The sequence below is a fragment of the Mus musculus genome, chromosome 8 (assembly GCF_000001635.26).
Source record: "Mus musculus strain C57BL/6J chromosome 8, GRCm38.p6 C57BL/6J".
NCBI classification, from domain to species: domain Eukaryota; kingdom Metazoa; phylum Chordata; class Mammalia; order Rodentia; family Muridae; genus Mus; species Mus musculus.
In genome coordinates, this window is record NC_000074.6 from 4587023 (window position 1) to 4659111 (window position 72089).

Sequence of the window (72089 nt, forward strand, 5' to 3'; positions counted from 1 at the left end):
TTCCTACTAGGATAGCCCATTATGCCCCATTTAAAGCATTCTACTGCTTTCCAAATCCAAAATTCCAAAACGTGCATTCTTCCAAACAAAAGCATGGTCGAACCTATTACAGCAATACCCTTCTCCAGGTGCCAACTTCTGTAATAGTCAGGGTTATCTAGAGTCATAGAATTTATGGAATGTCTCTCTGTATTGAGAAAATGCACTGTAATGACTTACAGTCTGTAGTCTAACCCAATAATGGGCAACTGTGAATGGGAAGTCCAAGAATCTAGTAGTTGCTCAGTCCCACGAGACTGGCTGTTTCAGCTGGTCTTCTGTAGAAATAGGTTTCAACAGATGTGCTGGCAAGTAAGTGCAAGAAGGCGAAAAACAAAAACAAAAACAAAAACTTCCTTTATTCAATGTCCATATGGTCTCTAGCAGAAGATGTGGCCCAAATTAGTGTGTATCACCATGCCTGAATCTGGGACTTGCTTTGTCCCAGGGTGATCTTGAACTCAAAGATCTCCTTGCCTCAGTTTCCTGGGATTAAACATATGTAGTACCTTGCTTGGCCCTAAGCTTTTCATGGCTGTCATGCCTCAAGATGTTCATGCCAAGATCCAGATCAGAAACTTATGTCTTCCGGCCTCAAGATCTGGATTGTAGTTCATTCCAGGTATAGACAAGTTGACAACCAGGAATAGCCACTACATATGTTTAAAGTCAAATCTTGTTGCACATTGTATAGATTTTAAACTATACCCAATGAGCAACTTATTAATCTTTAGGTAAAGAGTTTATCTAATCTCAATAATCTCTCTTTCTTTTTGTGTTCTATTTTGAGGGCAGAGTGCAAAGAAATCAGGTACACAAGATTTGTAAGAGTGGGGAAGTACAGCATAGAGAAAAGAGACTTGGAGAGCACAGAACAGAGCAAGTTTAGGTATAAGATATTTGGAAGTCATTTGTCTGTGGTAGTGAGAATTTGGAAATCAGGTGTACTAATTTGTAGCTTTTAAATGAGGCCAAGCTGTTGTAATAAAATCTGAGTCCATGAAGGAAGAGAGAATGCTTACCTTGGTTTGGGCTGGACTCAGAAAGCGAATAGTGCAGTCCAATTAGACAGGCAGTGAGAACCAGAGACGTGTGGAAGACACAGTGGGCTAAAGAGTCGGACTCTAGAGCTTGGAAGCCAATTCACAGATAAGTGATCCATCCATACCTCTGCAGCTGCAACAGGAACACGGGGAGAGGTAAGCAAGGCTCTGTCAAGGCAGGGGACTCGCTCAGGTTTGTGGTCTGAGGCCTTGGAGGCAAGGGTCTGCCATTGTGATCATCCTTGCTAGTAAGACCTGAACTGTAGCCACAGAGGGAGGGATGAGAGTGAAGTTCCCCCAAACCCAGACTTAAAGAGTTCAGGCCACTTGCCAGAAAAGAGGCAGAAAATTTCAGGATCACACAGGATGCTAAATTCTACAGTGCCCTCTAGTGGTCATTTGGACTAGTTACTGTGGCCAGGCCGCAGAACAAAGGAAAAATCCAGCGTTTGGGGCACCAGGTCTGAGAAATTTTCAGTTTGGATAAATTTTTGCAGCAGGCACCCCTGGGGCATCTGGAGATCGATTTTAGGTCTCTCTGTGTTCATTTTCCCCGCCTGTGCCTGGGGTCGCCCAGTGGGAATTGTGGTAGTCTGGCAAAGGATGTCTCTTAAGATCCACCCCCACCCAACAGAGACTCTGTTCTGGAATGGGCCTTTTGGATCCTGGACCCAAAAGAAGAACTAGTACTTAGGTGGCAGCTGGGAAAGATTACTCAACCCAATTTCAAAGTCGATTGTGTCAGGTAGAGAGGAGGATGAGAGGAGCAGTCCCTATGTGGCCAAGAACTGCTTGGCCCACTGTGTTGAAGGCCTAACATCCCTTGTAAGGCTGGACCCCAGTCACTCACTGCACAGACCCTTTCCCAGGGAGCAGGTCTGGATTACTGCAGAACTCTCAAGTGGATCAAGCAAGAACACTGCAATTAGTTAGGGTTCTCTAGAGTCACAGAAATTATGGAATGTCTCTATGTATTAAGGGAATTTATTGTATTGACTTGATTTGGTTCAACTAACCCAAAAAATGGGCAGGTGTGAACAGGAAGTCCAAAAATCTAGCGGTTGCTCAGTCCCACGAAGGTAGTTGTTTTATCTGGTCCAACAGATGTGCAAGCAATAGAAAAGTCTTTCTCCTTCCAATGCCTTTATATAGACCTCCAGCAGAAAGTGTGGCCTAGTTTAAAACTGTGTACAATCATGCCTGGATCTGGAACTTGCTTTGTCTCAGGCTGGCCTTGAACTCAGACATCTTCTTGCCTCAATCTCCTGGGATTAAAGGCAGATACTAACTTGCCTAGGTCTAAGCTTTTCATGGTCACTCTGCCTCAAGATCTCCATGTCAAGATCTGGGAAAAAAAAAAAAAAAAAAGTCCAGTGAAAGGCCCAAAGTGGGATCCAGCTCAAACAGGAGGTCCCAAGGCCTGACACTATTACTGAGGCTATGGAGCATTCACAAAAAGGTACCTACCATGTCTGCCTTCCGAAAGACCCAACAAGCAGCTGAAGAGTCAGATACAGTTATTTGCACCCAACCAATGGACAGACGCAGCTGATCCCTGTTGCTGAATTAGGGGAGGCTGAAAGATGCTGAGAAGGGCTATCCTGAAGGAGGACCAGCAGTCTCAATTAATCTGGATTCCTAAGATCTCTCAAACATTGGACCACCAAACAGGCAGCATACACCAGCTGGTATGAGGCCCCCAACACACACATACAGTACAGAACTTCTGGGTCTGTGTTCATTCAGAGATGCTGCACCTAACCCTCAAGAAACTGGAGATCCCAGGGAGTTTAAAGGTCAGGTGGAGTGGGGTGTGGGTACAACGATGTGGAGACAGGTAGGTGGGAGGAGGTATGGGATGTGGAACAGTCGCTAGAGGGTAGATTCGGGGGATAGGGTGGGGGTAGGGAATAAAATACGGAGTGTAAAAAAATTACTACTACTACTACTACTACTACTACTACTACTACTACTACTAAAAGATCTGGGCCAGAAGTCTGTGTCTTTCAGCCTCAAGATCTGGATCACTGGTGTGCCCTCCATTTCTGGATTGTACTTTATTCCAGATGTAGTCAAGATGACAACCAGGAATAGCCCTCACAAAGAGTGTCTTTGAATTAATGAGGTTCGTAGGCACATAAAAAGGATAAGGTGGCTCAAGAATATAGATGCTTGTTTTCCTCTGTGGCACTGAGGATAGAAGCTAGAGTCTTTCACATACTAGGTAGGCAGTTCACACTAATTACATCTCTCAGCCTTCAAAAACACTTTCTTGCACTTAGAAGCATGTTTGACAGTGGGGATTCTAGGGAGGTTGTGATATATGTTTAAGGCATATTTCGAAGAATCTCGAATTCTCTATTGTTGACACTGAAAAAAGCCTGTTATTCTGTAACCTTTCAGCTTTCTACGCTACACACAGGTTATTGGTATAAATGTATTATATCATTATAAAATATAAATTTCCATTGTGGCATTTAAATATTGCTTCAATTTCTTTCTTTTTTTGCAGCTTTGTTAAGATCTTTCTTTTTTTAAATATTTTTATTAGGTATTTTCCTCATTTACATTTCCAATGCTATCCCAAAAGTCCCCCATACCCTCCCCCCAACTCCCCTACCCACCCACTCCCACTTTTTGGCCCTGGCATTCCCCTGTACTGGAGCATATAAAGTTTCAATTTCTTTCTAACGAATGCTTACAATTAAGTTGAATTTCATTGATGTGTTCATGATTTGTTTGTTTGTTTTTTCAAATTAATCTTCTACTTCTTCTGCTATTGGAACCTTTATAATTTTTAGGTTTGAAATACTTTCATAGTATTAATTCTGAACACTTTTAAAACACTCAGGTGACCTACTATTTTAAACAGTTTATAATATTAACCATAGAAGGTACAGAAAGCCTGGATCATTCCAGTACTGCTACAGAGGAAATCTTCACATGTGGCATGAGTAGAGGCCACCCACCAGGGACTATTTGTAAATATTCCATTTATTATTTTTAATCTAAGCACTAACCTTAAGTTTTTTAAATTAAATATTCAAATATAGTCTACTTTTACTTATAAACTTATTTTGGAGATAGGTATTTTCAAAGTAGTATCCCATGTACAAAATTCAGATTTGTAGTCACTCAATGAATATTTGACAAGCATATTTGAGATAATATTCTTTTCACTCTTTTGGTGCCAAAACTGCACATGGAAGCAAATGTCAGCTTCCTGTCATACTGTTGACTTGTTGATCTTCTAGTTATCAGAGAGTGCATTGTACTCTTTCTTCATATTCTCCCAAATAATAAACGTACACAGTTTAATAAGTAGCTTTGTATGGCTGAACTACATGATTTTCAAGTTTAGGGGTTTTTTGTTGTTGTTTTCCGTATCTCTCAAGTGACCAAACTTTGATTGTATATATGTTTTTAATTTTTGGCTGGTCTGAGGAATCATCTCCAGGACCTTAGCATGCTAGGCAAGTGTTTTTCTACTAAGCTACATCCATGACTGAAAATATGTTACTTTATATGGCATAAGATATGTCCTAGACATAGAATGAATACAGCAGATTCTCTGTCTATAAGAATGAATACAGCAGATTCTCTGTCTATAAAAAATATATATAACACAAAGAGGAAAAGGTGTAGTAATTTAGCACTATTGAAATGAAGTTTGATAAATGACATTTAATACTGTAAATTCCAATACAATATTTGTTAGTAAAATCTCATGGACAGAACTGGATGTCCATTTCTGTTCTGGGAGAATAGAGAGGTCGAGAGATGGGACAGTTGCTGTCTGGGCTTGAGTATCATGAAGGGTGTACCCTATAGGAAGAAGTGTTACCCTCACGCCAAGCAATGAAGAACTGCTTTCTGGAAGATGAACAGGAGGAACTGGGTTAAAGGAACAGGTACAGATGACTAAACTAATGAGAGAAAGGGATGAAATTAAAATTGGGGCTATAGTGCTACATAAAGAATTTTTGACATTATCACAGAGTGTTTAGGGTCCTTTTCATACAAGTTAAAAGAACTATGGTAAATTCTCTCTCTCTCTCTCTCTCTTTCTCTCTCTCTCTCTCTCTATCTCGTGAGATAAGTTTCCTCTGTTTTTGCCCTGGCTATTCTGGAACTCCTTTGGAAACCTGGTGGCCTTGAGATTAGAGATCCGCCTGCCTCTGCCTCCCAAGTGCTGGACTTGAACCAACACACATGGCTAATTCTTTCATTTTTTAAAAATAAGCAAGAACAATTGGCAAAGCTGAGAGCACTTCATAATGCCCATACTGAAATCAGAAGTGGTTAAATGGAGACAATGGCCAGGAATAAAGGCAGGGATACTTCTGAGTAACTTACTAAACTGAGTCATGCTAGTGAGAGAATTTGTGAGTCTATGCTTTCCAGAAAAACCTGAGTTCTTGGGTTATTACTCCCTTTACTTAGAATCGATGTATTTCTCATGAAAGACATAAGGCACAATGAAAAAGAAGGAAAACCAAGAGCATGTTACAGAGAGATGCCCCTAATTTAGTATTCGGCAGATTTCCTGAGATGACAGAAGAATAAACCTTTACTAATGATTCTTAAATCTAGATACATTTTTATCTTTATTGTCAATTGGAACTCATTAATATGAAGGAAAGCTTTTGAGTCTTCTAGATTTGCCTCTTAATCTAAGTGTTAAAAAATGTGCAGGAACACACTGTGCTATGTGTTGATTAGAGTTTAATTCGATCTTATCCCTGAAGTTTCAATGACATTGAATTCAACAATAACTCCCTGAATCTTTATTAGCTGTGATCTTGGAGGGTTGTTTTAAGCCATATAAAAACAGAATATATAGATTATCTTCTTTTGTTTTGTTTTGTTTTTCGAGACAGGGTTTCTCTGTGTAGCCCTGGCTGTCCTGGAACTCACTCTGTAGACCAGGCTGGCCTTGAACTCAGAAATCCACCTGCCTCTGCCTCCTGAGTGCTGGGATTAAAGGTGTGTGCCACCATGCCAGACCCGATTATCTTCTTTAATGTAGCAAAATTCTAATATGCTTTCAATGCACACATTATGTCACCCAAACTCAGCAATAAAGTTTTTTAAGAATGAAGGCTAAAGTAGGAGTTTTAACATAGAGGACAGGGACCAATGGAGAATATAGGTAAAATGGAAATAGTAAAATGGAGAACCAAAAGCTTTCAAATAAGACACACATTTCACTGAATTTGGAAGGTAAATAAGCAAAACAAAAGCAACAAAAACACCCAACTACATTACAAATATGGCATAAAACTTTTGAAATTATCCAGGCAAAAGCTTTGTGCATGTACAATGTGTAAATATGAGTGTTTCACAATTCAGCTATTCCAAATTTACATACATTTTAAATTTTAAAATGTGTATGTAAAGCAGAACCGTCAAACCAATTTTGACATGAATTGTTTGTTTTTAGCTTTACTTATTTTATTTAATTTCTATAAATGTTTTGCCTGTATGTATATCTGTCCACCATGTGTGTGCTTGGTGCCTACAGAGACCAGAGGAGGGTGTTGGATGCCCTGAAAGTGGAGTTATAGATTGTTATGAGTCTCCTTGTGGGTTTTGGGAATTGAACCTGGATCACCCGAAAGGGCAAACAGTGCTCTTAACTTCTGGGTTATCTCTCTAGCCCTTTAGTATGCTTTAGTTTAATGACAAATCTGAATTTCAACCAAACAGCTGCTTGTTTCATCAATTATCTTTTTAATACTAATCGAGGCCATAATTGCATTGGTAACATTTCAGTGCAGGAAGTAGGAGATCTGGTTCTGAAGTAAAAGAAAGCAATAAAGTTGAGTCAGGTGGAGACATAGTATAAATTTTATATCCTCCTCCTCATCATCATCAAAAGCAGTGTGTGAAGGGTCTGCTCTCTATCAGCTTTTGTGAAGCTCAGTAGACACAATGGCAAGTGACACAAGCTCAGACCTTCCCTCAGAGATTTCTGTCAAAATAGAGTGTGGCTTGACTAAGTGGTCACACTCTCAGTAGTTTGTACAGAACTCTTAATTCCAATCCCAGCATGAAGGGAAGGTAAATAGAGAGACAAGTAGCAAGGGTTCGACATTCTGTGACACAGATGTTCAAAAGATGGAGAGAGGTTCCATGTGGTTAGGTTACAGCTTATATAGGAAACCAGTAGGATATAAGTTTGAAAAGCTATATTTAGAGTCATGGATCTGATCCTGAAAGACCCTCGAGGGGAGACCCTCACTCAGACACTCAAGTCCCGGGACAGCTGCGTACCCAAGAAGACACTGAGACCATACATAAAATGTAGAAGGCAAGATTTAATAAAGCAGCGACATGAAAGCATACAGACCAGAGCTCTGGGGTCGAAATAAAGCAGCAACATGAAAGCACAGAGCTCTGGGGTCGAAACTCATACACCTAGCGGCACCTAGTGGTGTAGAGGAGAATCGACGACCAGCCAAAATTTTTCACAGGCTTATATAGTAAAACTCAAAGGGGGAGAACTGGGCAGGGAAAGTACAAGTTTACATCACTAGGGAGTTCTGCCAAAGGACAAGGGGTTCTGCCAAAGGATTCTACGTAACTAAGGAGTACCTGGTTCATTTTGAGGTTGTTCCAGGAGGCCTTTATCTCAAAAATGTAGGGTGAGGAGTTTTGGGGTGAAGAAGAGTTCAGTAAAAATTTTTATTCTTCAATCCCTAGGAACTACATCAACATTAGTTGTCCAGTGGGTAGTTTCATTTACAAGACCTGGGCTCATATGTCAATATTGATTTATAAATCAACTGCACACATGTGGTCTGTGTGTCACAGACAGGAAGGGTTCTTCTAGAAAGAGACCAGAGGATACCATATGTGGATTGTGCAAGGAAAAAAAAAAAAAACTACAAAGTCCTCCTGACTGCCAGTCATTGTTTGGGCTGGGAAAATCTTCAGGAGACAACAAGAAATGCCTAAAAGGTGCTAGAGAAAATTCAGGCAGAAGTTGACAAAGTCAGAAATGCAGTAGGAAGGACAGTATTCGTTGAACTGAATGATGTGGAGGACAGGTGACATTTTGTGGGTTTGAGTTCTGCCTTGCCTCTGGGGTGTGGGACATATTGCTTGGGGAGGCAAAACACGGGGAATTTGACTTCGCTTATCCCACTCTTAGTGGTCTATTGCTGCAATCCATGGAGGAGATAGTAACAACACAGTGTGTTTTAAGACGGAGATAGAAAAGAAAACAGAAGACAATTTTCTTTTAATACAGAGATTGAAGAAAAAAACAAACAAAAGAAACTCTTTTTTTTTGGTCCTGTTTTGTTTTTTTGTTTTTGTTTTTGTTTTTTGTTTTTGTTTTTGTTTTTTTGAGACAGGGTTTCTCTGTGTAGCCCTGGCTGTCCTGGAACTCACTCTGTAGACCATGCTGGCCTTGAACTCAGAAATCTGCCTGCCTCTGCCTCCCAAGAGCTGGAATTAAAGGTGTGCACCACCACTGCCAGACAACAAATGAACCTCTTTACATCAAGTTTTGCTCACCAAGTTTTTCCACTCACCAAGTTTATATGAAATAATCATCTCCACAGCTTCTGCTGAAGGCCTAGGTAAAGCCACTGGAAGAAGGAAGACTCACTCTTTGTTGACCACTTGCACTTACTTGCCAGCACTTATGTTGGAACCTACTTCTACAGAAGACCAGCTTAAACAACTAGCCTAGTGGGACTGAGCAACTACTAGGTTCTTAGACATCCCATTTACAGCTGTCCATTGTTGGGTTAGTTGAACTACAGACTGTAGTGAGAAAGATAGGGTGTAGGGAGAGGAAGAGGGAACAAGAGGGAGAGGGAGGGAGAGAAAAAGAGAAAGATTCCATAAGTTCTGTGATTCTCTAGAACTCTAACTCTATAAGAGTTTCCATGGTCATGGTGTCCCTTTCCAGTAATAAAACCCTAACTAAGAAAGAAGCAAAAGGATACACTTTGCATGTAGCTGCTTTACTAATGTATTATTGAAAACCTGGTTCCCCTTCCTTCTCGTTAGTGAACCAGAAGACAGGGTCTATATGAATTTTCCACTCCTAGATGCTTACCTCAGAAATACTTTTGATCTTACTTAATTGCTCTTGAATTTTTGTTTGTCTGATTTTAGCCTGACTGCTGGGGCCTCATCCAGCAAAATTTCTGCAGTGTATATATTGAAGCTCACATGGAAAAAAAAAATCAGCAAACTTTTAATGACTTTTGGTTAGGGAGAATTTTGGCTTTCTTTTGGGATAAACTTCCAATATTTCTTTTAAACGTTCCTTAACTCTGTTCTCTAAATTTATAATTTGTTAATCCCTGTTACATTTCTATTTGATAAGAGACAAACATGATAACATTCAGGCTAAATTTCCCTTTTTAGATATGGCTTTCTATAAGCCAAGCTACTTGCATTAAAAAACAAATAGTATCCTGTACCATATGCAATCTTAGCTATTAGTAACCATAGGTCAGACAATATAGAACACAGAAAGAACAAAACATTTAAAATAATGGAGAAAAAACAATATTAGAATGTTCATTTTCCATAATATATTTATGTCATAGCAACTAGCAAATGAAAACAAAGGCATGAGTTTAGAGGGACTCTCCATTCCACCACATGGGCACTTGCTCAATTATATTCATAGCAGCTTTATTCATAATAACCAGAAACTGAAAATAACCCAGTTGTCTGTCAACTGAAGAATAGATAGATAAATGTGGTGTGTTTACACAATGGAGTATCACTCAGTTGTTTAAAAAAATGACATCATGAAATTTTCAGGCAAATGTCTGGAACTAGAAAAAAAAAATCCTGAATGAGGTAACCAGAGCCAGAAAGAAAACCATGATATATACTTACTTTTAAGTGATTATTAGCTTTGAAGTAAAGAATAATAATGCTACAATCCACACACCCAGAAAGGCTATGTACAAGGAGGGATCTAAGTGAGAATGCATGGATCTCCCTAAGAAGGGGAAATAGAATAGATTTGTAGAGAGACTGGAGGCAGATGGGAATAGGAGCACACAGGGGAGGGAGGGACAGAGGGCAAGAATATTTGGAAAGACAATTGGAATTGAGGGTCATTTGAGTGGCATTGTGGAAACCCCAGTACATTAGAAACGTGGAACCTATTAGGATAGTGAGGTCTGAACCAGAAATCTTCTGTAACCAGGCAAGTCCTACAGTTGTGAGTATGAGACACCAATCCAGTTGTAAAACTTTCTATCTACAACCTTTTCTACCTGCAAGATGTGCTGGGGTAATTATGGTACAGAGCCTGTCAGAGTGGCCAATCAATGAGTGGTCTAACCTGAAGCCCATGTCACAAGAGAAACCTCATGACCACACCCAACAACAATGTCTAGATGACCAGCAACCAGAATATAGGCTCAAAGGCTTAGGGTAGAGTCAAACAAACTACTGTCAAAAAAAAAAGTTGATGAAATGATTCCTAATGATATTTTGTTGTACTCATAGATCAGAGCTTAGTCCAATTCTTACCAGAGAGGCTTCCCTCAGCAGCTGATGGGAGCAGATGCAGACTCAGCCAAACAGGCAGAGTTTTCAAACCCACAACAAAAATGAGGAGGAAGAGTTGTAGGGGTCAGAGTGTTGAACACACCAGGACAGCTTAGCCCACAGAGTCAACTAAGCAGGGACTTGAGGGGCTCACAAGAGACTGAAGCAGTGATTACAGAGTCTGCAGGGGTCTGAGCTAGGGTCGCTGCTATATATTATGGTTGTGTAGTTTTGTGTTTTTGTGGGACTCCTAACAGTGGGATGGGGGGTGGGTATCTCTGACTCTTATGTCTGTTCTTGGTATCCTTTTCTTCCTTCAAGGTTGTCTAGTCCAGCCTTATAAGGGTGTGTGGCTAGTCTCAATGAATTTTGTTATGCTGTGTTCAGTTCATATCTCTGGGAGGCTTGTTATGTTCTGAAGGGAAACAGAGGAGCAGTAGATCTGGGAGAAAGGAGGTTGGGGATGGGAGGAGTGGAGAGATGGTATGCTGTGTTGAGATGTATTGTATTAATGAAACATTTTTTTAAATAAAAAAAGGAAAAATTAACTGAGAGTATACACTTGTTCAATGATGTGCACGTAGCAACGAGAGGACAGCATACAAGTCTCTCTTATCTAATTCTTCTATGTGTGAGTTCTAGAGCACACTTTTAATCCCAGCACTTGGGGATCTTTGAGTTCAAGGCCACCTTCGTCTTCAGATCTAGTTTTATGACAACAAGGGCTACATCGAAAAACCTTGCAGAAACAAAACGACCAAATTTTTTTTTTTTTTTTTTAAGATTTATTTATTTATTATATGTAAGTACACTGTAGCTGTCTTCAGACACTCCAGAAGAGGGCGCCAGATCTCGTTACGGATGGTTGTGAGCCACCATGTGGTTGCTGGGATTTGAACTCCAGACCTTCGGAAGAGCAGTCGGGTGCTCTTACCCACTGAGCCATCTCACCAGCCCCACGACCAAATTTTAAAACAAAAACAAAATTAAAACCATCAGGCTAGAAAAAAATGACTTAATAATGAAATGCAATTGCTTGTATTGTATCTTTTATGTTAGTTAAGGCGAGTATGTAATGATGGTGAATGTATGATAGGAAGACAAGAGGGATGGCTGATCAGTTTCAACCATAAGAAAGCAGACACAAAGAACATGGAATTGGGTGAGGCTGTCTGCCACAGCAACCCCAGTAGAATCTGTGTGACAAGTTCCACAGACTGAGGTGAAACTTCAAAAGGAGGAGGCCTCCTGGAACCAGCTGTGAAACTCTTGGTCAAGACAAAATATTGAGCCATAGTTCTCATGGCAATTTATCTGTTTTATCCATTTTATTCTTTTTCTTATTTACAAGATGTTCCGGGCTGGTGAGATGGCTCAGTGGGTAAGAGCACCCGACTGCTCTTCTGAAGGTCTGGAGTTCAAATCCCAGCAACCACATGGTGGCTCACAACCATCTGTAAGAAGATCTGACTCCCTCTTCTGGAGTGTCTGAAGACAGCTACAGTGTACTTACATATAATAAATAAATAAATCTAAAAAAAAAAAAAAAAAAAAAAAAGATGTTCCTGATAGCCTAGACTAAGATCTTAAGCAAAAAAAACATTCCTTGAGATGGGGCCACTAGTCATGACCTTATATCTCCAGGAAAACCAGTGCTTCACTTTATAAATCAAGATAGTTTTGATAGATTAAAAACTTTCCTAATAATAAAGAGTTATATGAGCTGGGCGGTGGTGGCACATGCCTTTAATCCCAGCACTTGGGAGGCAGAGGCAGGCAGATTTCTGAGTTTGAGGCCAGCCTGGTCTACAAAGTGAGTTCTAGGACAGCCAGGGCTATACAGAGAAACCCTGTCTCGGGAAAAAAAAAAAAAGAAAGAAAGAAAGAAAGAAAGAGAGAAAGAAAGAGAGAAGGAAAGAAAAGAATAAAGTTTTATATGGCTGCATGAGTGTCATTGGAAGTAGGCTTTTGTATATTGTTTAAGAAAACTTTAAATAAAAAGAATTAAAATAGTTTAAATTTATGCTTTGAAGATTTACAAAAAAATAGGTACTAGATGTTAGACAATAACTAATCATAAAAATTTATTAACTTCTTCTTGGAAATTTGCCACTAGCCTTAGATGATTTTTGTATTTTACTGTGCCAAATGATTATAATAATATTCGTTCTATTTGACTTCTTCACTGAACACATCTTCTCAGAGTTGTAAAACTTGTTTCTTTATACATAAAAACCCTTGTTTGAGAACTGCAAAATATACTCAGATTCAAACTGTCTTTGTGTTTGTTTGTCACCGCAGAGTCCTTACCTATTTTTATTACATGGAGAAAGAAAAGGCTTCTACCCTTTTAATGCTAGATGAAATAAATCCATGATTGTAAGAAAAAAGTTTTGTTTCTTTTAATAAGACTAAGCCTGCCTTGTCCTTACCATGGGACTGTTCTGTCCCATGGTAAGGGGAAGCCTGCCCGCTCCTTCTGCTCTCTGCAGCATCTTCTGTTTTCCTCTTTCCCTCTGCATTCTGCACATTACTCTCTTAGTGTTTTGTTACCTGTAGTTTCTAAGTTATTTGACTCTGCATTCTCCTTCTAATCTAAAACGTGTTCTGTCTAAAAACTTCTCCTCAGCTCAGTTCCTCTCTTAGCTCAGTTCTTCTCACATCCATTCTTCTCACCTCAGTCCCTCAGTTCTGACTCTTCTCTTAGTCCTCAGCCCTTAAACATCTTTCAGAATACATGATCACGTGTTAAAAAGTTCATCAAAAGTTCACACAGAAAATCAAATCATAAACTGAAGTAGAAGTTTACAACAGAGAATGTTTACATGCAAATCCATTAGGAGTGATTATCTGGCTAAACATCCATCACCTGTCTCAGCTCCACAGGTTCACTGAAGGTTTAAAACCATAACTAAGTTATTGGTGAAGTTTTGTATAGATAAACCCAGTCGGTATTTTATCTTCTGTACTAACACCTATAATAAATCATTAGTTCCCTTTTTATGGCCTTTGGTTAATGGTTTTACAACCTCTTGGAATGTGCTCTGAGTAGGAGAAAGTCTGGTTAGTATCTAAGAGCAATTAATTGGTGACACTTGGGAGACTGCCAGAGTTCTCATTGAAGTTTTGACTATCAAAAAAGGACCTAATAGCAGTCCCACTATAAATGAACTTAATAATCAATGATATAATTTTAGGATTCTTATAGGATCATCATAAAGACTTAAGTCATCTATATAGCATCACTATAAGACAGTATATCTTTGTGGATCTGCAGAGATCTGCTCGAAAGGGGTGTGCTATTACTTAGTGGTTATTATATATGTTTAATAATAGCAGGAAAAGAATATTAATAGCAGGAATCTTTCCTAAAATAAATCCCTTACTGCCTTGCTTAATAAGGGCGCACCTGTGGCAGATTATATAATAATACAAAGCAGGCCATTTCAGAATGATCACCTGCTAGTTATCAGCTTGTCCCATTATGGCTCCTGACAGTTTAGTGCCCCCAGCTGCAAGGCATTTGTGGTTAAGTGTCTCCAGCTGCACTCCCCACTGGCACTTATATATTCATAATTTCCTTTCAATAAATGAGAGTTGATCAGACAGACTGTCTTGTCTCCATTCTTTTCATCTCTTGTCCCTCCATCCCCACTCTCTCCCTTGCAGACTGTTGGGCCCTGACACCCTCTCTAAGATGAGTTGCTTTGCTAGCTTGCCACCCAAGGCATCAGCACACTGTGTTTTTAGCCAAACTGCAATAGCCCTGAGTCATTTCTTGTTCCTGCCTGGCCCATGTAAACATGAACTTGTTTACCAGATACTTTTCCACTGTGCTTCTGGGTTTTTTTTATTCCGTTTGGCCTGGAGATATATATGAGTTGAATTCCTAAGTAAAGCGGCATTCTCTTCTCACAAATGACCTGTGTCTGTGTTTTCTTTCAAATCCTCAGGTCTTTGTCCCCATTTCTTGGTAACACTGATGGTGCAGGTGCTGTCAGCAGACCCCATTGACTGATCCATGATTGGGTCATATATAGATATGTGTGTGTGTGTTTATATGTATGTATATACATTTTGAATATGAATGTGTGAGTACGTGTGTGTATTGTGGAGTGTGTGTTCAGAGATCAAGCTACATAGATTGGAAAGATATTTTAGCCTAATGAAAAGCATCTTAAAGTTATATTTAGAAGACAATCAAAGAAAACACAAAATCCTGAGCTTATTTGTAAGTACTAAGCAGTCAGTGCTCCATCAAACAGTGAACTTCTGAAATACCACAATAACAGAATAGAAAGGGATAGAAATCTGAGACAGACCATATCTCTATATAGTCTATATAAGTTTTAAGATCATTAGAACTGAAAAAGTCTAATGTAAAAACAAAATTCTAGGCCTTTAGGCCCAGGCTTGAGAATGTGACCTTTGTGACTCAATACTCCAAGGCTTGCTAATCATAAAACAGATAGTGACATTCCTCCACCCACCCACTTCCTGGGTTCAGGGAGCATTCGTTCAAAGAAAGTCACCCTGACCCACCCTGACTGTTGCTGGAACCTGCTATGCAAATGTGTTATTGTTAGAGGCTCCTAGAAAACTGTCTTGACTTTCCACTTCCTCGTGACTCTTAACTGGTATTTTTGGTATTTTCCAACAACGCCCTTCCCACCTCCTTGAGTTGTGGTTTCTTCCTTTAAATACCCCCTTTCCTAGCTACTCGGGGTGCCACAGTCCTCTACCCCTGTGTGGTGTATGACTGTGGGCCCAAGAGCGCTCTTGAAATAAAAGTCCTCTTGCAGTTTGCAGCAAGACCGTTTCTCGTGAGTGATTTGGAGTGTCACCTCTCCTGAGTCAGAACGTGGGAGAGTCCTCACATTGTGGGTCTTTCAGAACTTAGATTTGTTTTTATGTCCTTAGGCTGTATATGGACTTTGAACCATTTTTAGTCATTTACTAGAGACATAGGAATTACTATTGAAAACAGTCATTGTAAAGCATGATCTTTTAGTGAAAAGTTACTTCTGAAACCTGATTGTCCTTTCACATGAATCCAGAAAGAAAGATAAATCTGTTTAGCATTTCTTAAAAAGAGACCCAGTAGTAGCCAGTAGTAGCCAGGCGTGGTGGCGCACGCCTTTAATCCCAGCGCTCAGGAGGCAGAGGCAGGTGGATTTCTGAGTTCAAGGCCAGCCTGGTCTACAAAGTGAGTTCCAGGACAGCCAGGGCTACACAGAGAAATCCTGTCTCAAAAAACAAAACAACAACAACAAAACACCCCCCCTCAAAAAAAGAGAGAGACCCAGTAGCTTTAATTAACTAATGAACTAATAAGGTGGCTGTAGTCTTCAGGGAAAGAGCTGATTGTCTGATGTTGCCTACATGACAAAGCTACAGTTAGTTTAGCCATCAATGTGATCATGACCTGAGAAGGATAAATTTTAACAGCCTGTGTAGCAGTTAAAATGACAGGAACTAATCCATAGTCCATTACCCAGACAGCCATCCCAGGGTCCTGTGGTCTCCATGGTGAAGGTAAAGGTATACATTCTCATGGAGGAGGAGCATGGGAAGGACTGACTTCACTTTGTCTAGGCAGAGTGGGGCAATCAATCCTCCAGTATGCTGCTTATGCCCTAGCAGTTGGAGAGGCATTGGAACAAACTTTCCCAGTGGTTTATATTGCCGCAATCAGGTAGAATCCTTTTGCTGTGTCCATTATCTTCTTGGAGACCTTAGGGGTCATTATTAAGATCTGAGCGTCTCTGTCATTCATAGTTTAAATATCTTAAATGCCATATACAGCAGATCTATGATAGCTTTGAGGGCCTGTATCTACGAAGAATATCAGAGTTAAACAATCCTTGTCTGTTTTTAGTAATTTGCTCATAAAGCTGGAAGCTAAACAAAACTTCATGTAATCAATTACATGAGGATTTAGCATGACTATAAATATAGTTCTAAACATATTAAAGACTTTGATCATTTATAAGGTGACTATTAACTTGCATTTCTTAATTATATTTAAAAGTTTACAATAAAACTGTCAATTTCTGAATTGACACTCTTTCAGTAGCAAGGTAAGACTTATAACATAGAGACCAGGAATTTTCTTGATTTTTATGTGGTGTACCATCATAGATCATAACAGTTTTCTTGTATGATTCACTTTACCAAAAAATAGCTACAGTTTAAGGATATTAGTAAAAACAAGGAGGTTGTGCATACATATTTAAATCAGTCTTTGTTAGCCTGAATAGACCTTACATAAGGACAGACATATTTTTAGGCCAGTGATAATCCTTTTATGTTTTTATGTTTCAGTGATCCCAATCATAAAAAAAACATCTGATTTGAAGGCATCCCTAGACTACCCTTGTAAAAATTACCCTTGAGTTACGCTTGAGTAACTGTTCCAAGTTCTTTGTCAGGATGCCTAAAGTCATTCACATTATAAGATAGAACACTTCAGTCTCCAGTATCTAATTGTGGCAATAACTTTTACTCTTTTCTTTACCTGTTCATCAAGATCATATATTAAAAAGGCATTATAATAAATATCTGATAAACTTTTAAATGTCCCATAGCTGTATAACTTTAAACATTTTAAAAGCTGTTTTTTTAAAACACTCAGTTTTTAATTTTCTGTAAAACCCCAAAACTTTGTTTAAAAAAGTTAAGATCTCTCAATTGTGTGCTTTTGTAATCTCAAAATACAGGACCTTTAAAAGTGTGAAGACAGGGGCAGCTGGATTTCTGGTCTTCAGGACAGCCAGGGCTATACAGAGAAACCCTGTCTCAGGGAAAAAAAAAGTGTGAAGACATGGAGCACAACTATAATTTTTAGAAAGCAAGACCGAGTATAAACAATGCCAACAGTTAAGTATATTCTAAACTAAATACCAAGTGAATTACTTTTATGTTACAAAATTTGGCTGCCAGCAAGCTATGTTCTTGTAAACAAATACTTGGAGATGCAGCTTTAATACATTAAACAAGCATTGTTTTACATACTATCTTCTATTAACCTAGTAAATTTTTTTTCAATTTTAATTATTTTACCTATTTACATTCTAGTCATTGACACACACACATCCTCCTCTCCTCCCACAGTTCCTCATCCATCCCTCCTCCCACCAGGCCTCCCCCTTCCCTGGGGCCTCAAGTCCCTCAAGGACTAAGCAAATCTTCTACCACTAACGCCTGACCAGGCAGACCTCTGCTCTATTTGTGCTAGGGGCCTCTGACTGGCCTGTGTATTCTCATGGTTGGTGGCTCAGTCTCTGGGAGCTCCATGGGATCTGGGACTGCTGGTCTTCCTATGGGGTTGCTCTACCCTTCAACTTCTTCAATCCTTCCCCTAGTTCAACCATAAGGGTCCTGACTTCTGTTCAATGGTAGGGTGTAAATATCTGCTTCTGTCTCAGTCAGCTGCCTGTAGGGCCTCTCAGCAATCAGTCATGCCAGACTCCCATCTGTAAGCACATCATAGCATCAGCAATAGTGGAAGGTCTTGGTGCCCTCCCATGAGATGGATCCCAGTTGAGCCAACTACTGGATCTCCTTTCCTTCAGTTTCTTCTCCATTTTTGTACCTGTAATTCTTTTAGACATGAGCAGTTCTGGGTCAGTACTCTGTCCCTCTGCTTTAGGCTCTGTTTATCTACTGTACGTGAACTCTTCCTGTTTCCTCTTCCCAAAAGTGGGCACTTTGGCTAAGGTCACCCCCATTAATTCCTTAGATTCTTTCACCTCTCTGCTCTATGGTACATTCTAGAGGGACCCCTCTGCACTTCTCTCCTGCCCCCCTCCCCGCACTTCCCATAACTGATCCTTTTCCCTTTGCCCCTCTCCCTGCCCCTCCTGTCTCCCACCTAGAAGTTCCAGGGGAACCCCCATTTCTGACCTCAAGTTGTACTACAAAGCAGTGGATAAAAAGCCACATGGAATTGGTACAGAAACAGAGAGGTAGATCAATGGAATAAAATCAAAGAGCCAGAAGTAAACCAACACACCTATGGACACTTGATCTTTGACAAAGAAGTAAAAAATATACAGTGGAAAAAAGAAAGCACCTTCAATGAATGTTGCTGGTCTAACTGGAGGTCTGTATGGAAGAGAATGCATATAGATTCATATTTATCACCCTGCACAAAGCTCAAGTCCAAGTGGATCAAGGACCTCAACATAAAACCTGATACACTGAATCTAATAAAAGAGAAAGTGGGAAAGAGCCTCAAACTCATTGGCACAAGGGGAAATTTCGTGAACAAAATACCCATGGATCAGGCTCTAAGATCAATGATTGATAAACAGGACCTCATGAAACTGAAAAACTTCTGTAAGGCAAAAGACACCATCAATATGACAGATTGGCATTCAACAGATTGGGGAAAAAACTTCACTAACCCTACATCTGACAGAGGGCTAATACCCTAAATATATAAAGAACTCAAGAAGTTAACCTACAAAAACCAAATAACCCAATTAAAAGCGGGGTACGGAGCTAAACAGAGAATTCACATCAGAAGAATCTAGAATGGCAGAGGAGCAATTAAAGAAATGTTCAAAGTCCTTATTCATCAGAGAAATTAAAACCAAAACAACCCTAAGATTACACCTCATACTAATCAGTATTGCTAAGTTGCAAAACTCAAGTGACAGCAGATTCTGAGGAGGATGTGGAGAAAGAGAAACACTCCTTCATTGTTGGAGGGATTGCAAGCTGGTAAAACCACTTTGGAAAACAATCTGGTTGTTCCTCAGAAAGTTGGAACTAGCTCTACCTGAAGACTAAGCTATACCATTCCTGGGCATGTACCCAAAAATGCTCCAACATATAACAAGGACATGTGCTCCACTATGTTAACAGCAGCCTTGTTTATAATAGCTAGTAGCTAGAAACAACCCAGATGTCACTTAATGGAAGAATGGATACAGAAAATGTGGTACATTTACACAATGAAGTACTACACAGCTATTAAAAAACAATAACTTTATGAAATTTCCAGGCAAATGGATGGAACTAGAAAATATCATCCTGAGTGAGGTAATCCAGATGAAAAGGACACACACGGTATGCATTCATGGACACGTGGATATTAGGCAAAAAGCTCAGAATAACTACAATACAACTCAGAAACCATATGAAGTGATCCAGCCTGTGGGTCAGTCAACAGAGTCTGCAAGGGAGAGAGTGGGGATGGAGTGGGAAGAGACGTGAAGAATAGAGACAAGACAGTCTGTCTGATCAAGTCTCATTTATTGAAAGGCAATTATGGGTATATAAGCACAAGCAGGGGAGTGCAGCTGGAGACACTTAACCACAAGTGCCTTGCAGCTGTGGGCACTAAACTCCAAGTCCAGGATGCATCTAAGAAGAATAAGATGCTATCAGAGTGTGCTCAGCTGTGGTGGGCTGCTTGCAAAAATATCATGAGAGGAAAACAAGTCTCTTGTCAGGGTGGAAAAGTATCAACCTGAAAGTAAATGGCCAAGATGGCTGCAGAGATGATAGCTGCATTCTGCTAGGAGTCGGCTCCCACCAATGAAGCGTAACAAGAAGGAAGACCAAAATGTGGATGCTTCAATCCTACTAAGAAAGGGAAACAAAATAATCACAGGAGGTAGAGGGAGGGAGGGACCTGGGAAGGAGAACGGAGTAGAAAAAGAGGGGGGGGCACTATCAGGTAGAGAGGAGAGAATAACAAAGGGTCAGGAAAATGAATAGAAATATGTAGGAGCGGGGGTTGGGGGGATTTGGGAGTAGCCACTAGAAAGTCCCAAGTGCTAGGGAAGTGAGAAGTTCCTAGGACCCAACAGGGTTGACATTAGCTGAAATACCCAACAAAGGAGATAGAACTTGTAGAGTTCAGCTCCAGTAAATAGGCAGCCCCCCACTTGAGGGATGGGGGTCACACACCCATCTCAAAAATTTTAACCCATAATTGTTTTTGTCCAAAGGAAATGCAGGGTCTAAAAAAATGAGCAGAGACTGAAGGAAAGGTCATCCAGAGTCTTCCCCACTTAGAGATCTATTCCATCTGCAGACACCAAACGCTGACACTATTGCTGATGTTAAGAAGTGCTTCCTGGCAGGAGCCTGGTATAGCTGTCCCCTAAGAGGCTCTGCCAGCACCCAACAAATAAAGATGAAGATACTCATAGCCAACCATCAGACTGAGCCTGGAGACACCAATGGAGGAGTTAGGGGAAGGACTGAAGGAGCTGAAGGGGATTGCAACCGCATAAGAAGATCAACAATATCAACTAGTCAGATGCCCCAGAGCTCTCAGGGATTAAACCACCAACCAAAAATGGATGGGTCCATGGCTCCAGCTGCATATGTAGCAGAGGATTGCCTTATCTGCCATCAGTGGAAGGAATGGCCCTTGGTTCTGTAGAGGCTTGATGTCCCAGCAGAGGGAGATGCTAGAGAAGTGAGGCAGGAGTGGGCGGGTGGGTGGCAGAGCACCCTCTTAGAGACAAAGGGATGGGCAATGGAATGAGGGGTTTGCGGAGCAGGGACTGGGAAGTGGGACAACATTTGAAATGTAAATAAATAAATAAATAAATAAATAAAATAACCAATAAAAAATCTACTCCCAGTCTTTTGGATTTAATGCAAGTATTTTATCTCCTTTATGGAGAAAAGGCCCCTGTGATGTTTTATTTATTTATTTATTTATTTATTTATTATATGTAAGTACACTGTAGCTGTCTTCAGACACTCCAGAAGAGGGCATCAGATTTCGTTATGGATGGTTGTAAGCTACCATGTGGTTGCTGGGATTTGAACTCAGGACCTTTGGAAGAGCAGTCGGCACTCTTAACCGCTGAGCCATCTCACCAGCCCCCCCCCCCTCCTTGTGATGTTTTTAACATTCCAGATTTCACTAGTTATTTGTGAGTGCAAGACCTGTTAGAGAATAGGAAGCTAAGATACACATGTTTGTTCACCAGGATTGTCTAGAAATTTAGCTCCAAACCTCAACATCCTGTTGCCCATTAAAAAGTGGAACTCTCCAGCTGGTGGGAAAATTAGCATCAGGCAAACAAGCTTCCTATTTAGCTATCTAATGCAACATGGTCAATCCTGAAATCATATGCACACAATCAACAGAAATGGAATAAGCAAATTGTATTAATATATTTGACTGTAGCTGTCCAGTGGATTATTGTCATGCAGGACTCACCTGAATAGAGGGCTGGAAATGAAAGGGTGTGTGTGTGTGTGTGTGTGTGTGTGTGTGTGCGCGCGCGCGCGCGCAAGAGAAACATGAAGCCAAGACAAGGTTCTGATCAAGGCTCAAAGTTTCATATTCAGCACCGTGTATACAAAAGGGAAAACCACAAAACCCATCCCCAGAACAGTGATGTAGGGTAACAAAAGCATAGCAGCCAATTTGATAAGTTTCCATATCTTGTCAGCCCATAAATTCCAGTACATCAAAGCTCATAGCTGCAGCCAAAGCAGATGTTTCTGTTCAGGCCAGTAGAGCCTGTTGTACAGAGTCTGTAAATCCTGCTTATTGTGGCAAATATTCAAGGTCTGCTTATCCAAGTTCTGTTCCGCCTGTCTGGTGGATGCTCAAGACCTGCTTGCTTGTCCATCACAGGCTGGGGAAGAGGGTGTCACATATGAGCATATTTATTCACACATACTTAACAAGGAAGAAATTGGCTGAGAAGAATTTAGGAAGGGATGGAGAGAGAACTGGAAGGGGGGGGAAGTGATGTAATATAGTTTAATTTAAATGCATAAAATAAATTTTAAATTAAAAGGTAGCCAGAGATATACATTAGCAGTTAAGATCAATAGGTGTTGTTACAGAGAACACAGGTTCCCCTCCCAGAAACCACATGGTAGCTAACCACTTGTTGTAACTCTAGTCCCAGGATTCTCCTGCTTTCTTCTGTTGGCACTGAACACAGACACATACAGACAAACACACACACATATAAAATATAAGTAAACCTTAAAAAAAAATAGGATTCTATATAGTGATGTCACAGCCCTGAGATGTGCAGAAAGTAAGGAGCACTTAAAATGAACTCCTGGTCTTGCACGGAAGCAGCTGTGGTACTCCTCTGAGCCAGCCTGCTCAGTGGCAAAACAGATTTACTGTGAAGATAGAATAGTTCAGCAAAGCTGCTCCTCTAAGAACAGTATTCATAGTGCTGATAAAGGACTTTTCCTTTATGTTTTCTGAATTTTCATTTTTTTTTTGTTCTTTGTATATGCGAGAATTGAGGCATTGATATCTCTGTCTGTTAGATCACATATCATAATCGATAGGTAGCATTGGCTCCTGAGCAATCCACTGTCACAGTGTCGCTTACTTGTGTTTAGCTAAGACCTTATGGCATAGGATGAACATTCCAGAGGCGTTTCTGTCCATCATTTTCATAATTCACATCCTTCTGCATGACTTCGAGCTAAGAATGTTCTCAAATATCTCTGCTATTACACTCTGACCACATTCAGAAAAGGATTTAACTTAACATGCTTACGACTAGGCAAACATATCATATCCAGACTTCCTAAGTAAATGGCAACATTTCCTTTGTTGAATAAAATCACTGCTTTGGAATGACTCTCATGCTTTCCTGGACTACCATGGGAAGGAGGCAGAGTGGAAATTATCTCAGTTCCTCTGTCTTGGCTGTTGTGATGGCTATTATTCTTAGTCTACATGACTACATCTGGAGTTAACTAAAACCCAAAGAGTTGGGTACTGAGGGGATTTGGGGAAAACCCTTCTTTAATCTGATTCTTTTGAGGTGACACGATCCAGTTTTAACCTAGGCCAAAGCTTCTGGTGGCAGCCTACATATATGAAGAACATTGAAGATGTTAGTTCTTTCTCTTTCGCTTTCCCTACCTCTGGATAGCAAGTTCATTTTTTAATGGCATTAGAGCCTGCTTCTTGAGGATTATGTTACCTATTGAAGACCACTGACACATTCAGCCACATGGACTGAACCACTAGTGTATTCTTCAACTTTCTGTGGGTATACAAATACTTCTACATATGTAGACTCAATCTATCGATTTTGTTCATCTGGACATCCTAGACTAAGACAGCTGTGGGGTTTTGTTTTTGTTTTTGTTTTTCACCTTCCCACTGAGGAAGATATGCTCACTCACAGTAGTGCTCCACAGTGTTTGTCATCTGTTTCCTGTTTTTCTTCAAGTTTTGTCTTATTCCCCACAGGTTAAAGTAGCTGAACCTAGCATGAAGCTACAAAACCAAAATCTTGTTCCCTAAAATCTCTCATTAATGCTTAATATTCTGAGCACCCTTCCAATTGTGGGACAGACTGATAACTCCACTGTGAGTTGAGTAATAGGCTAAGCAAGCTATACACCTTGATTCCAGGAGGAAAAAAAGGGCTGTGTCTATTGAGTGCTGTGAGGGGAGCCCAGGCAAGCTCTGAAGTCACAGTGGAGGTGAGAGCAGGGTCAAGGCCCATAAAGAGGAGGAGCAGGCAGCTGAGCAGCAAGGAGATGGAGTGGTAGGGCCTCCCTAGGGCTGGTTGTGGTAGCTATTGAAAGACAAGAAAAAGTGCCACTGTTCCACACCAACCACAATAGAATCTGTGTGACAAGTTCCACAGACAGAAGTAAAAACTTCAAAAAAAGGAGCCCTCCTAGAACAGGTTGTGGAACTCTTGGCCAGAACAAATATTGAGCCGTAGTTCTCATGGCAATTTATCTGTTTTGTCTTTTTTTATTCTTTTTCTTATTTACGAGATGTTCCTGACAGCCTAAGTTATGATCTTAAGCGAGAATAACAGGTAAGAAACCATTCCTTAAGATGGGGGTCACTAGCCATGACCTTATATCTCCAGGAAAACCAGTGTTTCACTTTATAAATCACTTACAAGATAGTATTGATAAATAAAAACTTTCCTAACAATAAAACTATAGGGCTGCATGAGTGTCAATGTGAGACCCGACTTAGAGAGTTTCTCCCTAGAAGGTAAAGCCCCTGGACGTTCCCCAAGCTTGTTTTCCCTGATCTCTAAAAATACAGCCAGAAAGAAGCTCTTTGTTCTCTATAGCCAGCCAAAAGCCTTTTTGTTTCTGTGCCTTACAGCCAGAGATGCGATAATTGTAGGAAGACCTACAAGGACATGGAGATAGACACCAGAGAGGAGGCTAAAGAGTTGTAGCCAACTCTCCTCCCAACTCTTCCCAACTCTTCCCAACTCCTCCCAACTCTTCCTATCTCCTCCCAACTCCTCTCAACTCTCCTCCAAACTCCTCCCAATTCCTCAGCTAGCTGTTAAAAGCCCCCTACTGTCACTGCTCGGGGTCTTACATCATCGGAAGTAGGCTTTGGTAAATTGTTTAAGGAAGCCTTTAAATAAAAAGAATTAAAATAGTTTAAATTTATGCTTTGAAGATTTACAAAAAATCAGGTACTAAATGTTAAACAATAACTGACCTTAAAAATGTATTAATTTCTTCTTGGAAATTTGCCACTAGCCTTAGATGATTTTTATTGTGCCAAATAACAATGATGTTACTGAAAGGAAATAAAACTGTAATTCATGTAATGTATGTTAAATAGCCCAAAGAGTTGTTTGTGAGCTTTGAAACCTGGGGCTGAGAACACAGCAGAACAGACCAGGACATGCCCGGGCAAGCCCATCGCCTCCCTAGCTCCCACCCCTCTGACCTAAGTTAAATGTTACAGGCTGCTGATGTTTAAATGGACCAATCATGTGAAACCGCGCCAATTCCTCCCCCAGCCCCACTCCTTTTCTATAAAAACCCCTAGCTTCCAAGCCTCGTGGTCGAATCCACTGTCTCCTGTTGTGTGAGATACGTTTCGACCCGGAGCTCCGCCATTAAAAAACCTCTTGTTGTTACATCAAGGTGTTGTGTTCTATTCGCGATTCTTGGGTGCACGCCGAATCGGGAGCTGAGTGGGGGTTTCCCCACTGAGTTCTTTCATTACCTGTTCTATCCGTGATTGCGTCAATGAACACACTTTTTGAGAAGTTGTAATTCTTGGATGATTCTGTATTTTATTGTGCCAAATGACTATGATGATATATGTTCTATCTGACTGCTTCACTGAACACATCTGCTCAGAGTTGTAATATTTGTTTCTTTATGCATAAAAACCCTTGCATGAGGACTGCAAAATATATTCAGATTCAAACTGCCTCTGTGTTTGTTTTGTCACCGCCAAATCCTTACCCACCTAGCCTTCGAGGATCCTCTTCCCAGGAACCCTCATACCCGACTGGGGTGGTCCGTGGCAGGGCCTCCCTAAGGGCTGGCTGTGGTAGCTATTGGAGGACAAGAAAAAGTGCTATTGAAATGCGAATCTCTGCATATCTGGGAAAGGTCGGTCCTCGGCGTGGAAGCCTGGCCCAGGAACCACTATGCTCTGTCTCTTTAACACACTCTAACCCAAAGGGATGTGTTCCTGTCACTCAAGACTCATTGGCCAATCAGGTTCTCCAGGAAGGCCTCTCAGTCAGAAGAGGCGGGTTCTTCCGGGTGCCATACTGCAAGTCCAGCTCCGCCGCTGAGAAGCTCGAACGGTTCCGTGTGACGTGCTCTGTGTACTGCTGTTTGGTGCGGCTAGGAGAGCTCAGGCAAGCTCTGCAGTCACGGCATGGTGAGAGCAGGGTCACTTCCCCACGGCAAGGGGAAGAGCAGCCGGAGTGAGAGTGGTGGGTCCTCCCCAGAGGCTGGGTGGGAAGGCACAAGGACTTTGGAAATGCGGATCTTTGTATATCTGGAAATGGTCTGGCCCTGGACACTTCAGCACGCTCCAACCCTAACGGAGGTACTCAAGATGTTCAAGACTTGTTGGTCAATCAGGGCCTGCAGGCACACCTGCCAGTCAGAAGAGGAGGAGGGTCTCCCCCCCCCCCCCAGCTCCCCCGGGGTGCCCTGCTGCAGGTTCCGTTCTGTAGCTGAGCAGGTTTGACTGATCTGGTGTGCTGTGCTCTGTGTGCTGCTGCTGGATGCTGTGAGGGGAAATCAGACAAGATCCAAAATCTTGATATTGTGAGCGCAAGGTCATAGTCTGCAAAGGGGAGAAGCAGGCGACTGAGCAGCTGGGAGCTGGAGTGGTAGGTCCTTCCTGGGGCTGAGTGGGAAGCGGCAGCCTGTTGCACCCCCTCTGGTCTCTAGTCACTCCCTGGACCTCGTGGTGGCCTCAGAATTACTTCACTTTGGAGGCTGGATCAGTGCATTTGAAGCAGGGTCTTCTGTGTAGAAACATCCTTGGCAGGAAGACAAACTTGGATAGCCCTAGTTTCTCTAGTGTCTTCTACAAGTTCTTAGCATTTAACATTTAGGTGTAAGATCCATTTGGAGTTAATCTTGTGGAGGTTGTACAAGGTATCTCAAGTGCTGTGTAGCAGCACTCCAATATCTAGCTGTAATGTAGAAGATGATGTGAAGTAGTTACCAGTGCTTAGAAAGAGTAAGTGATATCAAATAATTTTTTTTTCTTTGCTTTTTCGAGACAGGGTTTCTCTGTGTAGCTCTGGCTGTCCTGGAACTCACTTTGTAGACCAGGCTGGCCTCGAACTCAGAAATCTGCCTGCCTCTACCTCCTAAGTGCTGGTATTAAAGGCGTGAGCCACCACCGCCCGGCTATCAAGCTAAGACTTCCTACAGAGAAGTAGTATGCTAACCAGACCTGTTAGAGATTAAGATGCTAGGATACACATGTTTGTTGACTAGGATTGTCCTGAAATATGGTTCCAAACCATAACAAAGGACACTCCCCTGATTTACAACCAGCCACTAGGTCTAAAAACAGGCCTCTATCAAGCTGCTCTCAGGGGGCATTACAGGGTCATAACCAACTGGTTAAGAGCACTGACTGCTCTTCCAGAGGTCCTGAGTTCAAATCCCAGCAACCACATGGTGACTCACAACCATCTGTAATGGGATCTGATGCCCTCTTCTGGTATGCATGAAGACAGCTACAGTGTACTCATATAAATAACAAATAAGTAAATCTTTAAAAAAGAAAGAAAGAAATACTGTATTAAAAAAAAAGACCTGATGTACTCTACAGGTATATTTTCTTCTTGTTCTGCCATATGGGCAAGAGTACGCTAGGTGATAACTCTTTGAAAGGAAAGGGCTTGGTTGTGTTGAGGGCTGTCCTGATAAAGCAAGGCTTTCCATGAAGCCCTCATGTATGGAGAATGACATAGCTTTTTCTCAGGCCCAGGAACATGCATTCAGAGCTAGTAACAGTCTGAGGCCTAGGACTTGGCAGCTTTCCTTAAGGCCCTGATTTATTGAGAATAAAATAGAGCTCCTTCTCTGTAATGGTTTGACTGTGCTTAGCCCAGGGAGTGGCACTTTTAGAAGGTGGTGTCCTCCTGGAGTAGGTGTGGCCTTGTTGGAGTAGGTGTATCACTGGGTTTGGGGGTTAAGACCCCCATCCTAGCGGCCTGGAAGCCAGTATTCTGCTAGCAAGCTTCAGATGAAGATGTAGAACTCGCAGCTCCTCCTGCACCATGCCTGACTGGATGCTGCTATGCTCCTGCCTTGATAATGGACTGAACCTCTGAGTCTGTAAGCCAGCCTCAATTAAGTGTTGTTCTTACAGGAATTGCCTTGGTCATGGTGTCTGTTCACAGCAATAAAACCCTAAGTAAGACACTCTCTAAAGCCATGACTATATTTGGGAGAGCTGGTAGTGGTCTAGAGCCAGGGCCTTTCAGGAGAGGTTGCTTCAGCTCTTCCCACCACAGTGGGCTGTGGCTCTCAGTCCCATGGCTACTGTGGGTTTGGTCAATATTGTTCTTGAAAGACCTTGTGTTCCCCTGTCCAGCCCTGTTTATTAAACTCCTCCTAAGTTTGTCCTTTGTATGATATTTTCTGCTGACTTCAAAGAAGTCTCCCATTTCCCCTGGAAGTAGTATAGAAAATACTGTTCTTACTAAGAAGCTTACTTGGTATAAAACAGCTTGTGTAAGGCCTCCTCACCCCAGCTTTTATATTTTCTATCTTCTACTTTTCTTATCTTTTTTATCTGGAACCTTCTACTTGGCACCCTGTCACTTAGTTTTGAGGACCTGTCACTGTAGTTTGAGGACACTGGTGTACTTAAGGGATAATTCTGGGAATATTTTTACTGTGTATATCTCCTGTCTGTCTAAGTGGCTAGACTTGGCAGTCTCCAGTTCATATTTAAATTGTTCAAAACATAACCTGGGGCCTGAACCTAAAGAGGCGTAAGGGTGATAGCGTATGTAGAATACAGAATCTGTTCTAGGATGGCTCCTCTTTTACTCTTAGCCAGAGCTGAATGCATGCAATTTTGAAAGGGATTTTCATTATCCTTTAATTGTGTATGGGATGATTTTTCCCTGGGAAGAGGTTCTAGGACAGGTGCATCTTCAGTCTTTTGTAAACGAGAAATGTTTCTGAGTCAAGCTATGTTGACTCAGGTCACCTTGATCCTAGTCAGTTGATCCGCAGGGCAATGACCTTGCTTGATTCAGTTTCCTAAATTCTAAGGATAAATGGCTATGTTACAACAGAGTTTTAAAAAATCACTCATTTGAGTCATGACCATTGCACTAACAGGAAAAGGGTTTGCATGTGGAGCATGGCTTTTGTCTTCAGACCAGAATAGGAGGAACAGTTTGCTGTACACTGCAGGGGAAGCAGGGGAGGCAGTAACTAGATCGCAGACTGCTGCGGAAGGGAGTCAGTGCACCATTCTGAAGAAGAACCTTAGTTAGGCAGGGTGAGTGGTTTTGTAATTTCCTATCATGTGTTAATTCATGCATGTGAATGAAAGCAGATCAGATTGGTGGTTGTAAAATTTGGGTAGGTTAGCTTGAGCCAGTGAATATTGAATTTTCAATTAAGGGGACTATCCTATGCAGATAGGTAAAATCCACATTGACACAGTTAAGCAAGCACAAAAATTTGAGACACAGGCTATTGTGCATAGCTTTGTGTGTCAAGTTGTAGATCTCAGCAGCTAACATTGCACACAGGGGCAAGGTTAAATAGTATCTTATTGATTTCACTCCCTCTACCAGGGAGTATTTCTCTTTTTTTCATCTTTTTATTGGTTATTTTAGTCATTAACACTTCAAATGTTATCCCCTTTCCCAGTTTCCCCTCCATAAACCCCCTATCCCCCCTCCCTCCCCTTGCCTCTATGAGGGTGCTCCCCAACCCACCCACCCACTCCTGCCTCATTGGCCTAGTGTTCCCCTATCCTGGGTCATCAGTCCTCCACTGGACTAAGGGGCTCCCGTCCTAGTGATGCCAGATAAGACAAACCTCTGCTACATATCCAGCTGGAGCCATGACTACCCTTTATGTACTCTTTGGATCATGGTTTAGTCGCTGTGAGGGTTTTTTTTTTTTTTTTTTTTTGAGGGGCTGGGGGGCTGGTTGGTTAATATTGTTGTTCTTCCTGTGAGGTTGCAAACCCCTTCAGCTCCTACAGTCCTTGCCCTAACTTCCCCATTGGGGTCCCCTTGCTCAGTCCCAATGTTTGGCTGTGAACATCCACATCTATATTGATCCAGATCTGGCAGAGCCTCTCAGGAGACAGCTGTATCAAGCTCCTGTCAGCAAGCACTTCTTGGTATCTGCAATAGTGACTGGGTTTGGTGTCTGCGTGTGCTATGGATCTCCAGGTGGGGCAAGGTCTGGATGGCCTTTCCTTCAGTCTCTGCTCCATTCTTTGTCCCTGTATTTCCTTTAGACAGGAGAAATTCTGGATTAAAATTTTGGAGATGGGTGGGTAGCCCCCATCGCTCAACCAGGGGCCACGCCTAACCTCTGGATATGGTCTCGATAAGTTTTTCCTCCCCTTTGTTGGGTATTTCAGCTAATATCATCCCTGTGGGGTCCTTGGAGGTTCTTGCTTTCCTAGCATCTGGGACTTTCTAGTTGCTACCCCTAATTCCCCATCCCCCATTGCTATACACCTCTGTTCATTTTCCTTTCCCTCTGCACATCTCCTCCATCTCCTCCCATACCTGGTTCTGCCCCTCTTTCCCCTCCCTCTCTTCTCTTCCTCCCACCCTCTACTTCCCTTGATTCTTTTGTTCCCCCTTCTAAGTAGAACTGAAGCATCCACTCTTTGGTCTTCCTAACTCTTGAGCTTCCTGTGGTCTGTGAGTTGTACTGTGGGTATTCCATGCTCTTTCCATACTATCCACCTATCAGTGAGCACATACCATGTGTGTTCCTTTGTGACTCGGTTACCTCACTCAGAATGATATTTTCTAGTTCCATCCATTTGCCTAAGAATTTCATGAAGTCATTTTTTTTAATAGCTGAGTAGTACTCCATTGTGTAAATGTACCACATTTTCTGTATTCATTCTTCTGTTGAAGGACATCTGGGTTCTTTCTAGCTTCTGGCTATTATAAATAAGGCTGCTCTAAACATAGTGGAGCATGTGTCCTTGTTATATGTTGGAGCATCTTTTGAGTTTATGACCAGGAGTGGTATAGCAGGGCCTTAGGTAGAACTATTTCTACTATTCTGAGAAACCGCCAGACTGATTTCCAGAGTGGTTGTACAAGCTTGCAATCCCACCAGCAATGGAGGAGTGTTCCTCTTTCTCCACATCCTCACCAGGATCTGCTGTCACCTGAGTTTTTGATCTTAGCCATTCTGACTGGTGTGAGGTGGAATCTCAAGGTTGTTTTGATTTGCATTTCCCTGATGACCAAGGATCTTGAACATTTCTTTAAATGCTTCTCAGCCATTCGGGATTCCTCTGTTGAGAACTCTCTGTTTAACTCTGTACCCCATCTTTAATTGGGTTATTTGAATTGTTGGAGTATAACTTCTTGGATTCTTTATGGACTTTGGATATTAGCCCTCTGTCAGATATAGGGTTAGTGAAGATTTTCCCAATCTGTAGGCTTCCATTTTGTGCTATTGACAGTGTCCATTGTCTTACAGAAGCTTTCCCTTTCATGAGATCCCATTTGCCAATTGTTGATCTTAGGGCTTGAGCCATTGAAATTCTGTTCAGGAATTGTCTCCTGTACCAACGTGTTCAAGGCTATTTCCCACTTTCTTTTATTAGGTTTAGTGTATCCAGTTTTATGTTGAGGTCCTTGATCCACTTGGGCTTGAGTTTTGTCCAGGTTGATAAATATTAATCTATTTGCATTCTTCTGCATGCAGACATACAGTTAGACCAGCACCATTTGTTGAAGATGCTTTCTTTTTTCCATTGTATGGTTTTAGCTTGTTTGTCAAAAATCAAAGATCCCCAGGTGTATGGGTTTTTGGAGGTCCTTAATTCAATTTCATTGATCAACCTGTCTGTTTCTGTACCAATACCATGTCAGTTTTATCACGATTGCTCTGCAGTACAGTTTGTGGTCAGGGATGGTGATTCCTCCAGAATTTCTTTTATTGTTCAGGATTGTTTTAGCTATCCTGGGTTTGTTGTTGTTGTTGTTCTGTATGAAGTTGAGAATTGCTCTTTCAAGGTTTGTGAAACATGTGTTAGATTTTGGTGTGAATAGCATTGAGTCTGCAGCTTGCTTTTGATGAGGTGACCACTTTCATTATGTTAATCCTATGAGTCTCTGAGCATGGGTTATCTTTTCATCTTCTGAAATCTTCCTCAGTTTCTTTCTTCAGGGACTTGATGTTCTTGTCATGCAGATCTTTCACTTACTTGATTAGAGTTACACTAAAATATTTCCCATTATTTGTGGCACTTGTGAAAGATGTTGCTTCCCTACTTTCTTTCTCAGCCTGTTTATTATTTGTATAAAGGAGTTCTACTAAATTGTTTGAGTTAATTTCATATCCAACTGTTTTTCTGAAGTTGTTTATCAGCTGTAGGAATTCTCTTGTAGAATTTTTGGGGTTGCTTATGTGTACTATCATATCTTGACTTCTTCCTTTCCAATTTGTATCCTTTTGATCTCCTTGTGTTGCCTTATTACTCTAGCTAGAACTTCAAATTGTATCTGGGATAGGAAGAGATGGGCAGTCTTCTCTTGTTCCTGATTTTAATGAGACAGCTTCACTTTTCTCTCCATTTAATTTGATGTTTCCTTGGCTTTCTGTAAATTGCTTTTATTATGTTTAGGTATGTGCCTTGAATCTCTGATTTCTTCTAGACTTAACACGAAGAGATGTTGGATTCGTGAAAGGCTTTTTTAGCATCTGATGAGATTATTATGTGATTTTAAAATTTCAGTTTGTACATGCAGTTGATTAAGTTGATCAATATTTGTATATTGAGCTGAACTCTCCCTGCATCCCTGTATTTACACCTACTTGATCATGGGGAATGATGTTTTTGATGTGTTCTTGGATTGGGTTTGTGAGAATTTTTAAAAATATTTTTCCAACAATTTTCTTTTTTTTTTTTTTTTTTTTTTTTTTTTAGATTTTATTTATTTCTTTATTACATGTAAAGTACACTGTAGCTGTCCTCAGACACTCCAGAAGAGGGAGTCAGATCTTGTTACGGATGGTTGTGAGCCACCATGTGGTTGCTGGGATTTGAACTCCTGACCTTCGGAAGAGCAGTCGGGTGCTCTTACCCACTGAGCCATCTCTCCAGCCCCCCCAACAATTTTCAAAAGCAAAATTGGTCTGAAGTTTTCTTTTTTGTTGAATCTCTGTGTAGTTCAGTATCAGGGTGTTTGTGCTTTCTTTATTGCTTCTATTTCCATTTTTAGGTTTTGAACTATTTTATGTATTTCCTTCAAGTGTTTGTTACTGTTTGATTGTGCTTGCCTATATTTCTTTTTTTTTTTTTTTAAAAAAATTAGGTATTTTTCTCATTTACATTTCCAATGCTATCCAAAAAGTCCCCAATACACTGCCCCCCCACTCCCGTACCCACCCACTCCCACTTTTTGGCCCTGGCGTTCCTCTGTACTGGGGCATATAAAGTTTGCAAGTCCAATGGGCCTCTCTTTCCAGTGATGGCTGACTAGGCCATCTTCTGATACATATGCAGCTAAAGTCAAGAGCTCCGGGGTACTGGTTAGTTCATAATGTTGTTCCACCTATAGGGTTGCAGATCCCTTTAGCTCCTTGGGTACTTTCTCTAGCTCCTCCATTGGGGGCCCTGTGATCCATCCAAGAGCTGACTGTGAGCATCCACTTCTGTGTTTGCTAGGCCCTGGCATAGTCTCACAAGAGACAGCTATATCTGGGCCCTTTCAGCAAATTCTTGCTAGTGTATGCAATGGTGTCAGCGTTTGGAAGCTGATTATGGGATGGATCCCTGGATATGGCAGTCTTTAGATGGTCCATCCTTTCGTCACGGCTCCAAACTTTATCTCTGCAACTCCTTCCATGGGTGTTTTGTTCCCAATTCTAAGAAGGGGCACAGTGTCCACACTTTGGTCTTCGTTCTTCTTGAGTTTCATGCGTTTAACAAGTTGTATCTTATATCTTGGGTATCCTAAGTTTCTGGGCTAATATCCACTTATCAGTGAGTACATATTGTGTGAGTTCCTTTGTGATTGTGTTACCTCACTCAGGATGATGCCCTCCAGGTCCATCCATTTGCCTAGGAATTTCAAAAATTCATTCCTTTTAATAGCTGAGTAGTACTCCATTGTGTAAATGTACCACATTTTCTGTATCCATTCCTCTGTTGAGGGGCATCTGGGTTCTTTCCAGCTTCTGGCTATTATAAATAAGGCTGCTATGAACATAGTGGAGCATGTGTCCTTCTTACCGGTTGGAACATCTTCTGGATATATGCCTAGGAGAGGTATTGCGGAATCCTCTGGTAGTATTATGTCCAATTTTCTGAGGAACCACCAAACTGATTTCCAGAGTGGTTGTACAAGCTTGCAATCCCATTTCCTATATTTCTTTAATGAATTTATGTACTTCCTCTTTAAGGATCCCTATCATTTTCATATAGTTGGTTTTAAGGTCTTTTTCTTGGGCTTTCAGCTATATGGGAACATTCAGGACTTAGTGTGGTATGATTACTTGGCTCTGTTGGTGAAATATTTCTTTGGTTTTTATTGATTATGTTCTTATTCTGGTGTCTAGACATCTGGGATTGGGGTGATTATAGGTCTAGGTGCTGATTTCTGTGTTTGTTTTGTTTGAGTATTTTTTTCTCTGGGTTTCTGTTTGTTCTCTGAATTTTCTGAAAGTGTGTTGTCTGAATGTTGCCTCTTTTACTGACCTGGTTAGTGGGTATATTCCAAGAGGAATGCTTGCTAGTGTTGGAGGTCATGGAGAGATAATCTTAGCATTCTACTTGAGGTTTAGGCATGGGGAGGGGAAGCTGCCTCTGGTGTTCTAGTCCAGTGCTTGCAGCAACTTTGAAATTTTGGTCTGGAGTAACAGATAGTCTGGTAGATATCTGGACAGCCTGCCTACGTGGTTTTCTGGCAGGAGTAGCATATGGTTAAAACTTTCTTATATATTATTGTTTCTGTGGCTTAGTTAGCTTTAGTTTCTCAACATTTCAGAACCTACAATCATCTGAGGGGGCCTCAGTTGAAGGTGTGCCACCATCAGAATGGCTTGTTGCTATGTCTGTGAGACATTATGTTGGTTGATGATTGAGGTAGAGAAGCTCTTCCATTGAAGGTGGTAATATCCATAAGCAAGTGGGCCTGGACTGGATAGGGAAGCTACCTTAGCATGATGCAGTGACCAGGCAAGAGACCAAGCCAGGAAACAGTTTGCCCATTTTCTAGCACGAGTTTCTATTCTAGGTCTAAAGAGTGATAGACTGTGATCCGACAGAAACACCCAAAAAACCTGTTTATTACCTGTGCTGCTTTTGCTTAGAGGATTCATTCACAGCAGCAGAGTAACAAGTTAGAACAACAACAACAAAATAATATGTAAAAAGTTATTTTGCTGCTGGAGAGAAACTTGGAATATTCTTTTTTGGAAGAATGTGAAAAATATTAGAAATTAAGGTGGCAGATGGCATAAAAAAGCTGTACAGAGAGCTTAATCAGCTGTTCATGTAAGACCTGGAAGATCAGAGTTTTGAGAGTGAGGCAGACAGAAGAAATCAAGGTCATAGGATTTCAGTGAAAAAATAGACTCCATGAAAAATTTAGCTTGAGGTCTTTTGTGTAGTATTTTGGCCCCAAATCTTTTTTATTCTGCCATGCCCTGAGAAACTGAGTAAGGCAGACTTAAAAAATAATAGATTGATTTTATAGACAAAATACTAAACCTGTTGGATTGCTGTTACTAATGACTCAGTCACATCTATGATGAAAAAAGCAACATGTGGGACAGAAATAATGCGGTTTATGTTTTGTAAAGAAAAACAGCACTAGGTAGTTTCAGATGGCAGTCAAGTGCTGAAACAGAAGCAGGAATTTTCAAGGAGATTATTACCATTAAAGAGAAGGTCCAGGTACGTGCCCTAATGGTAATACTGCTAAGTATTAAATAAATGAAAGAAGGAGGCATAGTTATTCCTAGTCCCAGGAAAGAACTTCATATAAAATCTGCTGCAACTGTGGTTCAAGTGTAGCAGGGTCTGTTTGAATTTAGAAGTCAAACTGACAGGATCACCCATCTTGTGCTGGTTCTGGAAACAAGAAAGATGCAAAACTCAAAGGTTAGGAATTCCTCCTTCATGATTTCAGTTCAGCACGGTTGCTTCCATCCATGTTTGACAAAGTCAGAGCTCCAGTGAAGAGATTAAACATTTATTGGGTGAAGCTATGAGAATGGATCCTCCATTATCTTTTGAGACTAGAACCTGTTGAGATACTCACACTACAAGGTATCTGCCATAGAGAGCTGCATATAGGGAATGGAAGTAAGCAAAGTGAGAGATGTATGAGAAGTTGCAGTGATAGAGACAGCTTATCAATTTGAAACTGAAGCCCTATATGTCTGAGACAGAGCTACAGGATATGGTGTTGCCCTCCCTGCTGGGTCTGTTGCCTTGGTTCAATTTTCGTTCACTATATACACATTTCCTTTTTATTGGAATGAGAAGGGCTATTCTGTGCCATTGTGTGTTGTTTTCTGATTTTACAAGATATGGCAATTAAGAGATTGTCTTGAGTGCCAGAAGAAACTTTGGACATTTGAACAGTATGAGTTGTTTCAGAGTATGAAGATCATTGAAGTTAAAATAAATTTATTTTCATCATGGGATGACCATGAGCCTATAGTGACCAGAATCAGAGTTCCAGGACAGCCAGGGCTATACAGAGAAACCCTGTCTCGAAAAATCAAAAAAAACCCAAAAACAAAAAAAATCAAAACATCTGGCTAGCAAAATAGCTTATCGTTGAAGATTTAAAGTTATGGTCTATAATGGCAAAGGCATGCCAGCATGAGAAAGAAGGTGGCTGATCAGATTATAGATTATAGATTGAATCAAAAAGCTCCCAGATCGTATGATGTCTTTGAGCACTTGTTTCTCTCTTTTGTTTTTTTTTTTCTTTTCTTTTTTGGTGAGTTTGAGGAAGCTTTTGTAGTAGGAGCCATTCTAAATTCCATATTGGGGATAAAATTTGAATATGTATAAACTCAACCCATTTCCTGTTCTTTATGTCTACTGGGTTGTGGTTGAAACTGATCAGCCACCTTCTTTCTTTAAATCAACTAAATTATATTAGAAGCAATTTTTATTCAACGATAAGCTATTTTGCTAGCCAGATGTTTTGATTTTTTTTTGTTTTTTGGTTTTTTTTTGGTTTTTTTCGAGACAGGGTTTCTCTGTATAGCCCTAGCTGTCCTGGAACTCACTTTGTAGACTAGGCTGGCCTCGAACTCAGAAATCCACCTGCCTCTACCTCCAGAGTGCTGGGATTAAAGAAGTGCGCCACCACCGCCCAGCTGTTTTGATATTTTTAATTTTGTTCTTTTTGGTTTTGAAGGCAAAGTTTCTCTGTGTAACCTTCCCTGTTCTCAAAGTGGGAATTAGACAAGGCAGACTTCAAACATGGAGACCCACCTGGCTGTAGAGTTCTAGAGGCCAAAATGACTGACTTTTTGTTTTTGTTTTTATATATTGGCTGATGGTGCTGGAATGTTGGTTTTTGTACAAGTCAAGCATATGCTGTTGTGCTGATCTTCCTCCACATCTTCAACTTTTAAGTTTGATAGCGTATATTCTGTTTTTCAAGACAGCGTATATTCATGATGTTAATGGTACCTGAGCCTTCTGAGTCATTGAATTGCAGATGTGTGACATTATTCCTACCTGTCATGTTTGTTTCTAATTTTAAAGATGAATATTAGTATCTTGCATGTATGCATGATTATGTGCCTGATTCGTGCCTATTCCTCATAGTAGTCAGAACATGACCTCAGAATTCCTGAAGTTGGAACACTAGATAGTTATAAGACACCTTGTAATTACTGGCAAGTGATTCCAGTTATTTGCAAGACTTAGCAAGAGCACTTCACTGGTAAGCCATCCCTCCTGCCATATGTTGCTTATTTATGATCAGCATTTATATTGCTAATATTTTATTCATTTATTTATAACTGTGTAAACATGCATTTCCTTTTAGTAAGATCTTACTAATGTTACAGTTTAAACTGGGGCACTTAAGGTCTCAGGAAGATGAATACAGAACTGTATTCAACTGGAACTTCAGTAAAGACCTCTGAGTTCTTTGTTTTTGTTTTTTTTGTTTTTTGTTTGTTTGTTTGTTTGTTTTTTTTTTTTTGCTTAATTGATTTTTTGCAGGGGTGTCAGAATCTTAATATGTACCTCTGAATGTCCTGTATCTCATTACATGGACTAGACTGGCATCCAACTCAATGAGATAACATATACCTCTGGCTCCTGATTTCTAGTATTAAAGGCATGAGCAAATACACCCAGCTTATCCATCTTTTTTGTTAGTAATTATTCAAATCATTTCTCTGATATGTACTCACTACTGTTGATCTTTTTGCTTTTCTCTCTCTCTCTCTCTTTCTCTCTCTTTCTCTCTCTCTCTCCCTCTCTCTCCCTCCCTCTCTCTCTCTCTCTCTCTCTCTCTCTCTCTCTCTCTCTCTCTCTCTCTCTTAGTAGGTGTTTCTCTTGCAAAAGGCACAGAAATGATCAAGGGTCACAATCCTCTTCAATTTCCTTACTTGGCAATTCCATTATAACATCTGTATTATGGAATAGGTGTTGGAAGTACCAGAATTATAAGAATATATTGTCAATGTAGTATACATTTACAGTGCTGCCAGTAACAACCTTTTTGTTGTACACATGTTTGGGGTATTTCAGGATGCAGTGACCTTTGATGATGTGCATGTGGACTTCACTTCGGAAGAGTGGGCTTTGCTGGATCCTTCCCAGAAGAGTCTTTACAAAGATGTGATGCTGGAGACCTACTGGAACCTCACTGCTATAGGTATAACAGTAAATATTCTTACTTTTTAAAATAAGGGACACATTTTTTTTTGTTATTGATTCTTTATTGTAAGTTCAATTGAGAATGAAGAAGAATGAAGTGAATAAATCAGGCATGGTTCTAAGGTTTAATGAAGATACTTAAATTTTGTCTAATTTCCAATAATATAGCATATATTTTCTGATACTATATTTTAGGTTACAATTTGGAAGACCAAACTATTGAAGAACATTTTCAAAGTTCTAGAAGACATGGAAGGTAATTTTCATGTACAAGTTAATATAATTGTGCCTTTAAAAATTTTTTTTTACAGTGTCATAGAAGTGTTTAAAACAGCAACATTTTAAAAAGCACTGCTTTAAGTTGTAAATTCTTACAAAACTATATGTATTAGTCAGCATTTTACTGCTGTGGACAGACACCACAACCAAGGCAACTCTTATAAGGACAACTTTTAATTGGGGTTGGCTTACAGGTTCAGAGGTTCAGTCCATTATCATCAAGGCTAGAGCATGGCAGCATCCAGGCAGGCATTGTACAGGCAGAGCTAAGATCTAAGAGCTAAGTTCTACATCTTCATCTGAAGGCTGCTAGCAGAATACTGACTTCTAGGCAGCAAGATTGAGGGTCTTAAAACCCATGCCCACAGTAACACACCTACTCCAACAAGACCACAATGCCAAATAGTGCCACTTCCTAGGCCAAGCATATTCAAACCATGGCATCATATATCCCAGTGTCAGGTATCTTATTTGTGTTTGTACATCATCCCTCTAAGAAAGAATTCAAGGAGACAATGACTTAGCAGACATCACCATTTGAATCATAGCCCCATTGGATCTGTGCTACAGAACTGCCAGTTTGTTTGGTCTTGTAATACTCAGATATTGTAAAAGATATATACATTGAATAGATAATAAGTATATCTCCAAAACCTTCTAATAAACAAATAGTCCATATTAAAGCTGGTATTGCTCTAATGCCTGTAGTAATATTACTAAGTTTGGTGAAAGGGGCAGTTTATGAGAGTCAAGAATGTTGTTGTGGAAAAAAATTTAATCCCTATACTACATGTCTATGAGGAACAAAAAGTCAGAACTGTGGGAATGCAATGTGGAAACCTTTCATTTGCTATTCTTTCAATAGATATATCATTTGTCACAATGGATATAAGCCATGTAGGCATAGAAATATTGAAAGAAGCAATGTACTTCTCTCTTCAAAACTAATTAGAAGATATGTAGTGGTATAAGGGTCCATGATTGGCCAAAAACAATACCTCAGACTCAAATAGTATCAAAGGCAAGTATTTATTTTGCAAAAATCCAGCATTCACGGGTCTACCATTCATCAGGATGGAAGACGGAGATGTGAGTGTCACATCTTAATTTAAAGGCAATTTGGGGAATTTCAGGGAAGAGTAGGTGACCTTTATCCTGATTGGTTGTCTGTATATCCAGGATATGCATGTCTACAGGATTGGCTAGGGCTCCAGGGACTTTCCAGGGGGAGCCTAGAAACTGTTGCTGACTCACGTGACTATTTATTTTTGCCTCCAGCCAGATGATGAGGCAGCTCATTATTGGCTGCCCATGGAGGCTATGATTTTTCCAATAACTGACTTGCCCAGACTTGTCCAGTTTGGGGAACAGAAACTTAGGCCTAGTCTTTCAAACTGTTGGTTTGGAGCCTGTCATAGAGTTTGCCTGATTTAGTCCTCTCAGTAGTCTCCACTTTGAGTAGATTTTCTGAATGTGATACAAGTTTACAATTAATTAGTTTTCCAAGTTCATTGGGAATACAGCCACAAACTCACACTGCAGAAGATCCCTATGAGTACTAGAAATGTGGAAATTCTTCTGTTTGTCCTGGTTCACTTGGCAAATGTAGTATGACTTACAGTATAGGAAAATTTATGAATGCAATCAGTGTGGTAAGGTTCTAAGTTCTTACTGTTCTCTTCAAATATGTAAAAACCATCATAGAGAAAAAGCATGCTATAAATATAAGCCATGTAGTAAATGCTCTTACTATCATAGGTATCTTCAAAGATGCAAAGCAACCCATATCAAAGGGATACATTAAACAAAGTAATAAAATGTTAAGATCTGATTCTTCTTTACAATTAGATCAGATTGTTAAAGATAAAAAGATTAATTGATATAATGAATGTAGTAAAGGTTTCACAATTATCTTTGCAGACCTGAAAGAAGTCATACTGGAGAGAAACCCTATGAAGAAATTAAGTATGGTGAAGCTTTTGCACATCACGGTAGTCTCCAAATACATAAAAGAATTCATACTGGAAAGAAATTCTATGAATGTAATCCATGTGGTAAAGCCTTTGCATATCACTGCCATCTTCGAATACATAAAAGGATACATACTGCAGAGAAACTCTACAAATGTATTCAATGTGGTAAAGCTTTTTCAGAACATAATACTCTTCAAAAACATAAAAGAACTCATTCAGAAGAGAAACCCTATGAATGTAATCAATGTGGTAAAGCCTTTGCACATCATAATATTCTTCGAAATCATGAAAGAACTCATATTGGAGAGAAACCTTACCAATGTAATGAATGTGATAAGGCCTTTTCACAACACTATTATTTACGAATACATAAAAGAATACACACTGGAGAGAAACCTTATGAATGTAATCAGTGTGATAAAGCCTTTGCATGTCTCAGCTATCTTCGAGTGCATGGAAGAACACATACTGGAGAGAAACCTTACAAATGTAATCAATGTGGTAAAGTCTTTGCAAGTCATAGTAATCTTAAACGACATAAAAGAACACACACTGGAGAGAAACCTTATGAATGTAATCAGTGTGGTAAAGCCTTTTCAGACCACCATACTCTCCGAATACATGAAAGAGCACATACGGGAGAGAAACCCTTTGAATGCAACCAGTGTGGTAAAACCTTTAAACTACACAGTCAACTCCGAATACATAAAAGAACGCACACCGGAGAGAAACCTCATGAATGTAATCAATGTGGTAAAACCTTTGCATGTCCCAGTAGTTTCCAAAAACATAAAAGAATACATACTGGAGAGAAACCCTATGAATGCAATCAGTGTCTTAAAGCCTTTGCATATCATAGTAGACTCCGAAAACATGAAAGAACACATACTGGAGAGAAACCCTTCAGATGTAATCAATGTGGCAAAATCTTTTCACAGTCCAATAGTCTCCAAGTACATAAAAGAACACATACTGGAGAGAAACCCTATGAATGTGATAGATGTGGTAAAGCCTTTCCATATGATAGTAGTCTCCGAGTGCATAAAAGAACACACACTGGAGTGAAGCCTTATGAATGTAACCAGTGTGGCAAAGCCTTTGGATATAACAGTCATCTTCAGAGGCATGAAAGAACACATACTGGAGAGAAACCTTATTAATGTAAGCAATGTGGTAAATCCTTTGTATGTCACAGTATTCTTCAAAGGCACAAATGAATTCATACTGAAAAGAAACCTCAAGAATGTATTTAATATGGTGAAGGCTTTGTGTGGTTTTATAACCATCATCATGAAAGTACACATACTGGAAATAAATTCTATGAATGTAGGCAATGTGGTAAAGTCTTTGTGTTATGGAGCCCACTTAGATCCAACACAACTAAAATACCAGGTTAATGCTGATGACAGTTTATTATAGTCAAGCCATTACTGATCAATCAGGGCCACAGAACATACTCAGGAGCTGAACTTTAACTCTGAGCCAGAACAGTACCAGGCTTTAAAGCTTGAAAACCACAAACATCTGTGCCAAGCTACAGCAATTTTTCCCACCAATCAGATTTGGGGCTAGGAGTATTCCTTATGTAGTTGATCTTTGTCAGTTGGTGCAGAACATAGGTTTTAGAGCCTAAAAATTATATTCATTTTCTCTTTGTGGTTAGAAACAGGCATTGCGTTTTGGGGAACAGAAGATGCATAACTGAAGCTGTTGTTAGGAATAGTCAGTATGTTATGAAAAATAAGGACCATGGTTAGGAACAGTTATGATGTTTTGGGGAACAAAGATGAATAATGGAAAGTTATTAGGCAGTCTCTAGCTCCCTTATGTTCTGGGAACTTGAGTTTAGTTTCACCAATGATTAAATGAAGTCTAGTAACACAATGGCTGTACTTTGGACAATTTTATTGTTCATAGCATTTGCATATTACAATCATCTTTGAATATGTAAATGAGAGAAACCCTATAAATGGAGTCAATATTAGGAAGCCTTTTCTCAGAACAGTTATTTACAAATATATAAAAGAAAATATCCTGGTGAGAAACCCTACAAATGTAATCAGTTTGATAAAGCCTTTTCATAACATAGTTATTTATGGCTAGATAAAAGAACACATAGGCAATGTGGTAAAGCCTGTACATGTAGCAGTAGTTCATGGAGCAGAAATTGTGAGGAAAAGCCATACTGCAAAGAAACCCTGTAAATGTAGTCAGTGTGGTAAAGCTTTGTATTTCATAGTATCTTTATTCAATATCAAAACCCTTAGTGTGTAACCAATCTGTTAAAGGCTTTACATACCACAGTAGTGTTTAGAGACCTGAAAGAATACATACTGTGAGGGATCTATAAGGATTTTATAAGAACTTTTAAATTTATAATTAATATAATTTTATAAGTAAGCCAAAATTATTGTTCTGGAGAAAACATCTGACACGTGTCAACAATCCAGGCATTATGATGCTCCTCTTTACTTTGTACTTGTAAATTCATACTCATAATAGCTGCGTGGATAAAGGATAAGATAGCCCTTTTGGATTTCACAATTCAATTACATGAAATAACTCATCTAGATGTAAAAGTTGAGGGGTGTGTATTAGTGCCTTTTCTGTTGCTGTAATAAAACATAATGCCTAGGGCAACTTATAAAAAATGTTTAATTTGACTTATGGTTCCATGGGGCTATGGGATCACCATGAACGTGGCAGTGCAACAAGTGTCACACATGACAGCTAAAAGAGGAGACTTATACCTCACATCCTCAATATGCAGCAAGAATTAGTCAGACCTAGAAATAGTGTGCAGATCTAAACTCTCAAGCCAACTGCAAGTGATGTATTTCTTTCAGCAAGGCAGCATTTCTTAATTCTTTCCAAGAAAATATCAACTGAGCAATATTGATTTCTCTAACTTCATGCCTATGTGCTTCCGTTCTGTTACCATTCATGATGAAGAAAAACTGTAGGTAACCTTCTAGGTTCCTTAACATCCGAGTTAAAGGAGTGAATGCTTACATAAGAAAAACATCCATGAGTAAAAATTATTTGTTTATAATTTTCATTTTAATTATGTGGTGGGGTGTGTGTGTGTGTGTGTGTGTGTGTATTCCCTGGGGTCTTGTAGCAAGAATTATGGGGATTTGTCAAAAACATGACCTGATCCTCGGAATGAACTTGTCTTAACTGCTTGGCCATCACTTTAACCCTGTAAATATTTTAAAGACTATATAAATCATTGTGATGCTAGGAAATAAGAAAGAACTCATACAAGAGAAATACCATACTTTTCAAGTAAGGGTGTCTGTGAAAGGGTGGTGGGTGGTTGTTCATTTTGTTTTTCATATTTTCACAAAGTCCTTTGAGGTGATATTTGTCATCAAGCCTGGCTTGGATGCCAGTAATTAGTCAAGGCTATATTTGAACTCTTGACTCTCGTGTACCAGCATTCTGGGTACAAGTCCAAGAGTAGTAGATGTACCCCCCCCCCCAAAGTGTCCTGTTGTGTCAACTCTTTTTTAACAATGTTAGGATTGAAATGCTTAATAGAAGCGAATATAAGAAACAGTAAAGCCTCATGTGTGTTACCAAAGTGGCGTTTTCATCTATGTGTTAAGAGATGTAGCATAGTGAGCAATCAACTGTATGTCTCACAATGTAGTTGGATGTGCTGTGGCTATGTATGTTACTTGATGTTCCATGCTTCATGTTCCCATTAGTTAACATTTGGCACTTCATTTTGAAGTACCACCTTCTAATCGAATTATCTAGAGATGCTATATAATTCAACAGCCATGAGATTTTAAAATTTTCTGTGTGTGTGTATAAAATGCAATTATGGATTTTTGGGCCATGACAGATAGGTGGAGAGTAGAAGACAACTTTGTGGGGTCTACTTTGGCTATCTTTATATGATAATCAGTGTCAGGATGCTAGCTTTTAACACCACAGACTTCCCTACTGAGCCATCTTACTGGTGTTCACATAAGATTAATTGAAACAATACATCAGTAAAATAGTAATTTCTTTTTCAGATTATGAGCATATTGTCATCTAAGGATGGAGGAAAACAGGAGAAACTGAATAATAAATCCTATTTGCAAATGCAAATGATATACTGCTTTTTTATGGGGATGTGTTCATTTATTCTGAGTAGTAAACTCTTGTGCTTAATGTTTTCCTAGAACTACAAATGAATGCTAGAGAATGGTCTTGTTGCTTGCTGCTAAGCCTAATGACTTGAATTGAATCTTTGGTAGAATAATATTAGTCCTACAAATTGTTCTCTTATTTCTATACTTGGACTGTAGCACATTTACCCACACACCAGCTCATACATAAATGATTTTAAACCCAAATGACTGCTTGGATTTCATCTCTAGAACTCATGTAGGTGAAGTAGATAGTAGACACCAATAAGTTGTTCTCTCTCTGCCACATGAGCACCATGAGACAAGTGTGTGCACACAAGCACGTGTCAAACATTTTTAAGTGGATGAAATTGACAATGCAAAGAAAATAACCCAATTATTGAGAACATATGAAGTGACTTGCCAGTTTAAATGATTAGGGTAGAATTTCAAGAAGTATTACTGTTCATCCAATCAAGGACGGTTTCTTTTCAAATCTTATTTTATCCTTCAATTCTTTAGTTCAAAACTATGTCATTTTAAAAATCATGAGCTGGTCTTAGAGGTGAATCCCTATAATTCCAGCACCTGAGAGACAGTGGTAGGCCAATTTCTCTGAGTTTGAGCCCAAATTGGTCCATATAGTGAGTTCTAGGACAGCCATAGTGATGTAGAGACATCCTGTCTCAAAAAATTCCAAAAGGAAAAAGTATTGAATTATCCTCATAAAATCTGACTGGTTTTAATAATACTTTTTGTTATTTTTACTCACTTTAGGAGAATTATGCTAACAATGAAAATAAGCAATGTGGAGAGTTTTCACAGGAAATCCAGTGAATCCTTCAGCAAGCATTTAGCAGAGTCTATCACTGTTAAATGATAGGAGACAGAGGAATAATGTAGTATCTATATTATTTCTCTTATGTACTGTGTAGAAGCATCGCCTGTCAATAAACACCTGATGGCCTATTAGCAGAGGCAGGAAAAAGAAGTTGGGACATCTGATAGAGATTGGAACTCTTAAGTGTTAGATGTAGGTGGGCGATCCCACCTGGGCTTGGAGGAAATAGACACATGAACTGAGTACCCGTGTGTCACACAGACTAGAATAAACAGGTTATATAAGTTGTAAGATAATTAGGGAATGAGCCAAAGCTTATGGCCTGGGTGGGCATTTATTCTGGGATCAAAGAGGCTGGCTAGAATAATTCATGGTTACAAATGGTGCCTAACGTGGTGGAAGACTGTTTTAGCCAAGGAGTGGGAAACTCCAGAGGCTGTGCAGAAGACATCTTTAAAAACAAACAAGCAATCCTTCTTTGTAGAAAAGCTGGCTCTTCTGGAGTCTCAGTTCAATTCCTAGTCACAGCTCTACTAACTAGAGGCCCATGAGCTAACTCATGGAGCTTTAGAGTACTTCCCAGGCAGGGCAGAGGTACTGAACTGTCTGGGCTCCTGGAAAACCACTGACTACCTGTGGGAGAAGCCTGCAATGGGCTTGAACATACTCCCTAAGGCCTGGAGTGGGTGGAATTCAAAGGGCAAACAGCTGCACCAGGCCATAAAATCAGCAAGGACTGCCTACTAGACCAATCCAAGAGGGCAGAGCTAGCCACCATAGACATGTGCCTGCCTGAGGAACCAGTAAATACACAGAAGGACAAAAGGAACATTTCCCAGCGCTGTGGCATGACTGAGGAGGCCCAGACTTCTGAATAGAAAAGCTAGCTCATCTTCTTGAGCCTTGACTCAGTTTCTAGGCACAGCTTTATAACTAGAGGCCCCTGAGCTAACTCAGCTGGTGGTCTCTCAGGCCATTATGTATAAGTTTGAAAACAGTAAAGTAGATATAAATACTTAGTTGAAAATAATCAAATAAGATATTTCAAGAGAGAGATAAATAATATTAAAAAGGTTTCCCCAGACAAAAGATTTTAGAGAAAATTCAATACACAAAAAGACATTAAGTTTAGAAAGCAATGAGAGAAATAAATATCCTAGAAAATAAAGTCTCTAAAGAAATAAAAGAAAGTGAAAAAGTGTTAATAATAAAGAGAGAGATAGAAAAGTAAGGTTTCCAAAGGATGGAGAGATTTAAAAGGAAATATTTTCCATATTAAAAATGGAAAACACAGTAGGAAAAGGCACTTGGGCTCCATATAGTTTTGTTTTGACTGTCCACATAAAAATAATGATATGTACAACTTTATATGTCCTTTTAAAGAGATATCAGAATAAAGCAGACTTAGAAAAGGAAAAGACTAAAATATCAAACGCTAGATTGTCGGCCATAGAACAGAGATGAGATGATTTGTTAAATAAGAATAAAATATCTTCAAAAGAATCCATTCTTGAACCTACAACCATGGCAGAAAAGATAGTTTTAGATGAGGAAAATCCACAAAGACCTGAGGAATTAAAATGGCAGCCTATAGAGATGCAATATTCTGAGTTAAGAATCCAGATTCTACCCAATGGTGCTATCTTAGAGCAATGTCATACAATAGACTATATGTCTTATTTTGTAGACTTTGCAGAATTAAGATATATCAATGAGTAAACTGCTTTAAATTTTGAAAAGACTGATGTTTAGATAGCTCATCTACTAGAGCTGATGCCAGTCTTGGAAATGTCTTTGATGATCAAAGCTGACAATACTCCAGCACATGTATCCAATAAGATGCAACAATTTTGTAGACATTGTGGTATAAAATATGTTCCTGGCATAATGTTGAATCCTACCGGACAAGCAAGCAATTATAGCGAAATCTAACAGGACTTCAAAGGAAATACTCATAGAGTAGAAAGAGGCTAAGGACTCTCCCAGACATGGAGTAAGTGATGCTTTACTGACTTTTAACCTTTTAAGTGCCGTAAGAGACCGAGAGTGCAGATGCAGTAATAACCTCAGAAGGAAAGGCAGGGACTGTGTTGCATGGGAGAGTTTTTGTATTTACTTCCACAGGAGATGAAAACCAGGATTATTTCAAGATTAATAAAAATCAGATCTGACATTCCAAGTCTTAAACTCTTTCCTTGTCCTGGCAACTACTTAGAGCTGTCAATGGCAGTGCCTCCAGGCCCCGTCTTGGTGGTCTCCAATTGGACATTATAACTCCTCAGTTACAACTCTGTCATTTGGATAACAGGCCTGCCTGGTAGGAATAGGATGTTCTAAAGAGATGTTTATATCTCTCCCTGGGCTACCATCTAGTGAAACAGATATTGTCCACAAGTTTATGGATGACATAAATCCTATAAAATTAGGATTTCCCTCGGATCTCATTCTGGGAAAAGATTGATTCATCCAGATTTTAACTTCTCTGCTGAGTAAACATTTACCTTGTTATCTGAGTACTCGGCAGGAGAAAAAGCTGAGATCAGGGAAGCATTTATGGATGTGTAAAAATTATATAGCTTGGTTGCATTACTTAATTGTGTATGTCTCTTGAATTTTATGTAAACCATTTAAGACCCCAAGGATAGATTAGTTACCTCATATCTTTATCTGTGTTTCAAATTAGTCACACTGAATCTTTTCAATTTTCATTTATAATTTGCTTTTTTGTTTTCTATTGTTTTCTTTTGACTTTTAAAGAATAGCCTCACTAAGAATCTCTGGGTGGCCTGGTACTAAGTGTATAGACTACATTGTGCATGAGATCTGCCCACTTTTCCTTCAGATGCCTGCATTCTAAGTTGGCATGTCACAATTCAGTTCTTTTAATTGGATTATTGAGGATGTGTGGCTGAGCTTGGCTAGTTAGGGTAACTAGGATAGAGGCTCTGGTCCTAACTACAGTAACAGAAGAAGGCTCCCATCAAGTACACACCTTCTATCTTAAAATCCACTGTCTTCCAGCTATAGGCAATATATTTTGTTTTAGTCATTGAGCCTGTTATGACCCATCTAAGAACTAGGGCAGAGTTTTCCCTTACTCTACAGATGCCAAAGCCCAGGCTTGCAGAGATAAGTGGATTTTCAACCTACTTGAGTGTAATTGCTCATCTTACTCATCCCATTATCTTTTTTTTTGTTGTTGCTTTTTTTCCCACCGAAACAGGGTTTCTCTGTATAGCACTGGCTGTCCTGGAACTCACTTTGTAGACCAGGCTGGCCTCAAACTCAGAAATCTGCCTGCCTCTGCCTCCCAAGTGCTGGGATTAAAGGCAAGCGCCACCACCACCTGGCTCATCCTATTATCCTGATGACTCACTAAATGAAGTTGAAGCCGTCTAATCCAGATATGATGGCACAGGCCTGTAATCATAGTGCTTAAAAAGTGGAGGCAAGAGTTTCAAGATTTCAAAGTCATTTAAGGTAACTGTGGTCAATGGAGTGTGGTGGGAGGCCCATGAAACAAAAGGAGACTGTTATTGGCTCAGGCCAATGTCCATTATCATCCTTGCAGCTCCAGATCTTCAGGGCCATGGCACCAGCAAGTGTTAGCTAAGGTACTTACCACCCCAACTTTTCTATTTTTTGCTGTCCATGGCAGCCTAAGTCACTTTGAGGTCACTTCTGTTGTTTATTAAATGATGGAGTTCTCTTGTAAGTAGGAGAGTTAGCCTTAGTCGGGGATGGGCTCCCTAATTGCATAGCCAATCCCAAATGTTCAGCCTTGAAACCATACACACACAACCAACAGAAATGGACTCAAAAGGTTTTCTTGCTATATTTGTGCATACTTATTCATACATAAAGAAGAAATTGGAAAGGAAGAATTTAGGAAAAGACAAGCAAGTGGTAAATGATGTAATACATTTTAATATTTATGTTAAATAGAAAGCATACAGACAGCATAGCACTTAAGAGAACTGGATGTAGTTACAAAGGACAGTTTCTAGTCTCAGAAACCACCTGGTGGTTAACCTTCTGTAACTCTAGTCCGGAGGGATCTAATGCCCCCTCCTGCCCACTGCTAGTACTGCAAACACACATGTAGACAAAAACCCATAGACGTAAAATAAAAATGAATCTTAAACTAAATTCTCTACAGTGATGCTATAACCCTGATACAGACAGCAGTCAGGACTATTTAAAATGAACTCCTTTCAGTCCTGCATAGAAGCGCCTATGACCTTCCTCTGCGTCTGCCTTCTCAGAGGCAAAGGCATCCTCCTTACTCACACGTTAGAATACTTCATATATCGTTCATCTAAGATGTACAATCACAGTACTGTGAGATCACTTTGCCGTGGTGTTTTCTGTCCTTGTGTTCTCTGTCCTTTGTATGTGTGAGAATTTTGGCAGTGACACATCTTTTATATCTCTCTTTTAATCATATATTGTGATCTAGAATTCATTTTCTCTATAAATCTCCATCTTTCCAAGTGGCTAGACATGCAGACTTTTTTTTTTTTTCAAAGATTTATTTATTATTATATGTAAGTACACTGTAGCTGTCTTCAGACACACCAGAAGAGGGAGTCAGTTCTTGTTACGGATGGTTGTGAGCCACCATGTGGTTGCTGGGATTTGAACTCTGGACCTTTGGAAGAGCAGTCGGGTGCTCTTACCCACTGAGCCATCTCGCCAGCCCCGACATGCAGACTTTTGTCTCAATCTAAATTGTCCAAGGTATAGCCTTGGGCCTGAATCTAATGAGACTTAAGGATGACAGTATATGCGAAATTCAAAACCTGTTCTAGGCTCCCTTTTCTTTGAGCATTAGCCAGAGCTGAGCTGAGTGCATGCTATCATTAAAAAGGTTTTTTTTTAATTAATCTCTTATGTGGAGTAATTTCTCCCTGAGAAGGGATATTAATTCTAGAATAGCTATTTCTCCAGACTTTGAGAAAAATATTAATAAGACAAGCTCTCTTATGTTGTTGACCTAGTTGACATTGACACCAGTCTTGCTCCCCAGGGTAGTCACCTTGATGTCTTCTTTGTTTAACTATATAATAATTAATAAATGTTAACTTATTACTCTCTGACTTTTATTGGGACTTAAAGTGAAGAGTGGTTCTGCATGAATTTAATTCCATGACCAACTTAGAAGCCTAGTTACAGAACAAAAAGGGATGGAGAATAAATAATGACTAAACTCTTAATGTAAAGAGCAATACCACCACTCCATTTTTAAATTACCCATATAACCATATAGTCATATACCCATGAGTCATATAGCAACTGTCCATTGCAGTAACATGAAAGGAATTTACATGTGGAGCATACCTCTGCCTTCAGAGCAGAACACAAGGACTAGCTTATTGTATACATCACAGAGACAAAAGAGGTAGACAAACAGCTGCTGGAATCACCATCATGAAGAAGGTCCTGACTGTAGCATTTTGTAGTTTCCTGGAATATATTTATTGATGAATGAAGGCAGACCAGATTGGTGGGTGTATAATTTGGGAAGGTTACCAAATGAATATTGAATTTTCAAACAGGGGACTGCTCTTTGGAGATATGTCTAATCAAGTTGTCATATGTCAGCTCAGAGGGTTGAAACACATGCCATTGGCTGTAGCTGTGTACGTCAAGTTACAGATTTCAGGAGCTAACACTGCATATATGAGCAAGGTCAAACAGTATCTTATTAATTCCATTCCTTCTACCAGGGAAGTGCCTGTTCTTTTTAAGGTCAGTATACATACATATATTTTTCAATTATGTTTATCTTTAAAAAAAATCATTTGTTGCTGGGCAGTGGTGGCATATGCCTTTAATCTCAGCACTTGGGAGAGAGAGGCAGGTGAATTTCTGAGTTCAAAGCTAGCCTGGTCTAAAGAGTGAGTTCCAGGACAGCCAGGGCTATACAGAGAAACCCTATCTCAGAAAAACAAAACAAAACAAAACAAATCAAAAACTAACCTCCACCAAAAACCAAACCAAACAAAAATAATTTGTTGCTATTACATTTTAAATTCTATCTTTTATGCATCACTGCTCTAATGTCTCATTTGCTTTTTATTTTCAATGCTTCCCAATTATTAAGAATTTTATTCTTTTTTCTCAAATGATTTCACATTTGTTTCTGTTTAGAGCAACAACTCCTGTATCTCAGTCTCATGCTATTTGATTAAGACTTGCTTTGAACACCTAACCATGCTTGTGCTGCCCAGTGCTGAGAAGACAGTCCTACAACTCCTTCTAGTCTGTACCTTGCCTGGTCAATGAAGATGAAAAACATACCAATTAATGAGTGTCTTCCAAACTCTCTGGCTTTTATTGGGACTTACAAATGAAGAATGGTCCTTCATGGATTTAATTCTATGACCAACTTAGAAACTTAGTTACAGAACAGAAGGGGTGGAGAAGTAGGGTGAAATAATTCCTGCTTTGACAGTAGTTGACATTAGGAAGGAGTGGTGAGGAAATCAATTGTAGATTATCAATAAATATCCTGACTCACCATTGCTTGGGTCCACAGAACATGCACTCAATTATTGTGAAACCAAATTACTGTAATTACACTAGTTCAACTAAAATAGAAGATTTTGAGTAAAATGGTGTGGTCCTGCCTAATATGACTTATATTCAAGTATTAAGATGCTCAGCCCAAGAGAAATATACAGTGTGCTTTGAGTCGTACACAGTGTGCTGTGCATCATACACAGTGTACTGTTTTACAAACCCTTAGTCTCTGGAGCACATGGCCATGCAGCCTGGTTCAACTTTCTTTTCCATTAATTTATTTATTCACTTTATATCATGATAAGTGCCCCATCTCCTCCAAGTACCTTCCAAGTAGGACATCTGCTACATATGTGTAGGGTCCTAGGTTCAGTCTCTTTGGTTGGTGGTTCAGTTTCTGAGAGCTCCCAAGAGGCCAGGTGACTTGACCCTGCTGGTGTAACTGTGGAGTTTCTAGCCACTCCGGATCCCTCAGTTCTTCTCCAAACTCTTCAATAAGACTTCCAAGCTTCATCTAATGTTTGGCTGTGAGTCTCTTCAACTGCTTCAGTCAGCTGCTGGGTAGAGGTTCTGAGAAGACAGTCATTCTAGGCTCCTGTCTCCAAGCATATCATAGTATCATTAATAGTGTCAGGGATTTCAACTTGCCCATATGATGAGTCTGAAGTTGGGTCTGTTATTGTTTGGCCATTCCCTCAGTGTCTGTTCCATCTTTTCCCTGTTTTTCTGGTAGACAGGACAAACTTTTTGTTTAAAGTTATGTGGATGGTTTGGTGTCCTTATCTCTCCACTATGTCTTAGAAGAGGAAAAAGAGTTCTGGGAGACTGGAAGAATTTCTCAAAACTACTAATTTTCCAGACTAGGGCACTGCCTGTCTCTAGGGTAGAAGGGCAGTGGTGGGAATGCTTGTGGCTGTTTGAGCAATTTGACCATTGATCACCCCATAGGGGAGGTATTTCTGTTCTGAGGCTAATCTAGGTTTGGGTTAGGGTGATCCTAATTAATGATGAAATCTAGGAAGACCTAGAAATCAGAAGCACCAGTGAAGGGCAGCCTGTGTGTTCTTTCCAGGATTTTCCTCTGGTGAAACTGTAGGAAGACGTGAGGAAGACCACAAAACATACCATGATGAGTTGTGGGGGCCACTGTCCCCAGGAAGAGCAGATTGACTGAGGTAGCAGAGTCTGGTCTGCTGGGACTGAGGTGGACTGTGAGCCAGATTATAATTCTCTTGGTACATGTGGTGACCTGGGCAGAGGCCAATGTTATCCAATGGGAAGACAGTTTGAAAGACTGAAGGTCTGGTTTCTAGTAGTTCTGAACATAGCATGTCACATTCAGTTTTGTGTGATAACTTTTATGAATAGTTGAGAAAATGGTAAAAAAGAAAGGAAGGTAGGAGGGAAGGAAGGAAGGAAGGAAGGAAGGAAGGAAGGAAGGAAGGAAGGAAGGAAGGAAGGAAGGGGAGACAAAAGAAAATGTGGTGATAAGGTTCATCCTTCAGCAATATTTGATTAGAATGACATAATTGAGTGATACTCAATTCTAGAGTAGAAAAAAAAGTTTCTGAACTGCAGAGGTTTTGGGTTGCTTTTTTTTTCTTCTTTCTTTAAGTTTTGCATGGTGGTATGCAGGTGGATAGAGCAGATTACAAATCGGGGGCGGGTCCTGGCAGGAGAGACACGCGCTGCGGGCTGCGGTGACTGAGGAGGAGACTGAGCAGGCGCGGCCAACACAGGCACTTCCAGTTACTATGGCAATGATGGCAGGGGCAACAATTACCTTTCCTATGAGCAACCATACCCGGGAAAGAGTAACTGTGGCCAAGCTCACACTGGAGAATTTTTACAGCAACCTAATTTTACAGCACGAAGAGAGAGAAACGAGGCAGAAGAAGTTAGAAGTGGCTATGGAAGAAGAAGGACTGGCAGATGAGGAGAAAACGTTACGTCGATCGCAGCATGCTCATAAAGAAACAGTTCTTACGCCTTAAGAGGACCAGACTTGGCCTGGATGACTTTGAGTCTCTGAAGGTTATAGGAAGAGGAGCTTTCGGAGAGGTGCGGCTGGTCCAGAAGAAAGACAAGGGGCACATCTGTGCCATGAAGATCCTGAGGAAAGCTGACATGCTTGAGAAAGAGCAGGTGGCTCATATCCGAGCAGAAAGGGACATTTTGGTGGAAGCAGATGGAGCCTGGGTGGTAAAGATATTCTACAGTTTTCAGGACAAACGGAATCTCTATCTCATCATGGAATTTCTTCCTGGAGGTGACATGATGACATTGCTGATGAAGAAGGACACCTTAACAGAATAGGAGACACAGTTCTACATCTCAGAGACTGTCTTGACGATAGATGCAATTCACCAGCTGGGCTTCATCCACCGGGACATCAAACCAGACATCCTTTTACTGGATGCCAAGGGACATGTAAAGTTATCCGATGTTGGTTTGTGCACGGGGTTAAAGAAAGCTCACAGGACTGGATTCTACAGAAACCTCACACATAACCCACCAAGCAACTTCTCATTTCAGAACATGAATTCAAAGTGGAAAGTAGAGACATGGAAGAAGAACAGGAGACAGCTGGCTTACTCCACAGTTGGAACACCAGACTACATTGCTCCAGAAGTATTCATGCAGACTGGCTACAACAAATTGTGTGACTGGTGGTCCTTGGGAGTGATTATGTACGAGATGCTAATAGGCTTTCCACCTTTCTGCTCCGAAACACCACAAGAAATGTACAGAAAAGTTATGAGCTGGAAGGAGACGCTGGCATTTCCTCCGGAAGTGCCCGTCTCTGAGAAAGCCAAGGACTTGATTCTCAGATTTTGTACTGATTCTGAAGACAGAATTGGGAAAGGTGGTGTGGAAGAAATCAGAGGTCATCCGTTCTTTGAGGGTGTAGACTGGGGGCACATAAGGGAAAGACCAGCAGCTATTCCTATAGAAATCCGGAGTATAGATGACACCTCAAACTTTGATGACTTCCCTGAGTCTGATATCTTACAGCCAGTGCCGAATACCACAGAGCCCGACTACAAATCCAAAGACCGGGTTTTTCTCAATTACACCTACAAAAGGTTTGAAGGGCTGACCCAGAGAGGCTCCATTCCTACATACATGAACGCTGGGAAGTTATGATGATCACAGTCGCCCATAGCCAGGAGAACTCAGGTAGCTGCATCCGCAGGCTGGCTCGGCATCCGCAGGCTGGCTCGGCATCAGCACCAGGAGCTCTGGGACAGTGCTGCTCTCCAGCCAGAGGAACGACTACAGCTTGGGAAACTGAGGCTGCTTTGGCTATGGGAATTGCTCAGCTTTTTTTTTTTTTTTTTTTTTTTTTTTTTGTGTGTGTGTGTATTAACTTTATTATACAAAGGTACTGGGACAAAAGGAACAGACATTCCCTCCTAACTGCACTGCCTACGTGCATGTTGAGAGGTCCATCCTGCCCATGTGCTGCGCTTCCGATTGCAACACTAATCCAGCCAGAACTGCATAGCACTGACGGCACCATGACAGCCTGAGGTGGCTCTCAGTGTCCCTGCTTCACTGCAGAGCCCGTGGGTCTAGAATCAGTGAAAAGCCATCTTCTGTAGCTGCTGTTAGTAGAACATTTGCCCTGTTGGTTTGGACATTGTGGGCTCTACATGAAGACAGTTTCTGTACCGGCTCCAAGGAACTTAAGGTCGCTGACTTCGACATTAGAATTTCCCGTCAAGCTCTCACGCAGACGCTGTCATAGGGAAGATGAGCTTCTGTTAGGGTGAGGGCATTTCTCACCTTCAGTCCGGCGTCTCCAAGGCTGAGGCTGACGGTGCTGAGAGATTGTGACTTGACAACTGATGTGCACACAGGGAGATGGACCTGAATGATTGTCAGCTACTCCACTTTTAACAATGCTGTAGCATTGTTTCAGTTTGAGGATGGTGAGCTAAGTTTCAGAAATGACCATGAAAGCTGCTTGTAGAACCTAGTGTGTTTTTATTAAACTATTTTTTTAAAATGTCAAAAAACAAACAAACAAACCAAATCATGTGCCATAATTCATGTGGCAGGAACCAGACAAAAAATTATACTTCAACATTGTTTCCTGTATGGACTTCAGTGGGGCTGGGTTTTCCAAAAACCATGAGAGGGCATGAGTGTCCCACCTTTCTGATCACATCTTTTTATAGATAGAGCTATAGAATATGGGGACTCTGATAGGAATAGAAATCAATAGTAGCTGAAGTTTCAGAAATATAACAGTTTAGGGATCACTTTGAGTTACTTTTGTGGGAGTTGAGAAACATTACTGAAGCTCAAAGCACACATTGAACCTTACAAAATAATAGTGGGAGACTCCAACACTCTACTCTCACCAATGGACAGATAATGGAAACAGAAACCAAAGACAGTGAAACTAACAAAAGTGATGAATCAAATGGATTTAACAGTTATCTGTGGAAGATTTCATCCTAAAACAAAAGAATATACCTTCTTCTCAGCACCTCATGGTGCCTTCTCCAAAACTGACCATATAATCAGATATCAAAGAAGCCTTAACAGATACAAGAAGGTTGAATTAATCCCATGAATTCTATCAGACTACCATGGAGTAATGCTTGTTTTCGACGACAAGAGAAATAATAGAAAGCTCACATACATAAGGAAGCTGAACAGCTCTCTACTCACTGATAACTTTGTCATAGAAGAAATAAAGAGCTGGGCAGTGGTGGTACACACCTTTAATCCCAGCACTTGGGAGGCGGAGGCAGGAGGATCTCTGAGTTTGAGACCAGCCTGGCCTACAAAGTGAGTTCCAGGACAGCCAGAGATACAACGAAAAACCCTGTCAAAGAAGAAGAAGAAGAAGAAGAAGAAGAAGAAGAAGAAGAAGAAGAAGAAGAAGAAGAAGAAGAAGAGGAAGAGGAAGAGGAAGAGGAAGAGGAAGAGGAAGAGGAAGAGGAAGAGGAAGAGGAGGAAGAAGAGGAAGAAGAGGAAGAAGAGGAAGAAGAGGAAGAAGAAGAAGAAGAAGAAGAAGAAGAAGAAGAAGAAGAAGAAGAAGAAATAAAGAATTTAAAGACACTTTAGAATTTAACAAAAATGAAGGCACAGCATACCCAAACTTATGAGACATAATGAAAGCAGTGAGAAGTGGAAACTTCATAGCTCTGAGTGCCTTCAAAAAGAAATTGGAGAGATCATACACTAAACTCTAGAACAAAAAGAAGCAAACATACCAAAGAGAAGTAGAGAGCAGGAAACTATCAAACTCAGGGCTGAAATCAACCAAGTAGAAACAAAGACACTTATACAAAAAAATCAACAAAACTAGGAGCTGGTTCTTTGGGCAAATCAACAGGATAGATAAACTCTTAGCCCAACTAAGTAAAGGGCACAGAGATGGAAAGATCTTCCATGTTCATAAATTGGCAGGTTTAACATAGTAACAATGGCCATTTTACCAAAAGCAATCTACAGATTCAATGAATCCCTATCAACATTCTAACTCAATTCTTCACAGAAATAGAAAGAGCAATTCTCAAATTCATCTGGATTAACAAAAAAAAAAAAAAACCAGCATAATGAAAACAGTTCTCTACAAGAGAACTTCTGGGAGAATCACTATTCCTGACCTCAAGTTGTACTACAGAGCAATAGTGATAAAAAAAAAGAACCACATGGTATTAGTACAGAGAAAGATGGGTAGATCAAAGGAATAGAATTTTTCCTATTTTTTTTTTAAAGAAAGAAACATACCTTTAATCAGAGCACTCTGGAGGCAGAAGCTTGGTTTACATAATGAGTTCTAGATGAGATTCATGGGATCTGCTATACAGGGATAGCCTATCAGTAAAAAAAAAAAAATCAATCAATCAATCAATCAATCAATCAATCAATCAAACAAACAATGAAAAGATTACCACCACAACCAAAACTGTACTGAAATTTTACAAAGGTCCAGGATAGAGGTCCAGAACAAGCCATCACATCTCTCTAAACATTTTGCGGAGGCTTCCTCTATAAAATCATATAAAAATATTGCATCATGATTTTCTACCATTTGGTACTGATGCATTTAGATCCTTACCAACTTTCTGAATTATGGCTATTGTGCTTCTTGGAGTAGTGAGGATGTGCATTCAGCTAAAATGTCTTTTTTTCTTTTTGTTTGTTTGTTTTGTTTGTTGTTTTTGTTTTTTTAAAGCAAAATCTATACAAGCTATGTTTGTATCAGACTTCAAAGGAACACATCTCCACAATAGGAATGTGGAAATTTACCAGGATGATATAACAATTTGCTGATGTGCAAATAGCATAACCTCAAAATATATTAATAAAAGATAACACTACAAAAAGAAATTGATAATTTTAGTAATCATATGAGGAGATTATATGACTCTCCTAATGATTGGTAGAACCACTAGTCAAGAAAAATCAATACAAATATAAAAGAATTTGCCAAAACAGCTAACAAATACAGCACTATTGTATCTAACACTTCCAGAATACACTTTTTTCTTTTTCTTTTTTTTAAAAAATATTTTTATTATGTATTTTCCTCAATAACATTTCCAATGCTATCCCAAAAGTCCCCCATACCCTCCCCCCCACTTCCCTACCCACCCATTCCCATTTTTTGGCCCTGGCGTTCCCCTGTACTGGGGCATATAAAGTTTGCAAGTCCAATGGGCCTCTCTTTCCAGTGATGGCCGACTAGGCCTTCTTTTGATACATATGCAGTTAGAGTCAAGAGCTCCGGGGTACTGGTTAGTTCATAATGTTGTTCCACCTATAGGGTTGCAGATCCTTTTAGCTCCTTGGATACTTTCTCTAGTTCCTCCATTGGAGGCCCTGTGATCCATCCAATAGCTGACTGTGAGCATCCACTTATGTGTTTGCTAGGCCCCGGCCTAGTCTCAAGAGACAGCTATATCAGGGTCCTTTCAGCAAACACTTGCTAGTGTATGCAATGGTGTCATAGTTTGGAGGCTAATTATGGGATGGATCCCTGGATATGGCAGTCTCTAGATGGTCCATCCTTTTGTCTCTACTCCAAACTTTGTCTCTGTAACTCCTTCCATGGGTGATTGTTTCCAATTCTAAGAAGGGGCAAAGTGTCCACACTTTGGTCTTTGTTCTTCAGTTTCATGTGTTTTGCAAATTGTATCTTATATCTCAGTATAAGTTTCTGGGCTAATATCCACTTATCAGTGAGTACATATCATTTGAGTTCTTTTGTGATTGTGTTACCTCACTCAGGATGATGCCCTCCAGGTCCAACCATTTGCCTAGGAATTTCATAAATTCATTCTTTTTAATAGCTGAGTAGTACTCCATTGTGTAAATGTACCACAATTTTTGTATCCATTCTTTCTTTTTGTTTTGTTTTCCTTTTTTTAATTGAACTAAATTTTTTTTTAAAAATATACAACTCACTATTCACATTTTTAAAGTCAACAAAATAATTTATAACAGTTAAATGCCTCTTGAATATACATGATATCTTCTGAAGCTAAAAGTAATATGCACTCAACCAGTTTTTAAAATCTATTTGGACCATTAAACTTGAAAGAAGTAGAAAAAAAAAATCTCTTATGAAGTCCTCTGTGAAGGAAATTGTGACAGATTCCTAAGTAGACAGAAACCGTTCAATCTCCAAGGGAGAATATTCAGTGTAACTGTGGCTTCATAAAGGCAACTGGGTAGTGTTCCTTCTGATTCTATTTTCTGGAATAGTTTGAAGAGTATTGGTATTAGGTCTTCTTTGAAGTTCTGACAGGTTTTTTTTGGGGGGGTGTTGGGAGACTTTTAATGACTGCTTGTATATCTTTAGGGGTTATGGGACTGTTTAGATGGTTTATCTGATCCTGATTTAACTTTGGTATTTGGTATCTGTCTAGAAAATTGTCCATTTCATCCAGATTTAACAATTTTGTTGAATATAGGCTTTTGTAGTAGGATCTGATGATTTTCTGAATTTCTCCATTTTTGTTGTTTTATCTCCCTTTACATTTCTGATTTTGTTAATTTGGATACTGTCTCTGTGACCTCTGGTAAGTCTGGCTAAGGATTTATCTATTTTGTTGATTTTCTCAAAGAACTAGCTCCTGGTTTTGTTGATTCTTTGTATAGTTCTTTTTGTTTCTACTTGGTTGATTTCAGCCCTGAGTTTGATTACTTCCTGCTGTCTACTCTTCTTGGGTGTATTTGCTTCTTTTTGTTCTAGAGCTTTCATGTATGCTGTTAAGCTGCTAGAGTATGCTCTCTCCAGTTCCTTTTTGGAGGCACCCAGAGCTATGAATTTTCCTCCAAGCATTTCCTCCTTTCATTGTGTCCCATAAGTTTGGGTATGTTGTGCCTTCATTTTCATTACATTCTAACGTTTTTAATTTCTTCCTTGACCAAGTTATCATTGAGTAGGGCATTGTTGAGCTTCCATGTGTATGTGGACTGTCTGTTGTTTTTGTTACTATTGAAGACCAGCCTTAGTTTGACGTGATCTGATAGGATACATGGGCTTACTCCAATCTCTTGTATCTGTTGAGGCCTGTTTTGTGACCGATTATATGGTCACTTTTTGAGAAGGTACCATGAGATGCTGAGAAGAAGGTATATTCTTTTGTTTTAGGATGAAATATTCTATAGATACCTGTAAAATTCATTTGGTCCATAACTTCTGTTAGTTCCAATGTCTCTGTGGTTAGTTTGTGTTTCCATGATCTGTCCATTGATGAGAGTCGGGTGTTGAGGTCTCCCACTATTATTTTTTGAGTCTTAATGTGTGCTTTGAGCACACATTAAGTTTCTTTTATAAATGTGGGTGCCCTTGCATTTGGAGCATAGATGTTCAGAATTGAGAGTTCTTTTTGGTAGATTTTTCCTTTTAAGTGTTCTTCTTTATCTTTTTTGATAACTTTTGGTTGAAAGTTGATTTTGATATTAGAATGGCTACCCCAGCTTGTTTCTTGGGACCATTTGCTTGGAAAATTGTTTTCCAGCCCTTTACTCTGAGGTAGTGTCTGTCTTTGACACTGAGGTGCATTCCCTGTATGCAGCAAAATGCTGGGTCCTGTTTACTTATCCAGTCTATTAGTCTATGTCTTTTTTTTTGGGGAATTGAGTCCATTGATATGAAGAGATAATAAGGAATAGTGATTGTTGCTTCCTGTTATTTTTATGTTTGTGTGGCTATCTTCTTTTGGGTTTGTTGAAAGATTACTTTCTTGCTTTTTCTTGTGTGTAGATTCCCTCCTTGTGTTGGTGTTTTCCAACTATTATCCCTTGTAGGGCTGGATTTATGGAAAGATATTGTGTAAATTTGTTTTTTGTCATGGAATATCTTGTTCTCCATCTATGGTAATTGAGAATTTTGCTGGGTTTAGTAGCCTGGGCTAGCTTTTGTGCTCTCTTAGGGTCTGTATAACATCTGCCCAGGATCTTCTGACTTTCATAGTCTCTGGTGAGAAGTGTGTTGTAATTCTGATAGGTCTGCCTCTATGTTACTTGACTTTTCCCCTTACTGTTTTTAATATTCTTTCTTTGTTTTGTGCACTTGGTGTATGTGACAGGAGGGCTTTCTTTTCTGGTCCAATCTCTGTAGTTCTATAGGCTTCTTGTATGTTTATGGGCATCTCTTTCTTTAGGTTAGGGAAGTTTTCTTCTATAATTCTGTTGAAGATATTTACTGGCCCTTTAAGTTGGGAATCTTCACTCTCTTCTGTAAAATTATCCTTAGATTTGGTCTTCTCATTGTATCCTGGACTTCCTGGATGCTTTGGGTAAGGAGCTTTTTGCATTTTCTTTGACTATTGTGCCAATGTTTTCTTTGGTATCTTCTGCACGTGAGATTCTCTCTTCTATCTCTTGCATTGTGTTGGTGATGCTTGCATCTATGACTCCTGATCTCTCTCCTAGGTTTTCTGTCTCCAGGGTTGTCTCCCTTTGTGATTTCTTTATTGTTTCTACTTCCATTTTCAAATCCTGAATGGTTTTGTTCAATTCAACTGTTTGGTTGTGTTTTCCTGTAATTCTTTAAGGGGTTTTTGTGTTTGCTCTTTAAGGGCTTCTTCCTGTTTACCTGTGTTCTCCTGCATTTCTTTCTTTAAGATTTACTTATTTTATGTATATGAGTACACTGTAGCTGTACAGATGGTTGTGAGCTTTCATGTGGTTTTTGGGAATTGAATTTTACGACCTTTGCTTGCTCTGGTCAACCCTGCTTGCTCCGGTTGGCCCTGCTCACTCAGTCCCTGCTTGATCCAGCCCAAAGATTCATTAATTATTATAAATAAGTACACTGTAGCTGTCTTCAGATGCACCAGAAAAGGGCATCAGATCTCATTACGGATGGTTGTGAGCCACCATGTAGTTGCTGGGATTTGAACTCAGGACCTTCGAAAGAGCGGTCAGTGCTCTTACCCACTGAGCCATCTCACCATCCCTCTCCTGTAATTCTTTAAGGGAGTTATTTATGTCCTTAAAGTCCTCTATCATCATCACGAGATGTGATTTTTAAATCAGAGTCTTGCTTTTCTGGTATGTTGGGGTATCCAGGGCTTGCTGAGTAGGGAGAACTGGGTTCTGATGATGCCAAGTAGCCTTGGTTTCTGATGCTTATGTTTTTGCCCTTGCCTCTTGCCATCTGCTTATCCTTGGTGTTAGCTGGTCTTGCTGTCTCTGACTGTGGCTTGGGCCTCCTGCAAGCCTGTGTGTCAGTGCTCCTGGGAGACCAGTTCTCTCTGGGAGAAATTTGGGTATGGAAAACTGTAGCACAGTGTCAGCTCTGGGGTTTAGATGGAACCAGAAGGATCCTGTCCTAGGCTGTTCCTTGGTTCCTTTGTCCTGGTAGCTCTGGGTGGGTCCGTCTTGGACCAGGAATTTGAAGAGAAGTGGTGGTCTGTGCACACAAGTGTGTCAGCACTCCTTGGAGACCAGCTCTCTTCTGGCAATATTTGGGTATTGAGGGCTGTGGCACAGGATCAGCTCCCTGTGCAGATTGGAAACCAGAAAGATCCTCCGATGGAATAGAATTGAAGACCCAGAATTAAATCCACACATCTATGGTCACCTGATCTTTGACAAAGAAGCCAAAACCTTCCAGTGGACAAAAGCATTTTCAACAAATGGTGCTGGCTCAAATGTTGATCGGCATGTAGAAGAATGCAAATTGATCCATTCTTATCTCCTTGTACAAAGCTCAAGTGTAAGTGGATCAAGAACCTCCACATAAAACCAGATTGACTCTGATAGAAGAGAAAGTGAGAAAGAGCCTCAAACACATTGGCACAGGGGAAAATTTCCTGAACAGAACAGCAATGGCCCAGACTCTAAGATCAACTATAGACAAATGGGATCTCATAAAATAGAAAAGTTTCTGTAAAGCAAAGGACACTGTCATCAGGACAAAATGACAACCTACAGATTGGGAAAAGATCTTTACCAAGCCTAAATCTGATAGAAGGCTAATATCCAAAATATAGGAAGAAGTTAGACTTCCGAGAACCAAATAATCCTATTAAAAAGTGGGCTACAAAGGCATACTAAGAATTCTCAACTGAGGAATCTTGAATATCTGAGAAGCACCTAAAGACATGTTTGACATCCTTAGTAATCAAGGAAATGCAAATCAGAAAGGCCCTGTGATTCCATTTCACACCAATCAGAATGCTTAAAATCAAAAACTCCGGTGACAGCAGATGCTGTTGAGGATGTGGAGAAAGAGGAACACCCCTCCATTGTTGGAGGGATTGCAAGCTGGGAAAACCACTTTGGAAAACAATCTGGCAGTTCCTCAGAAAATTGGAACTAGCTCTACCTGAAGGATCAGCTATATCACTCCTGGGCATATACCCAAAATGCTCCAGCATGTAACAAGGACACATGCTCCACTATGTACATAGCAGCCTTGTTTATAATAGCCAGAAGCTGGAAACAACCCAGATGCCACTTAATGGAAGAATGGATACAGAAAAAGTGGTACATTTACACAATGGAATACTACTCATCTATTAAAAGCCATGACCTCATGAAATTCGCAGGCAAATGGATGGAACTAATCATCCTGAGTGAGGTAATCCAGAAACAAAAGAATACACATGGTATGTACTGATTGATAAGTGGATATTAGCCTCAGACCTCAGAATACTCAAGAAACAGCCCACAAACCATAATGAAGCTTAAAAGAAACAAGACCAAAGTGTGGATGCTTCAATACTACTTAGCAGAGGTAGAAAGAGGGTGGGACCTGGGAGGGAGAGGTGGGGGGAAAGGGTGCAGAATCTGGCATGTGAAAGGACAGGAGAGGCGCAGTGGGTGCACACGCGGGCGCCGGCATCGGCGCGGCTCAGCTCAGGGTCGCCATAGCGGAGGTGCAGCAACTCCGAGTGCAGGAGGCTGTGGACGCCATGGTGAAAAGTGTGGAGAGAGAGAACATCCGGAAGATGCAGGGCCTCATGTTCCGGTGCAGCGCCAACTGCTGTGAAGACACCCAAGCATCTATGCAGCAGGTGCACCAATGCATCGAGAGCTGCCATGCGCCTCTGGCTCAAGCCCAGGCTCTGGTCACCAGCGAGCTGGAAAGGTTCCAGGACCGCCTGGCCCGCTGCACCATGCATTGCAATGACAAAGCCAAAGACTCAATGGATGCAGGAACTATGGAGCTTCAGGTGAAGCGACAGCTAGACAGATGTGTGGCCAAGTGTGTGGATGACCATATGCACCTCATCCCAACAATGACCAAGAAGATGAAGGAGTCTCTGTCATCCATCGGGAAATAAAATTGTTTGCCAGTGACCATCGGGACTGTGAGCAGGCTCTTTAAAAGGAAGAATGGAATTTAATATGTTAAGCAATGTATACGAATGAGGAAAACTTAGACACAGCAAGTTCCAGGCAAATGCTGCTCACTGCTGGACACTAGTTCCTTTACATCTGGATCTTAGATGGCGAAGAAGGAAGAAGCTGGTGCTAAGATTTGGATCCAGAGCGCTCAGAGGAGAGGTCTAGATCCTAAATATTCATATGCAAGTGTCTGTACTGTAGTAGAGATCAACCTTGTACCAAGAGCTGAGCTTCTTACTACAAACATCCAGGCTGGCAGCTCTCTTCAACCTGCTGGTAAAATCTGAGGAGAGGTGCATCTCCTCTGAGAAGCTTGACAAATCCTGTTGACCAGAAGTATCACCACACCACCTTGCATATGCTGGGAAACAAAACCCAGGCTAGGAATTCAGAGGAAAGGATTTCCTTTTCAAATTATATTTTGCTGAGTTTTGTCTTATATTCAGGGCACACTGGATCTAAGATACAGGAGGCAGAGTGGTTTGAGTCACTTCTAAAGGTTCCTGGTATTATGTACCGTCAAGATGGGAATGCCCATTTCTTCAAATCTGTTACTCTAGAAGCCCCTGAAGAAGCCGGACAGTGTCACACAGTGAATATGGGAAACAGCCTTCTTCACTGACTTGTGCAGCAAAGTGACACATCCTTATGAAAAGCAAGGGGGTTGGCTGTCACTCACATTCCAGTCGCTGAGAATAAAAAGCAACTAGGAATTGTTGAGAAGTGTGAACCCAGTATTAATCAGCTCTGAATCTACAGAGCCTTATAGCAACAAGAAAGCCAGAAACTGAGCAACTTGGGCCACAGATGGCTAGGACCACTGTAAACAAGAGAGGCACACACTTTCTTGCCAAATGCCATTTTTGCCTGGGTGTTTTTTATTTTTATTTTTTATTTTCTTTGCAGTGCAGTGTTGCTGGTCCAACATAGCACCTTATCTTTTGGATAAGTACTATGTTGTATTTATACCAATTAATTACTTGAAACAGTGATACACCTGTCTTTTTGCTGTGTCAAGCCTGCAATATATTTTCCAGGTGGTTTGGTTTTTAAATAAAGTTTCATTGTCTCAAAAAAAAAAGAAAAAAAAAGAAAAAAAAAGAGAAAGGACAGGAGAAAAGTACAGAGGGTCAGGAAATTGAGTACAAATATTTAGTAGTGGGGGATGGAGAACTGGGGTTGCCACTAGAAAGTCCCAGATGCAAGGGAAGTGAGAGGCTCCCAGGACCCAAAGGGGATGACTTTAATACCCAACAAAGGGGAAATAGAACCTGTAGAGACCACCTCCAGTAGATGGACATGGCCCCCAGTTGAGCGATGGGGCCACCCACCTATCTCAAAATTTTTAATCCTTAATTGCTCCTGTCCAAAGGAAAGACAGGGACAAAAAAAAAAAAAAATGGAACAGAGACTGAAGGAAAGGCCATCTAGGGCCAACCTAGAGATCCATCCCATCTGCAGATGCCAAGAAGCACTTGCTGACAGGAGCCTGGTGTGGCTCTCCCCTAAGATGTTCTTGCAGCACCTAATACAAATACTTTTAGCCAGCCATCTGACTGAGCCTGGGAACCCCAACAGAAGAGCAAGAGGAAGGACTAAAGGAGCTGAAGGGAATTGTAACCCCATAGTAAGAACAATATCAACTAATCAACCTGACCCCCCAGAACTCCCAGGGACTAAACCACCAACAAAAGAGTATACCTGGAAGGATCTATGGCTCTAGCTGCATATCCAGTAGCAGAGAATGGTGTTATCTGACATCTGTAGGAGTTGAGGCCCTTGGTCCTGTGGCGGCTTCATGCCCCAACAAAGGGGGATGCTAGGGTGCTGAGGCAGGAGTTTGTGGATGGGTGAGGGAACACCGTTATAGATGCAAATGGGAGGGGGAATGGGATGGGGGGGGTTGTGCAGTGGAAAACTGGAAGAGGTGTATCATTTGAAATGTAAACAAAATGATTAATAAAAGAAAAGAAACAAACATGCAAATGCAAAACCTTCCAAGGAGAGAGAGAGAGAGAGAGAGAGAGAGAGAGAGAGAGAGAGAGAGAATTTGAATTTGAACTAAATGTACAACAATAAAGTATCAGTAAAAGAAATTAAAAGCATACCAAAACAAAACAAAACAAAACAAAAAAACAAACAAAAAACCTTCCTGGGGTTAAAGAAAGAGTGAAACTGGGTGTGGCCATACATGCCTTTAATCCTGTAAAACTCAGGAAGGAAACAGAGGTAAGAGGAAAGCTGTGAATTGGAGGCAGGTCTGATCTAGATAGTGATTTCAAGGGCTATGTAGAAAGTCTACTGTCCCAACTAAATAAATGAATAGGAAAAAAAAACAAATAAATATAATTATTAACTTGGAATAAAAGTAACAAAGAAAGAAGGGAAGGCAGTGATGGTACCTGGTTTATGGGGGAGGGGAGACCCTTGGTCTAGAATGTCCCAAGCTCTGGGCTCCATACCCTCTGTACTGTATAAAGTTGGTTACCCCAGCACTCAGAAGACAGAAATTATTGCCTGAGCTTTTGTCCCCGCTGGCAAGAACACACTCAGGACAACCGGAATCTTCTGCAGCAAAGCTTTTATTGCTTACTTATCAGGAGGGAAGACCCCGAACTGGGAAAATGGCGCTGCTTATATAGCCCGCAGTGTGACGTTTCAGCACCTGATGTGGCATGACAGCTCCTGATTCGTTGCTCGCCCATCACCCCATTACTACGCCCCGAGATGGGCAGTGACTAGGTGTGAATTCACTCTTGCACTTGTGCATAAGGCTTGTTTACTAGTTAGGGGCAGTGGAAGACAGCGCCATCTTATAATGGCGATTGCTCACAGCACGGCTCTCCACAGGAAATAGGCAAATAAAGTGGAGGTGGGGTTGGGGTGGTGTGGGAGAGAAACTACTGTGCTTCTTTCCAAAGTCGGCCCTTTTCGTCTTTTTGAGAAAACTCCATGCTTATGATGTGTCTTTTTGTTTATTCCATTTTCCCTTCTCTTTTAAATTTGATTGAATTTTATCTGCTAGCCAGCTGGCCCTATGGATTGTTTCACAACCGTTACCCTCAGGAATCCAGACCCATGATCTCACTGAGGCTTTCAGGACTTCTTCCTGAGTGTTGTGTGAGTGAGTCTATCAAAAATTATTTTAACACTATTATACCTGTTACCCTCCTTCTCCTCCTCTTTTCCCTTCTCCTCCTCCATCTCTTCAACCTTTACCTTTTATTTTGAGGCAAAACAGGGAGGGTGAGAAAAGAGAGGGAGAGAGGCTTGACTTGACTCTTTAGCATCCTTCCCACTGTGGCTACATGCTTTATTTTTAACCACCTCCCAAGGATACGCCTTTCCCTGTAATCCACAACCCCGTCTGGAACATTATTGATTCATTGACCGGAGAACTCTCTTTATTTTGACCGCCATCTTGAGAGCTGATCTAGCATGCATAGACCTCAGGTGTGTTCCTTCCTCCTGTGCTGAACTCGGTACGGCATAAACACCAGAATGCGGGAGCGGGGAATAAGCACGTGGGGTGGTGGTCGAGTTGGGATGGTGAGGGAGAGAAGCTAATTTCATGCTGCTTTCCCAAAGTTGGCCATTTTCAGCGTTCTGAGGAAACTTCATACTTCAGTTTTTAATCTGATTCATGATAATGATGATGATGTAGGCTGTCGTGGAAAAACTCTCAGAGATCACAGCTGGCCTGTTCTACATGGCCAGTTCAAGGGCAGGTTGGTAGAGCGATTGATCCTGTCTTGAAAAAGAGAGAGACAGAGACAGATGAGAGAGAATGGGGTGGGGAACAAATAAATAGAAATGTAAAAAATCTACTTGGAACCAACCAACACACACACACACACACACACACACACACACACACACACACACAAAAGCAGGGCATAATTTTCTGACCAAAGTGAGAACCTTTAAAGCAAATCACTATGAAAATAGATATTCCTGGAAATAAAATACAAATGGGAATTTTAACCACACACACACACACACACACACACACACACACACACACACACACACACTCAAGCAGGGCATAATTTTCTGACCAAAGTGAGAACCTTTTAAAGCAAATCACTATGAAAATAGATATTCCTGGAAATAAAATACAAATGGGAATTTTAACCATTCCACCACTCTTTTAATTTGCTCTAACTCTGTATTTAGTCTTCGAAAAGGGAGCGGGTGTGGGTGAGTGAGGGCGGGCAGGAGGGTGGCCAACAGGCTGTGGCAGCGAGCACCAGAAAACAACAACAAACTCCAAGCAGTGGAGTGTTTTAAAAATGAGACCTAAGCCAGGAGGTGGTGGCGCATGCCGATGGAAGAGGAGCATGGCAGCGACTTCAGTTCCACACTGTTTAGGTCTCATTTTTTCTTTTTTTCTCTTTTTCTCTTTTCTCTTTTTTCTCTTTTCTCTTTTCTCTTTTCTCTTTTTTCTCTTTTCTCTTCTCTCTTCTCTCTTCTCTCTTCTTCTCTCTTCTCTTCTCTTCTCTTCTCTTCTCTTCTCTTCTCTTCTCTTCTCTTCTCTTCTCTTCTCTTCTCTTCTCTTCTCTTCTTCTCTTCTCCTCTCTTCCCCTCCCCTCTCCTCCCCCCTCCCCTTCCCCTCTCCTCTCTCCTCCTTCCTCTCCCCTCCCCTCCCTCTCCTCCCCTCCCCCTCCTCTCCCCTCTCCCTCTCCCTCTCCTCCCCTCTCCCTCCCCTCCCCTCCCCTCCCCTCCCCTCTTCTTTCTTTCTTTCTTTTTTTTCAAGACAGGGTTTCTCTGTATAGTCCTGGTTGTCCTGGAACTCACTTTGTAGACCAGGCAGGCCTCGAAATCAGAAATTCACTCTGGTTGTAGCCATGAGATATTATAAAATGGAGGACAAAGTCATTTTAAAGGAGAAGTTTAAACAGATGAAAGTTTAGAGCAGAGATGGTTCATCTCTGTACATATTGAAGTCATCAGTTATTAGGGCTGGCGGGAAGGTTTAGTGGGTCAAGAATTTGCTACTGAACTGTGAACAACTGAATTCAGATCTGTAACAACCACATAAATGCAGCCTGTAATCCCAGCTCTCATGAAGTAGAAACAGGATTTTCAGAGAAGCTGAACAGTCAAGTTTCTAAATAAGTGAACTCCAGGACTGGAGACAGTGACTCAAGAAGTCATTTTGATGACATCAAGTCAGAAGTATGAATATCATCCAACGTGCTAAATTCTAATAGTGATTATCGTACTAACTGGGTTCATAAACACCTTCTGTTCCTAGCAATAATGGCTCAATAATTTTTTAAATATTATCCATGAGCCAAAATAAATATCTAACTCTGTTATTACAACTAAATAAGGCCATGTAACAAGTATTTATAAATTATCAGGTTGGTAACTCAACAGGCAAAAAAATAATATACTCAGCCGGGTGTGGTGGTGCACGCCTTTAATCCCAGCACTTGGGAGGCAGAGGCAGGCAGATTTCTGAGTTCGAGGCCAGCCTGGTCTACAGAGTGAGTTCCAGGACAGCCAGGACTACACAGAGAAACTCGGTCTCAGGAAAAAAAAAAACCCAAAAAACAAACAAACAAACAAAAAACAAACAACAAAAAAAAAGAAAAAAAGAAAAAGAAAAGAAAAGAAAGATAGAGAAGAGCAAAGGAAAGATAACAGTCCCTGAGTATGAGCTCTCTATTTAGTTTCCTCCCTGCACAAAACTATAATTATTTTTTTTAATTATCCCTAAAAAACACAGCATACCTATCATTCATAAAATGACCAAAACTATCCACCCCAACTTCAGGAACTGGGACAGTGGTCTTCTTAGGATTGATTCCTGATGACTTGGGTTAAAGAATTCATTCTGGGGACCCAAAGGGACATTGGGAAAATGGCTAAGTCAAAATAAAGCTCACTGTCTTTATTTGCTGTCCACTTTTCATGTGTTTATAAAGTCCAGGGCTTTACTGAAGTCCCGAATGGAACTATTTGAAAGGCCAGATGAACTGATGTCATCAGGGATTAGCAGCCCTTTCTGAAGCAAGTCTCTGGAAACAGCCTCAGCTGAGGTAGAATCAAGCAGGAAGCTGGAACAGCAGGTCACCTCAGCATTCCTGAAGGGGAGTCTTTTCAGGGCTGCCCTCTTGTTGTTTTAGTCTGTAATATATAAACCTTACAACCAATATTTAGTTCTATAAAGATATTTGTATGGAATGTGCAAGGTGCACAGATCAGTTAAGGATGAATTTTTGCTTCTTGTTGAGCAGGTAAAAGACAACTGTCTTTTTGATGAGTTAACTTGATCAGCAACCAAATGATAATACATCTTCATTCATGCCATACGGAAAAAGGGCAGAGATGAATTTTGAGGGTTCTGTAGACTATGTACAGCTGAGTCCTGGCTAGAGACAGCACATTATTCTTAAAGACATGTTAATAGAAGTTAATACTCATAAAAGTTAATAGAAGAATAACAGAGAGAAAAAAAGACACGATGAAATTTGAAGCACCCTGTACAGATGCTGTCAAGATGATGAAGGACCATTGAAGCAGAGTTAAAAGGATGAACTGTTAAAGTAATAGAAAACA

The 72089-nt window shown here is 40.4% G+C and overlaps 1 protein-coding gene, 1 long non-coding RNA gene and 2 pseudogenes across 5 annotated transcripts in view; 3 read left to right on the forward strand and 1 right to left on the reverse strand.

The window, feature by feature from the left end:
• The first annotated feature begins 26147 nt into the window (after positions 1-26147).
• Positions 26148-45550, forward strand: Zfp958 (zinc finger protein 958). Of its 3 annotated transcripts, none has more exons than NM_145591.5 (4): positions 26148-26256; positions 38818-38944; positions 39142-39202; positions 41146-45550. In NM_145591.5, exons 1-4 carry the CDS (start codon positions 26254-26256, stop codon positions 42356-42358), a joined length of 1404 nt encoding a protein of 467 aa, NP_663566.1. In that variant the 5' UTR covers positions 26148-26253; the 3' UTR covers positions 42359-45550. The 3 variants fall into 3 exon arrangements, with proteins under 3 accessions (NP_663566.1, NP_001355334.1, NP_001355333.1); NM_001368405.1 differs by having other exon boundaries at positions 26236-26311; NM_001368404.1 differs by lacking the exon at positions 26148-26256 and adding an exon at positions 26318-26427.
• Positions 54350-56707, forward strand: Gm7451 (predicted gene 7451; annotated as a pseudogene).
• Gm30502 lies at positions 64957-66593 on the forward strand (annotated as a pseudogene).
• Positions 66594-69133: 2540 nt separating this feature from the next.
• Gm39123 overlaps positions 69134-72089 on the reverse strand; it is an 8651-nt gene continuing 5695 nt past the window's right edge. Inside the window, exons 1-2 of one of the 2 annotated variants that reach the window (XR_870105.2) lie at positions 71417-71480; positions 69134-69273 (exon numbers count right to left, since the gene is read on the reverse strand). This is a non-coding gene — a long non-coding RNA (predicted gene, 39123). Of the gene's footprint in view, positions 69274-71416; positions 71481-72089 lie in introns of those variants that run through there. The other variant, XR_870104.3, reaches the window with a different exon arrangement.

Bases quoted from the DNA above. Each gene is read 5' to 3' on its own strand.
- Zfp958 (NM_001368404.1), top strand. From the start codon at position 26,359: ATGCGGATCTTTGTATATCTGGAAATGGTCTGGCCCTGGACACTTCAG. The intron at 26,428-38,817 runs GTACTCAAGATG...GGGGTATTTCAG, and splicing joins ACGCTCCAACCCTAACGGAG to GATGCAGTGACCTTTGATGA. The intron at 38,945-39,141 runs GTATAACAGTAA...ACTATATTTTAG, and splicing joins CTGGAACCTCACTGCTATAG to GTTACAATTTGGAAGACCAA.